At 40.5% G+C, this 72,089-nt stretch overlaps 1 protein-coding gene across 1 annotated transcript; it reads left to right on the forward strand.

Annotated features, from left to right (window-relative positions):
* The first annotated feature begins 2,207 nt into the window (after window positions 1–2,207).
* Window positions 2,208–32,458, forward strand: EMB (embigin). The gene is made up of 10 exons (XM_054031949.1): window positions 2,208–2,481; window positions 8,987–9,076; window positions 10,762–10,851; window positions 13,023–13,215; window positions 15,378–15,466; window positions 21,201–21,328; window positions 24,431–24,713; window positions 25,774–25,807; window positions 28,810–28,885; window positions 30,161–32,458. Exons 1-9 carry the CDS (start codon window positions 2,391–2,393, stop codon window positions 28,865–28,867), a joined length of 1,056 nt encoding a protein of 351 aa, XP_053887924.1. The 5' UTR covers window positions 2,208–2,390; the 3' UTR covers window positions 28,868–28,885; window positions 30,161–32,458.
* The last annotated feature ends 39,631 nt before the right edge of the window (window positions 32,459–72,089 follow it).

Below are 72,089 nucleotides of genomic sequence, written 5' to 3' on the forward strand. Positions count from 1 at the left end.
CCATTACATGTTACCAGTGTGGGTATCATGAACACATGAAAAAGGATTGCTCATACATGGAATGCAGGTTTGCCAACTTTTGTGGCAGGGCCAAGACTGGAGGAAAGGAAAAGGGACAGAAACGGTCCACCGTATCAGTAATGTTGGGGAGAAAACTTCAAAGGGACCTTGTAGATACAGCCTCAGCTTGCTCTCTGATCTGGCAGGAGCTGGTGAAACACCACTGGATAATTCCAGGAGCAAGTTTAAACATTGAATGTATCCCTGGGGATAAGAAATGCTGCCCTGTGGCAAAGGTGCCTCCTTGAAAATGTTTTGGGATAGTGGAGGGGTTGCCCTACCCATTGTGTTGGGCACTAACTGGAGCCCCTTCCCAATAGGAAACCGAGCTGGTGTAGGGGCCAAAGTTGGGCAAAAGGAATCCTGGGAGGGGGGAAATGAAACACAAATGGAGAGAAAAGAATAAATCAGAGGAGGAAGGAGTAGATGCCACTAGACAACAGAGCCTAAGACAGGACAAAAGGAAGGAAGGGAGAGTCCCCTGAGAGATTGAGTGGGGTAGGGTGTTGGTGAAAAATAACCAGAGCTCCTTAACAGAGGTCAAGGGACCCTTGGAGCCCCGTATACTAGAATGCCAAGGAAAAGAAGATGAGGTGCAGATTGGAGGGTTGGGAGACCTCAAGTCCCTGAGAAATCAGGAAGGTGAGGAGAGACCATTCGACCGTTCTCGGGAGAGAATGGGGAGATCGGCTCCCCAGGGTGCCTATGGTATTAAGATTTGTGAGCCAAAACACAGCTGTGGGGGAAACCTCACCCCACGAAGTGTGATTTCTGTGTGTGGAGAATGAGAGGACCCCACAAGGGGGACCTGTATAATTACTCTAGGGAGGGGATAGGAAGGGAGAGCATGGGGAAAGAAAAAAACTTTCTGTCATGAAAGGGGGCAGGTATGTGACAGAGTGCTGGGAAACAGCCACTGATCCAGCTCTCTGGTCACTACAGCTCCAATTAGTTGCTGTAGAATAGGCCTGATTAAGACTGAGGAGAACTACATGTTACTGTAAGTATGAGGCTGCACAGTCTGTAAAGGTGGTGGGGAGGACAGTGAAATAAACAACAAGATGTGCCTAACAGAAGGTTTCCAAACTGTATGTAACTTAAAAAGAAGAGGAGCAGGGCCCTGCGTTGTTACAGGTCTCCAACAACCCAACAGCATGTGTGAACTTCTTATGCTACACAATCTGTCCCACCTTGTATTTATCCAGACACTGGTTATCTTCCCTGGACCTGAAAAGAGAGCTCTGTGGAACTCAAAAGTGTGTCCCTTCCACTAATAGAAGCTGGTCCAGTAAAAGATATCACCTCACCTACTTTGCCTCTCTCAAATTCTGGGACCAACATGTCTACAACACTGCAAACAATTATGAAGTTATGCACAAAACTCAAATGTATTATTTAAAAATAAAGAAATGTCTTTGAAGCAGGGGTGCTGGAACAATTTTTATAGTGGGGGTTCTGGTGATGGAAACCATGTATTTGGTGTTTGTTATTACTACTTCAAGCCAGGGGGTGCAGCAGCACCGCCTGCACTCCTGTTTCCAGCACTACTGCTTTGAAAAGGTTTCTGGTAGGAGCTCCAGGCTGATAAATATAGGCGTGCCAATTTGGGTTGGATGCATTCCCAGAGAATTCATCACATGCCATAATCTTTATTTACAGATTAATCTTTAATTCCTGGAGACTCCAGGCCAATCCTGGAGGGTTGGCAACCCAGTTAAATATCAACACTAGGTGTAGTGATGCTGGGCCGGGGAGGGGGATTATGCTTGGCAAAGACAGGGCCTTGCTGATAGAGCAGCAGCGTTACAGAAGGTTGGGCCTAGCCTGTGAGTATCGTGTAGGGTGACCAGATGTCCTGATTTTATAGGGACAGTCCTGATTTTTGGGTCTTTTTTTAATATAAGCTCCTATTACCCCCGTCCCGATTTTTCACATTTGCTGTCTGGTCACCCTAGTATCGTGCCAGTAGCCCAGGGCTGGCTAGAGAGGAGCACAAACCCCTTTGCCCCCCGATTGAGTCCCCTCTCCCCCATTGTTAGCCACCTGCTCTCCCTCCCCTGCCCCCGCCCCTTCGACTCTTTCCCGCCGCCGGCGTCTGTCCCATTTTGCTCCAGGAGCAGAGGCTGGTGGCAAGTGAGGGCAGGCGCAGGGCAGCGGCTTCTCTTGTCGCCACTGAGGCTGCTCCTGTCCCTGGCGCGTGCTGAGCACCGAGCCGGCCGCCGGCGCGCACGGTAGAGTCTGGCTTGCGGGCGGGAGGCGTGACTCCGGCGCAGCAGCCGGGCACCGAAGGAGTCTCACTGCAGAGGTACTGCAGCTGCCCTGCTCGCACCATGCGCGTCTCCGGCTCCGGGGCGGGCTCCAAGCGGCTGCAGCTGCTGCTCTCCCTGGCTGCTCTGTGGCTGTCGGATGCTAATGAACCAGGTAAATATGAGCATCCTCCCTGTTGTTCTCCACACCGGCCCCCGGCAGCTACGTCCTTCAGGGGATGTTGGAGGGCAGCTAGGCGAGCGAAGCCAGCGCGTCTCCTCCTGCAAGTGGCGTCGCCAGCCGCAGCCAGTCTTGCTAGGCTAACTTCAGTACCTCCATCCCCTCTTTGGATCAAACTGGGAGTGGACGTGGGGACGGTATGGAGACGTGCTTTCTTGTCTCGGTTAACTGCAGCCGAGCAAAAATCCTCTCCGCCCTGAAGCATCCCTAAGGCTCTTCTCCCACACGCCCCAAGAGAAAATAATCACTTTATATGGGCACGTCAGATTTGTTTGATGCAGGGGTTGGGGGGGTTTGTTTGTTCCGTCCCTTTTTCAGAAGAAACTAGAGCATCAATTGGAAGACGTTCTTGCTGCTTTGCACTAGCCTTTTTTTTGTTCTCACCCGCCCTTCCTTCTGTGCTTGTGCGATGACTGGAGATTTTTCTTGCTCCTTCTTAGAAACTTTAAGAGTCAAGTAGCTTGTCTACACTACCAAGTTTTGTTGACAAAACTTATGTCGACACCCAAAAGTCGACAAAATAAAAATCACCAAAGGGTGTTCACACTTGCTCCCTCTGTCGACAGATCACGTCCACATTGGGGACACCATCATCCACAGGGTGAGCAATGCACCGTGGGTATGTATCCCACAGTGCTGTGTTGTGGGAAGGAAGACCTGATTGCTGCACATCTTGGGATTCTCCCCCAGTTCTCCCACAGCCCCCTCAGCTGCGGAGAGCAGCATCATGAGCAGCTCTGTGAGCTCTCCGTGCTGAAGAATGGCAAAGCAGTACAGCAGTCTGTCCCCCTCCCCCCACAGCAGCAGTCTGCCTGCCGCTGTGTTCCTAGTGCAGCACAGAACAGGAGCATTCCAATGATTTGCTCTTTGTTTGTTCCCCAAAGGGAGCAGCACACAGATACTTCCCCGAGCTTTGAAAGGGAAGGGCCACATGCCTGCAGGGCAGCAGAGATCAAAACACTGAGGAGAACAATCAGGGCAGGCATTGTGGGATACTGGCGGAAGCCAGTTCTTCTGTCAACAAAACAATCAGCAGTGTCTACACTGGCTCTTTGTCGACAATAAAGGGAGGGGAAAAGACAAAAATCTCTCCTAGGAGTGGAAGTTTTTGTCTCCAAAACTGGGCGTTTTTCGTGACAAAAGTCCCATTGTAGTGTGTACACTCTTGCTGTTTTGTCACCAAAAGGCAGTTTTTGGCAACAAAACTTGCAGTGTATACAAGCCCTCAGTGTGTACCAGTAGAAAGTGCAAAGTAGTTCTTGCACTGGGATCTTTGAGGAGACATAATTTGACTGCAAGTTAAGGCATCTTCCATGGCTACTAAATAGACTGTGACAAGCTCCCTTTTTCTTGGGTGTGGGGTTACACATAGGTATATTGGATACTAAAATCCCGGGGCTAATCTAAGAGTTTAAATTTCCTATTTCACAGATTTATTGGGAGGATTCATTAGTTAATGGGGGTACAGTACTTTGAAAATGTCAAGTACTGCAAAGGTCTAAGAATCAGCAGTCTAATGTAAGGCTGTCAAGTGATTTAAAAAATTAATTGCGATTAATTGTGTGTTTAAAAAGATTAATCGCGTGATTAATCACACTGTTAAACAATAATAGAATACCATTTAAATATTTTTGGATGTTTTCTACATTTTCATATAAATACAGAGTGTACTGTGCTCACTTTATATTTATTTTTGATTACAAGTATTTGCATTGTAAAAAAAACAAATAGTATTATTCAAGTCACTTAATACAAGTACTGTAGTGCAATCTCTTTATAATAAAAGTTGAACTTACAAATGTCGAATTATGTACCAAAAAACCTGCATTCCAAAATAAAACAAAGTAAAATTTTAGACCCTGCAAGTACACTCAGTCCTAATTCTTGTTCAGCCAATCACTCAGACAAACAAGTTTGTTTACATTTTCAGAAGATAATGCTGCCCGTTTCTTGTTTACAATGTCACCTGAAAGTGAGAACAGGTGTTCGCATGGCACGGTTGTAGCTGGCATCGCAAGATCTACATGTGCCAGATGCGCTAAAGATTCATATGTCCCTTCATGCTTCAACCACCATTCCAGAGGACATGCTTCCATTCTGATGACGGGTTTTGCTCGATAACAATCCAAAGCAGTGCAGACCGATGCATGTTCATTTTCATTATCTGAGTCAGATGCCATCAGCAGAAGGTTGATTTTTTTTTTTTTTTTAGTGGTTCGGGTTCTGTAGCTTCCGCATTGGAGTGTTGTTCTTTTAAGACGTCTGAAAGCATGCTCCACACCTCGTCCCTCTCAGATTTTGGAATGCACTTCAGATTCTTAAACCTTGGGTCGAGTGTTGTAGCTATCTTTAGAAATCTCACATTGGTGCCTTCTTTGTGTTTTGTGAAATCTGCAGTGAAAGTGTTCTTAAAATGAACAACATGTGCTGGGTCATCATCTGAGACTGCTATAACATGAAATATATGGCAGAATACGGGTAAAACAAAGCAGGGGATATACAATTCTCCCCAAATAATTCAGTCACAAATTGAATTAACACATAATTTTTTTAAGGAGCGTCATCAGCATGGAAGCATGTCCTCTGGAATGGTGGCCAAAGCATGAAGGGGCATGCGACTGTTTAGGATATCTGGGATGTAAATACCTTACAATGCCAGCTACAAAAGTGCCATGCAAATGCCTGTTATCACTTTCTGGTGACATTGTATATAAGAATAGGGCAGCATTATCTCTTGTAAATGTAAACAAACTTGTTTGTCTTAGCAATTGGCTGAACAAGAAGTAGGACTGAGTGGACTTGTAGGCTCTGAAGTTTTACATTGTTCTGTTTTTGAGTGCAGTTATTTAACAAAAAAATCTACATTTATAAGTTGCACTTTCACGACAAGAGATTGCACTACAGTACTTGTATGAGGTGAATTGAAAAATACTATTTATTTTGTCATTTTTACAGTGCAAATATTTGTAATAAAAAATAATACACACTCATTTCAATTACAATACAGAATACAATATCTATAAAAATATAGAAAAACATCCAAAATATTTAATACATTTCAATTGGTATTCTATTATTTAACTGTGCGATTAAAACTGTGATTAATCGTGATTAATTTTTTTGAGTTAATTGCGTGAGTTAACTGCGATTAATCGAGAGCCCTAGTCTAAAAAGTCTTTGTTTTATAAAAGATGCACTTTCTGAAAGCTATTGTTGGAAAAGCTCCATGTAAACTAACCATGAGAATATCAATGACAGGCTACTTTTGGCAGCTGTTGAAGATTTTATTTATTTATCTGGAGATCATGGTATTTTAAAATTCAGCACTTAAACAATGGAGCATGAAATAGGACCCAAAGGCTATGGTCTGTACCCTGCGGGTAATTAACATGGTTCTCAGCAACTCCAGGGCCTGCCAATCTATTCGGAGGAAAGATCAGCTTGTTCACAAAGGTCTCTCTCTTGAATTAAGAGTGTCGGGGCTGGATAGATAAGTAGTGGAAGGAAGGCTTGGGTCAGTGGCTTCTCTGACACAAGGCACTTTGTATCTTATTTTGGAGTGCCCTGTACTACAGCCAAAAAGACATGGCCTATATAAATGAACATTTTATTGTTGCTATTTATGGTTTATTAATTAAAAATATTATATAATCCCATCTACTAATGAATAGAGATGGGGAGGGGGGGAAACTGATAAAAATTGAGCAAAGGCATGTAAGATGAGAACTGTTTTCACAAACCTCTCCACTGTGATAGGGTTGTTTGAGTCAGTCTGTGCAATATGAAACTCATGTAGTTTCTTGGTGTCTTCTGTCTCACCCCCACATATTTTTCTTCAGGTTGATATGGCATGACCTTGTGATAATTTTATTATGAAAACATGAGAAGATAAAAAGTCCAGAAAGAGTCCTTTTCTACTAAGTCTTCTGTAAGATTTCAAAACCTACTGTGTCTTTAAGTGCATTGATGTCTATACAGCAGCATGTACATGCTGTCCTTCCATGAGGATTAGAACCCTGCTGCCAAACACAATTCCAGGCAATCCTTGTGTTGATCAGAGCAGTCACCTGCAGCAGTTCTGGGCTTCCAAGTGCCACAACAACACTTAACCTCATTTACCTGATGGATTAGGATTTTTTCCATGCCTCCTTTATTAGTTCCTGCAATGTGCAGTGATGCCCTCATGTTTAGGGTTACCATATTTCAGCAAGCAAAAAAGGGGACGGGAGGAGCCCCGCCCTAGCCCCGCCCCCATCCTGCCCTAGCCCCCCCCTGCCCCTCCTACTTCCTGCCCCCCTCAGAACCCCCAACCCTCCCCCCGCTCCTTGTCCCCTGACTGCCCCCTCCTGGGAGCCCTGCTCCTAACTGCCCTCCAGAACCCCACCCCCTACCTAAGCCTCCCTGTTTCTTGTCCCCTAAGTGCCCCCTCCTAAGACCCCCCCACCCTAACTGCCCCCCAGGACCCTACCCCCTACCTGTACTCTGACTGCCCAAAACCTTATCCACACTCCCCAGAAAGCCCCCACAGAACTCCCGACCCCCCCCGTCTCTTGACTGCCCCCTCCAAAACCTCCCTGCCCCTTCTCCAAGCCCCTGGCCCCCTTGTTGTTGGCCTTCGCTTAACGTCTCTGTGAACTTGCTCAGGAACGGCCCGAGCCGTTCGTCCCGGCACACGCTGGGCAGCGGGGGAGGAGCTCCAGACTGCCGGAGGCGATCTGCGAATGCAGGGAGGGAGGGAGTAATCTCTGTTGCAGGGGAAGCGGAGGAGGGGCTCTCTCTGGCTGTCGGAGCCCCATGTAAGTGGCACCATCCGGCCGGCTGCCCTGTTAGCTGTGCGCGCTCTGCATGGGGGGGAAGTCCGGACATTTACAAATTCCCCCCGGACACTATTTTTAGCTCAAAAAGCCGGACATGTCTGGGGGAATCCGGACGAATGGTAACCCTACTCATGTTGTTATCCCTACTTGCTTCCACCGTGTGCTGCCAGGGTCTTTGTTTGATAGAGGCAGATAGACCTAACTCATCCTGAGTTGTTAAAAAAAGAAAGAAAGAAAAGGCAGGCCAAATCCCAAGCTTTGCTAATCAGCCACCTTCCTCAAGCATGGTCCCGACACTCTAGTAAAGAGTGTTGAAGCATTTGTAAAACTCTAGGGAAATAGCAAATAGGGAAAAAACAAACACAAAACCCACAGTCTGATGCTTCGTTGGAGAAAGCTGTTTGGCTATGGGACAAATGTACTGATTATCTGTAAGATACAATTAAATACCTGGTGTCAACCACCATTAATACACAGGCCCCTAGCTGCATTGTCCCTCAACATCATCCCTCCGATCAAATTGGTTCATTGATGACTGAGACTGGTTGAAATGTGAAGACAAAGAACTAGCACAAATGGCATCAGACAAGTCTGGTCTGAACCGGATTGTGGCTCAAAGAGGTCATATGATTTTGTGCTGCAGACACCTGTGAAAGAGGTCAAAGAGATCCTTCTCAATCTATACTGGACAACAGTGCTATTGGTAGGAAGAGGAAAGTACTTTATGGAACTGGCAAATATTCTGACTTTGCCTTCTGCTGAAGGCAGTACACAGTGTCACTCCATCTAGACACACCTCTGCTCACAGTTACTCAAAGGGCAGCAGTCTTTCACATCCTGTTTTTGCTGCAGTCCTGGCTGTTTAGCAAAGCCTGGTTTTTGTTTCAATCTCAGCTACTTATAGACATGAACAAATTTTGTTCTTTCTGTGCTCTTTAGTCATGAATGTAGCTATCATTTGTCTTTGGCTATTGCCCGTGTAGTAATAATTTTTAAATAACTTGAGGCGAGATTATGTCATTTAGTGGAGCCATAATACCCTTTTGGGGAGGTAGAATGCCTTCTAGAGCTCCCAGGCACGCAGAGATAGCAAGCCTATTGCAAAACTGTCAAATTCAGTCAGCCAGTGTATGAGAGCAGCTGAAGACGTGACCCTACTTCCTCCTCACCTTTCTCCATCACCTTGGGGTATCAGGCATTCCCAGGGGAAGAGTGACAGAGCAACCCTTTCCCCATCCTAAGTACACATACTGGAATTTTTCTATCCCTTATTAATTGGTGGGAGGGAGGATCGTTGTGGTTTCCTTGCCTACTGTGTAACAATGTGAGGCCAGTCAGAATCTGGCCCATAGCAATTTTAATGAAGACTTACACTACTGATTTACCACTAATATCACACCCTGACAATTGACATGTATGTGATAAAGGAAATTGACTGAATGGAATTCTTCTGCAAGGTAACTATAGCTGTGCACATTGAGCCAGACAGCTGTTTGAAAGAAATTCAGTCCATATTTTTATTTAATTCATGAAAAGAACCAATTTCTAATTCAGTTACATCTGTCCCATCATTTCAACTGAAAGGAAATAAAATAGTTTTAACCCTTTTTTCTCCCCAATAGGTACAGCTATGACAACACGACATATCAATCAGCAAACTCGAGAGAGCATTTCAGATTATACCGTAAAGGGACATGACTTATCTACCCCTGGTAAAAAACACAAATCTTAATTGTTATACTACAGTATGCTTAAGATTATAATTCTTTTCCCCTGTTATCCCTTTTCTCAAATGGCTGTGACACTATGATGTCAACTAAATCTTATGAAGTAAGTACCTCTCATGAATTCTATTCTTCAGAAGGGGAAACTGAGGCCCAGAACGTTTAAGTAGCTTGTCCAAGGTCATACAGCAAGTCATTGTAAGAATCAGAATTTGAACTCATTGGTGGAACCCTGAAGTTAGTGGGAGTTTTGCCTTGGCTTCTGTGGAATTAGGATTTTACCCCATATCTCTGACTTCCTGGGCCAGGCCTAATCAGCTACATCACAGTGCCTCTTAGGCAAGCTGCTCAACCTCTGTGTTTTAATTCCCCCATCTTAACACTTTTCCTTAAAAAATAAATTGTACTAATCCTCTTGGTCAAAGTTTTGCAAAACTCATTTATTTCAAGCCATTTTTTTCTGAATTGCTATGATTTTGCTGAGGTTTCACACTGACCATTCACCCAGCCTCAATTTCTAATGGCTCTGTTGACAGTCATTGACACCTCTTGGGACTGGGCTCCTATTTATTAGTGATCTATAAATATGCGCACATTTGTCGTTCTTGTTAATATTGTACAGTTTCAGTTTGTGACTTTTTTAACCAGAAAATGTCTTTTTAGTTGTGCAAAATATATTTGTTGTTCAAAGCTGCAATTTTTGGTTTAGTTACTTCCCTGCTTTGTTCCTGAAATACAGACAACACCTGAGAGCAAACAACAGTATTGAATTTGAAAGAAATAGAATTGTGCTTTACAGTGGTTACTGTTTGCATGACAGCTGCTTATTTTCTCCATTAGTAAGGCTATCTAGAGCTCTGAAAAGGCAGCCTCAGAACAGCTCATTTTCTCCTTTCTAAAAGCACAGGAGTTTTAACTTCTTATGTGGAAAATCTGGAATTTCCCCCCACCCACAGTTTCCATTGTAGTCCTTGCCCTTTAAGATTTGTTCTATTCCTGCAGGAAGGAAGTGTCTTTTAAACATGAAAGCAATGTTATTTAATAGGATTCACTATGCAGGGCAGGAGATTCTCTTCATGATAGGAAGAATTTTTATGGACCAGGGATGGAATCCTGACTCCATTGAAATCAATGTGAGTTTTGTCATTGATTTCAGTAGAGCCAGGATTTTACTCCAGGGCTGTATGTCTTGTTGTGGTGATTCTTATTTTCACTGTAATCCCAGCTATTCATAGAGGACCCATTTCATCAAGGTATTTAAGCATATGACTAACTTTAAGCACTTGAGTAGTCCCATACACTGAATGGGATAACTCACACACTTAAGTTCAGCATATGCTTAACTGCATTGCTGAATCAAGTCCTAGCATAGCTAGATATTCCACTTTCCACTTGTCATGATCATGGCTACAGTGTTGTAGAAAGAGCCAGCGGCCAGAAATTTAACATTTTTAAATGGCATAATAATAATGATGATCTCAGGACACTACTAATTTCGTACTCTGACAATTAATACATGGTACACGGCAAAGAGGCTGAGTGGAAATTAGTCTTCTACAAGCTCCCTGCATTTCTGTTAAGATTATTAAAATAAACAGTTACAATATATCAATAACACTCTGCTGAATAATGACAGCTGTATGATAATCACTTCAATTTTTCTTTTTTGATAGGTTCACATCTCAGCACACAAGATTTTAATCAGCAGACTGAGGAGAATATATCTAATCTCACATCAGCGGTGTATAGCAAATCCATAGATGGTAAATGTGTTTATTCTTCACCCTGTAGCATGTTTAATGTTACAATTATTTTTCCAGTTATTCTGTAACATCAAATGGCTGTGATAGTACAAAATTATTTGCTTGTACTGCTTCATCTTTATGCCTAAAATGTATTTAAGGTAGGCATTTCTCTTATCCACAGTTTAACTAGTAACACCGGAGTAGGCAAAATCTTAAACTACACGCCTTCTAGGAGAGAGGAGATTAATAAGCTTGGCCCATTATTCATTGTTATTCCATTCTAATAGCTGTTTAAGCTGCAGAAAATCAGACTCAACACTTTATTGAAAACACAAGTTGGAGTAATAAGTATTTTGTCTTCTTTGCTAGGAACGACAAAATGTGTGAACCATAAATCACTTTAAGGAGTGGGAAATACACTGTTCTAATGAATCCACCTATAGATAAGTTTAGGGTACACAGCACCTTGCAGGAGACACTCAGCATCTCACAGGAGTGGACACTCTGAGAGGATGAAAAGAGAGCCACAGATGGATCATATAAGGCAGAAATTTCCAGTTACCCAACTGGAAGCTATAACAAATTTGTAGCAGAAACAAAAGCCCCAAGCCATCTTCAACTAGAGCAGATTAAAATAGACAGCAGTTTCTAAGTGTCCAATTCTACGAGATGTTGAGCACCCTCACCTTCCATTGGGTGAAATTCATGCCTGTGCATTGGGCCAGTGCAATATTTTGAAGGCTGAACTGTGATGGAAGTGATGCATAGACCTTGTGCTAGACCTCTTTGTGAAGCCACTAGAGTTTAATATTTCCCTAACAGTTATCTCTATCTTTGTACATCTCTCAGTACATTTTCCTCTAGCTACTCAGATGCTTTGGTGATTGGCACTATAGAAATTCCTACATCTAACACCAGAGAAGTATAATTTCCCATTCATCTGAAGTCCGGCATTTTAAAAATAATGAATCTTGAATGTCACCCATATTGTTTTAGCCTTCATTATTCATCTGATTCTTCAAATGGATTTTAGTGTAAGTTTTGCAATCACTTTGATTCTTGATTATAAACTGATACACAAATCTGGCAGATATAATGCTCTTATTATATTTTTGCATCTAAGAGATGTCACCAGAAATAGATAGTTACTTTAGTAAATGGATTGTGGTTGTGACTCCACTCTCTTACAGAAGAAAACACAAGACCCAGGCCTTATACGTAAACTTTAATATTCCTTGATCTGGGGCTTTAACATTCCACCTGTGGAATTTTAAGCTCCCTTGATCTATAAGCCTCAAATGCCTATGTCAAAAGCATATAAAGAAAAAAGTGTTTTGTGGTGAGGCCTTGTGTCCCTTGGAATGATGCTTTTCCACTTCCTGTGTTGTATCTTACTTGTCTCTTAGATTCCAATTTCTCTGATGAGCTAGTGGGGCATGCTTTATGGCTTCCTTTCAGCCGCTGTTCTTCTCAGAAGGGAGTTGGGTTGTGCAATGCAGTGCAACTCTTATATGCAGGGTATGCTCCCAGAGAGCAGAATTCCATCAGACATACAGTCAGGCCAACAGCAGTTATAGCAGCAGGCCAAGAAGGAAGGTCTAAGGATGGAATGAAATGTCAACAGAGGGCTTGGGGTTATGGAGTCAGAGATTTATTTATATCTTTCAGGATCAAAAGGCTTGTTATTCACATGCTTTTTCAGCCTGTAAAAAATGTCTATTTGCAATCAAAACCTTTTTGGTTATGCAAATCATTACACCCAAAAGAAACTGGTTAAAAGCCAAAAATGTGTCATTTTTCCTGTTGGTATGGGAATGTTCTCACGTTGCTGCTTGCAGTATTGGTAGTTTGCCATTGGGAAAGCAACAACAGCAGCAGCAGATGGATCTAAAGATATCTTAAACAACACACAACCAGATCAAGCAACAGTAGTGTTAAGGGCCTGATTCAGCAGCATTGAATTTGGGAGTTTTGCTGTTGACTTCAATGGACACAGAATCAATATCTAAAACTGTAGGCCCAAAAGGACCTGAGGGTGGAATTTTCAAAAGCACCAGTGCAGCTTTTCTGTATTTTCACCAGTGTAAATGAAACCAGAATTTGGCCCAATAATTGAAAGATATCCCAACCCCCCAAAAGGAAGTAGTATGTTTCTTTTAGATAATTTCATCTGTTTTATTCTTTGATAGGGTTTTCCAGTGCTCCAGTGGAGGAAAATGTCATATTATATAATCCAGCTAACATTGCACTCTTGTGTAGCTTGACTAGAGCATCCACTGATTCAGCAACTGTTGAAGTGACGTGGAAGAAGGATAATGAAAGACTTGAAAGTAGCAATGTCACCATTAATGAAACGCAAAATGTCTGGAGTACTCAATATATGTGAGTCTTCTTTACAGTTTGCCTGGCACAACTAAAGGAATTAAATCAAATACATATGTTGTTGGGTAACCATTATCAGCATGGGCTGTATATGTGCTGCTGAAGCAAGCACAAATACTAATATCTGATGAAAAATGTTTTCCATGTTAAGGTGTGATATCTATAAAAACAGGTATGTTACAAAAGATATAGACATTAAAAAGGTCACATTGAATGAGGAACAGTACCATGACCCATAATTGGGAGCCAAGGATTATGTAAGGGGTTAGAGTCAATTCTTTCACCTCTTCCTGTCTTGAGGTAATTTAGTCCCTTCTCCTCTCTGTCTAGTAAACAGAGGACTCCTCCAGGCAGCGGAATCTGAAATGGGAGTAGTAGGAGGAGATGGTGCCTGGCTAGGGAGGAGGAGTTGGTTTTCCCTTCTCTCAAGTAACTAGAAAAGTCTCTGTACCAGTGTTTTTCAAAGTTCAGGTCATGACCCAGTACTGGGTCAGGGCATGTAAGGCATTAGGTCACCTTGCTCAGCACCCAGGGACCCTAGCGGCTCTGGTTAGCACTGTCGACCGGAATGTTAAAGTCCGTCGGCGGTGCTGCCCAGCTAAGGCAGGCTAATTTCATCCTGTTCTGATACCGCGCTGCGTCCCGGAAGCGGCCAGCAGCGGGTCCGGCTTCTAGACAGGGAGGTCACGGGGCTCCACACGCTGCCCCCGCTCCGAACACCAGGCCAGCCAATGGGAGATGTGGGGGAGGAGGCGGTGCCTGTGGGCGAGAGCCGCATGGCGCCACTTTTGCGCTTCCACCTACGAGCTGGACCTGTTGATGGCCGCTTCTGGGACATTGCACAGTCCGCGGTGCCAGGACAGGCAGGAAGCCTGCCTCTGCACCCTGGCTGCGCTGCTGGCCGGGAGCTGCCGGAAGTAAGGCCATGCCCCAATCCCCTGCCCCAGCCTTGAGTCCCCCCCAAACCCGGAGCCCCTCCTGCACCCCAAACCCCTCATCCCTGGCTCCAGCCTAGAGCCCTGCCCCCCTCCCGCACACCAACCCCTTACCCCAGCCCTGAACTACCCCCCCAACTCAGAGCCCCTCATTCCTGGACCCATCCCACAGCCCTCTCCCCCGCACCACAGCCCTCTCTGCCCCAGCCCTGAGCCCCTTGCACACTCCAAACCCCTCATCCCCAGCTCCGTTGGGTCATGGGCATCAACAATTTTCTTCAGCTGGGTCCCCAGAAAAAAAGTTTGAAAACCACTGCTCTATACTACCTGTCTCTTCTAAACCACCTGTATTCATTACCACGGGAAGAAGGGATGGAGGAGCTCTTTGTCCTTCTCCTTCCCCCACTCCATCCACTGCACTAACTCCTCCTCCATATATTACATGGTGGATATATTTTGGGGGGAAATATTGAAATGTGTTTAAATCTTCTAAAAGGAAGTTTTATTGGGTATTTCAAAAATTTCCAGAGAAGAAGACTCTAGAGCCACCATTTTTATAACACGAGAAATTCTCCATTGTGGTAGAAATTGGGAAAGGAAATATCAGGGTTGTGCACGTACACAGCTACCCGTTACTGCACATGTGCATGCACAGTCTACATGTGTGTCTTCCATACTGGCTGTGACAGAGCCAATTGGGAGTCCACCACTTGCTCTATCCCAGACAATGGGACGACATCCCTTTAAAAATTATTCTATATGGTGATCTACAGCTGCAAGATCCATAGGCTTCATGATGACTCATAGACATTAAGGCCAGAAGGAACTCATATAGTCTGACATCCTGCATAACACAGGCCATAGGTTTCACTCAGTAAACTTGCATGGAACCCAGTAACTTGTGGTTGATCTAGAGCATATCATTTAGAAAGACATCCAATCTTGAGTGTGTGTCTATGTGTGTGCATGTGTGTATTTGTGAAACACAGAAAGAGTACAGTGTATGTGCATATACACCCATGTGTACATTTTCTAATTTTTATATTTCATAGAGTTTATTTATTCTCTTTCTGTCAAACTGCATGAAACCTGAACCCCACACTTTTAGCAACTTGTATTTCATATTCCAATCAATCTTTTCTGGTTTCCTTTTTTTTCTATAAGTGTCTGGTATCTAAAATGTGAGACAGCAAAGATATAGGCATTAATTATTTTGCTTTTTTTTAGGTTGAAGATCAGAGATAGAAACCAAATGGGAAATTACACTTGTGTTTTTAAAAGTGACCAAGAAGTTAATGCCACATTTCATTTACAAGGCAAGTTGTATTAACTTTGGTTGTTTCACTTGAAAATCATATAAACATTCATAGATTATAAGGCAAGAACGGACCATTGTGATCATCTACTCTGATCTCCTATATAACACATTGAACTCTTGTAATCATAGTTGGTAACTATTAATAATTAGCCATTCAAGCTGAAAACAGTTATTATTTCCTTATGATTAAAACTGCAGCAGTAGTAGCTAAGCCACTTAAGCTAAGTGAGAATCTTGAGTAATTATCCATGATATCCCTTCCTAAGATATGAAATGAAGAGTTTTGAACAAAGGCTAACTTTTTATTTAACAATGGATTAAATTAATTCCTTCCTTTTAGTTCCTTCCTTTACATGGAAAAGGCTAAAAGAGGGTGTAAGCCTAAATTCTGAAGTGCCCAGCTTGAGGCATCTTAAAGTGGTCTGATTTTCAGAGTGGAGGCTCGTTACTCTTAGAAAAATCAGACCTGTTAATGGTGTCTCAATTTAGACATTGAAAAAGTGAGGCAACCAAATCACTAGTCACTTTTGAAAATTTAAACCTCAAAACTTAATTGAGTTTAATAGGAAAATCACTAGTGATTGGTACAGTTGAGACAGATTTGGGACAAATTCAGATTTGGATGAATATTGGCAATTTCAGATTGAAATAAGCATTTGCGAATTTAGAAAGAATGAATATATATATATATATATATATATATATATATATATATATATATAACAACAATATATTTATATATATATAAATACACATATACAGTAACTCCTCATTTCAAGTCGTCCCAGTTAATGTTGTTTCGTTGTTACGTTGCTGATCAATTAGAGAACATGCTCATTTAAAGTTGCACAATGCTCCCTTATAACGTCGTTTGGCAGCTGCCTGCTTTGTCCACTGCTTGCAGGAAGAGCAGCCCGTTGCAGCTAGCTGATGGTGGCTTGGAACCAGGGTGGACCAGCAGCTCCCCACTCCCCTAAGTTCCCTGTGCGGCAGCTGCCCAGCAGGCTATCAATTGCCGGCAGTTCAGCTGTCCCTCCCCCCACTGCCATGTGCTGCTCCTGCCCTCTGCCTTGGAGCTGCTCCCGGGAGCCTCCTGCTTGCTGTGCAGTGGGGGGGGAAGAGGAGGGCTAATGTCAGGGTATCCCCCTCCCCCCTGTTCATGCCTCCTGCTTACTCCTTCTCCATATAGAGCTGGGTGGGGACACAACAGGGCTCAGGATGGAGGGAGCTTGCTGGCCGCAGCTGCTGTCTCAACTTGCTGATCTACTTAAAAAGTCAATGTACTTAGAGTGGTGTGTATCTCTGTCTCTGTCTACCATGCTGTCTCCGCTCCCTCCATTCGTGCTGCCTTGTAGAGTGTGAGGCTACATTAACAACAATGTGTTAACCCTTGAGAGCTCAGCCAAGTGCTAGTTCATCATTTAGCAGTAAGGCATTCCCTGGGAAATATCCCACCCTCTGACTCCATCACCTCAACCAACCTACACAATCATCATTGCTGTGTACAGTATTAAATTGTTTGTTTAAAACTTATACTCTGTCTGTGCGTGTGTATATACACACACACACACACACTATAAGTGTATATATAATATATTTTTTTGTCTGGTGAAAAAAATTTCCCTGGAACCTAACCCCCACTATTTACATTAATTCTTATGAGGAAATTGGATTAGCTTAACACCGTTTCGCTTAAAGTCACATTTTTCAGGAACATAACTACAACATTAAGCGAGGAGTTACTGTATATGCAATCCATTTTAATAGACTATATTAGTGTGTCCATTAAATATATGCATTTTAGAACATGTTAGAAACAGGTGAAATTCAGTTGACTGATAAACAGGTAAAATGAAAGGACTGTAAAATTTTGTGACATTTAATCCAAAAGACATTCTGCCCCTTGCTAACTTTTGGAGCCATTAAAATGAAAAGAGATGCTCAAATAAGGAAATGTAAAGTGCTCTTGAGGAACAATGATAAGCTCCCCTCACCACCCAAAACCAATAAGCAAGCAAGCAAACAAACAAAGCATTTAGCACTCACTGATTTGTTAAGAAAACCAGTGGAGCCAGTATGCAGTACTGGGTAGAACTCTGCTTGGAGACATTTTTTAAAATAAAAAAAATAAACCGTACAGAACTTGCACTCAGTGTGGCAGCAGAAACCAGCACAGCTCCATGGAAGTCAGTGGAACTCTGCTGATTTACATCAGCTAGGATCTGGCCACATATCTTTGAAAAAAGATGAAACTTTATCCCTTACACTGCAGTCTGTCGTAGAAGCATGACATCTGCTTCAAACCTTCAACCACTAGAGAGCAAGACTGCTGCAGTGCAATTACTTCTGGGTTGATAAAAAAGAAAGAAATATAGTGTTTTATTCAAACTCTCTTTCGTCATCTGAAATGTCAATATATTTTTTCCTTACGAGCATCTGAATAAGATTTAGCTGAGTGCCTATTCTAGTGTGTATTTTAAATAGGCCAAAGGAACTCTTATTCTTCTGAAAGTATAAAATAGCTACTATGAAAAGTTAATCAGAGAAGTCACCTCTGACAAAACATGATGAATAGGGACTGGTTGATTTATCACCATAAGATGAGAGAATTGCTTCAGAATGGGTCAAGAGCTGCCACTTTTGATGCCATAAAAGCTGCTGACTTGACATCCTCTCAGATTGATGTCACTGTGCGGGAAAAGGGGAAAGAGTGAGATCTGAATCTTCCAGTTGCTAATGTGGTGAGAATAATTTCCAAGCCACAAGCGATGCCTGATATGCTAGTACATCTGATTGCTAAACACTGTGGTTTAAAGTCAACACGACTATAATTAACTCCATGATTACAAACAAGGGATGAATTTAGCACTAACAGCACTTAAGCTTGAATGCTAGAATTCTGTGAAAAAGACCTGGGGTGAAATCCTGGTCCCACTGAAGTCAATGACAAAACTTCCATTGACTTTACTGGAGCTATTTCACCCATGGTGCCTACAAGAAACAACAGGAATGTAAGAGAAGCTTATAGAAAGAGATTATAGAGGGCATAGGAGCTAACACACACAGAGTGCTCTAATGTATTCATTAATATTAAATGTCTACACAACACATATAAATATGTACAATAAGCAAGAAGATATAGGAGCATCAGGATCCTGCGCAAACGTAGGCAGGACCAGTTTCAGGAGCTTGGGATCCAGGAACTGAAGCTAGGTGTCAGAGTCAGTATTGGGTCAAGAGTGAAGCTGAAGGTCAAGCCAGAGTCAGGGTGAAGAGTCAGTCAAGGATCAGAGCCAAACTCAGGAATCAGGACAAGGATCAGTACCAGGAATTGGGGTCTGTGTTGGGATTCCAGGGGTCAATCTGGAGTCAGAATCCAAGTCAGAGCCACGGTCACTACTCGGAGTTCAGCAGCAAGGCAGTCACGACAGCCAGCTCAGGATCCACACTGTAATTTGAACACTTCTTGGTACACCCTGTGGGCTTATATATCAAAGAGCCAATCAGGGATCACTAAGACCACTGTCAGTCAGATCACGCATGATGAAATGTCCTGTGTGGTTCTACCTCTGTGGATTGTGGGTCACAAGGGGGAGCTATCTTATATCTGCCACTGGTGGTAACCTGGGGCTGTTGATTAGCTGGTTCCCCTCCAGGCTTCAGTTTAAATCCTGCTCTTCCTTAAAAGGAGAGATTTATTTTTCAGTTGTAACTGTTCTTCCTTATTTAGGGCTATATTGTGGCTCCCCAGTTACACAGGAAAGGGAGCAATCTAGGACTTTAAGCAATGCTGCATTCTAACCCTAGTGCAAGTAGAGGTGGGCAAAGTCATTGCCTACTCACCACCCCTTCTGCCTCCAAGGTGCTGCTAAGGTGGAGCAATTTGGTAACAGTCACTGCATTTCCCTGAGCTGTAATTCTGTGTGGCCTTCAAGAAGACCATGCAGAAGCCTGGGCGAAGACTCCATACTCCCTTCCCTACATGAATTATGTGTATGGCTTCCCTGGTGTATAGTGTTAGTCACAGAAACTGCCAGTGGCAGCTGTACTTGTAATACCTAGGACCATATTCTGCCATTGCATGCTAAAATCTTTTTTAATTCAGTAAACATCCTCTGGAAGAATAAAAGGGTTTTCAGATTTCTTTACTCAAATTTGCCTTCTTTATTATTTGTGACAGTTCCTTTGTTTCTCTGACCTTTTTGTTTTGTTTTTGCCCTCTTCCCCCAAATTGCACAGGATTGGCAACAGTTTTTACTGATACTGTCCCTTTTTACTAAAACGGACTAATGATTAAAGTTACTCTGACTTTAAAGGCCCTTTTTAAAGATACGAGTAAAATATGGAATGATGGTACACAGAGACAGCTGGATTGATGTACATTGCTAACGTGTGTAACAACTAAGCTAGTAGTAAGGCTCATCTAGAGTTGAGCAAGTAGTGAGAAATGTTCTTGAGTATTCATTTGAATTTTTTATGAATTCTCTTCAGTCACATTTGCACACTTTTCTGCAATCACAGAGTATGCAAGCAATCATATTTTACTAGCATGAATGCTCCTGGAAAGTGAATTTGAAGACTGCAAGCTTGAATACTCACAGAAAGTGAATATTAAATTTATTTATTTAAATTCACAACAGAAAACGTATAGAATTTACACTTATCCTATTAAGGAAGAGAAAAAAAATTACTTGAGGCAAATCTTCAGCTGGTATAAATTATCATAGCTCCATTGAAGGCATGGATCTGGCCTGCTATGTCTTGTGTGATGACCTAGCATCACTAAACACATAGTCTCATATTCCAAATAGCAAGACAAAGCGAGTGAAATGTAAGAAATAAAATGCATTTGAGAAAATCATGATCTGCTAGTAGATATTCCAAGAACAGAAAAAAAGAGGTGACATTCATCAGATAAATTATCTGTCATGGTTTATTTGCTCAGCTCTAATTATATATGTGAGATGCAGCAATATGTTCAACAGAGGATATGGTTTTCTGGGAAGGCTTTAGGTCATCTAGAATGATGATAAAATTACAGCACAAGTAATTCCAAATTAATATCTTATACATTGTTTCTTGTGGCCCAGTACTGTATCTTGCAGGATTGGGCTGGTACTTCACTTGGTATCTACACCTCGCAGTCAGTGTTTGAAAGTATAACATTTCCATCACCCCTTCATTTTTTTCAATCAAGACGAAGTGAAAACTGTTCTGCAGCAATATTTCTCAGCACACAAAACTGACCAAATACTATTATTTTATGTTATTATAGTCTGAAAAGAAGCCTTGCAGTTTTGGAAATTGAATGGATTTTTATGCTTAGATTATGTATTCATATAAATTGTAGCAGAATCTGAATCATGGATTGCTCACTGCTGGGTATGGGGGTGGGAGGGTGGAAATACCACAAGTCAGTTAATACTTTAGCTTTTAAAGTTACTTTTTGATAGCTACTGCACTGATGCCAAATCCTGCAACTGCTCTGCAAGCAGAATTCCCATAGATATCAATAAAAATTCTGTATGTGGAACACCAGCCAGAAGTAACCTTTACATAGTTCACACATTAGAAGCCATATGCTATACAACAGTTTGCAAATTAATTGAGGATATGAAAAGAGAATGGACTTGCTACTAATACATTCTTAAAAATTAAAAGCTTTGATGTGATATATATTTCAGTTAAAATCCTTACAGCTAACTTAGTACATTTTCTCTATTTATTCTTAGTACCTCAGATTGAAGGGAAAGAGCATCACGTAGTCAGTTATGTAGGAGATACTGTTGTCCTGGTATGTAAAAGTCTCAAATATATTCCCATCAACTGGATCTGGTACATGAGTAATGGAAGTGACCAGGTAAGATTTCCCTTCATTGGTCACACAAAACAACGAAACAACTGATTGCAAGCACATTGTCCTTTTGCACAGTATAATTAATTCATGCTTCATATACCTACAGCAGCTTTCACAAATCCTACCTTATTCTTTAGATAGAGTTGATATGAATTCACATGATAAAACTATAATCTATCAGTGTAGGCCATCATAGATATCTTTACCGAGGACCTGCACCATATGATTACAATCTAATGAACTCAAAACAAATCAGATGGGTGGGCACAATCCTGAGGTGTTCACTTTTATCCACATTCAGTCAAAACTTCTGTTGACTCCTGTGGGAGCTTTTTTTGAATAAGAACCGAGAGACATACTGTCCTCCATAGGGAAAAATATGTATTAGCTCACAATTCAACTTACAATTTCCTCCTAATCATCCTGTTGTGGGACCTAGTTAGCCATCTCTCTTAATCCTCAGGAGTCCGGAGGGCAGGCGTTTTGTATGGAGTCCAATGGCTTCACAGTATTCCCAGTGTCTCCACAATATACCCTGGGTTCCCTTTTTGTTCACGCAACATGGCTCCTCTTCAGAACCCATATATAGATGGTCTCCCACCTTGTTGCTGTCTAAAATAATCTCTCAGATTTTTTGCAACACAGAGGGGAAGGAAGCACAAGGTAATGCCGAGAGCATAATCACTATCTTATGCTGCTGTATCACCACTGGTGTGAGGAATGATGTCCTGGAAGACATCTGTGCCTATCTGCCTGAGCTATCCACAACTCTGGAGTCCCAGCCCCATGGGAAGATCACTACTTCTACATTTCCACACCATCCATCCTTCCCCTGCAGCATCCGTCTTCTAGAAGAATTATAGGGGAGCCCAGGGTCCTGAATAAGGACTACTACAGTACATTTGGGGCAGATATTTAATTTTTCAGTAGAGACCAGTAGCTTGGAAAACTCTTTATAGGAAAGACAGGAGGCTTGTTTGCCTAACAAAGCTTAACTAAAATGCAGTATCAAGTTATCTGGATTTTTATCCATTTGGGATGAAAAGACAAAAGAAGGTAAGTGGTCTGCCCAACTGTATACAGTAATTTAGAAGTAAAGCCTTGATTAGAAACCAAATCCATATGACTCCTTGCTCTAATTTCTAGACCAACACAGCCACATTAACCCTTACAGCTCTAATGTTCCTTAGTCATTTATACCAGGTCTCACCCTAACAATAACTAGGACTGGTTACATTTTTCATTTTTGCCAACTTTTCGCTTTGATGAATGATCAGTTTTTAATCTGGAGATGTTATTTAAGTGGCCATCACACTCTCCCAATTCCCATTATTTATAAATACTTGAATTCACATGTTTACACCAGTGTAGCTCCACTGACTTCAGTGGAGATAAGCCAATTTACATCAGCTGAAGATCTGGCCCAAAGTTTCAAACATAAAACGGTGCCAGTAAGTGGGAAAATGCAAAGGACAGCAACAAATGAAGTTGAAGTAATAGAAACAAAACAAAAATGTTGATCACATTCGGAAAATAATGTATGTTCTGAGACCAAGTCCTGAAGGTGCTGAGCACCTCCAACTCCTATTTTAGTCAATAGGCCTGATCGTACATCAGGGAAGTCAAAAGCAAAACTCCCATAGAGTCCAGCAAGTGCCAGAAGATTAGGCTCAAGTATTCAATGCTTCCCAGGTTTTATCCCTGAATATATGTAGCTTATCTGCAGCTGTACCACCTCAGGCAGTATTATTGTCAGATCACATAAACCAAGCAGGGTTGGGCCAGGTTAATAATCTCCAGGGAAAAAAACAAATGCTGGTAGAATCAGTGTTGGTAATTCACTAGGCTGAATTCTACCTTAAGAGTCATCAGTGAACTTAACTGCTCAGTGAGGTGTTGTGGGTTGCACAAAAGAGGCATTTTAGCCAGGCAGACTGATGATCCAATAAGAATTTAATCAGGAATGAGCACTGGGTCTGCCAAAAGTGCCATGGTATTTTTAAGTGATCAAGAACGAGGTGTTACATCTCATCCAGAAGCGAGCACCTCTAGCAGCACACTGAGCAATTAATTCACTGATGACTTTGAAGGTACAATTCAGCCTAGTCTACACTAGGAATTTACATTGGTATAGATAGCTATGTTCACACCCCTGGGAGACGTAGCTATAATGACCTAGCCCCCAGTGTAGACAGTGCTAGGTTGACAGAAGGATTCTTCCATCGACCTAGATACTGCCTCTCAGGAATGTGGATTACCTATGCCAATGGGAGTAGTGTCTATACTGAAGAGCTGCACCAGCGCAGCTGTGCTGCTGTAGCATTTTAAGTGTAGACAAGCCCTGATATTTGTAGCACTTTTGTTTTCCTTGGAGTTGCCTAGCTAAAATTCCTCTTATTTGAACTGAATAAGATATTCTTTCTTCACCTGTGCTGTTATGTATTGAACTGAACAGTTGTGTACTGTGGCTGTGTGGACATAGCTTGTAATTAGTCTATAAAGCAGGGATGTCAAACTTACCTTGGAAGAAAGGGATGAATTCTATGTTTAATTATGATCTGTGAGCTGGGATATAAATTCAGGCCTATATGCGCCACACAGTGCCAGGTGAAATGCCCACTGGTATCAATTAATAGTTTGCACAGATATCTAGAGGAGCATATGGTCTTTATGCAGTAACTAAATGTTCACTTACTATTATTTTCTTGAATTGATCATACGCTGTGAAGCCCACCACTGTTAGTTCCCCTTTGTTTCTCATCCTTCCCCATCCTTCTTTCTCCATTTCTCTCTCTCCCTTGTCTTTGTGAGTCTTCTCTATTCTTTTCTCTATATTTCCTTCCTTGCAGCAACTCCCAGTTCTAGTGCGGTGGAGTTCACTCCATCCCTTGCCCCATTCCATCTACTATGCAAAGTGTATTTACTTGGATAAAACATTTGGAATGGATACATTTCGATAAAATGTGCTACATATGCAACACCATTTGTTATAACTAATGTTACCTGTTGTAAATACAGGGATTTTCCACTTTCAAAGTATAAAGGATTTTATTAAACATTTTTGACATTGCAATCATATAATTTTTAAATGTCTTTTTATATTAGGTTGCTATTAATGATTCTTTGATGCCAGATAAATATATAGTCGATGAAAAATATGCCAATATAACGAAACTCAAGATTCTGAAGATCTCAGAGAAAGATGATAGATCATACTGGTGCCAAGCTGTATTTAAACTAGGAGAGAGCAAAGGAAAAGTATCCCTTAAAGTTCTCACCTATATGACACCACTCAAACCATTTCTTGCAATAGCTGCTGAAGTTATTATTTTAGTAGCTATTATTTTCCTGTATGAGATCTACTCCAAAAAGAAACAGATGCATGCAGGTACGATCTCTTTGTTTTTTTAAATAACACTTAGCACTTTTTAATACTATAATCTGTTAGATACAGTGGCATACTCTACACACCGTTTCAATTTAAATTATAGTCAAGGACAAAATGTGGCTCCTAATTCTGCATGATAGTTGTCTATGTATTTTTCTCTAAATGAAAATATCTTCTTTTGAGTATTAATCATTATTTCAGTTTTAATTTCCTAATATTTAGGATCAAATTCATGTCCTAAATGCTTTTAGTAGGGACACAGGTGCCTATGTAGAGTCTAATCCAACCTTACTCACACAAGTAAAATTAGCAAATAAGGACTTCAAGGTTTGATTTTAAATGCTCCCAGAACAGTGGGTGCACAAACCCTCACAGGCACTGATGGAGATTACTCATGTCAAGAATATCATAGTGGAGAGGGGGAAGGTAGCAGTGTATTAAAACAAAATGCATTGATCATGGCCCCTGAGCCCAAATATCCCTTTCAAATATCCATTCTGTGATATGAGCTGGGACAGACCTGCAGAGTGTGATCTCAGTGGATTTTGGAAGAGGCTGCTAAAGTTGCATTCCATAGTTTAGTGGTGGCTTTTCAGGCATTTGCCAGTGCATAACCTGAGGGCTGAATTTATCCCAAGGGTCTGAAATGTTAAAAGCACAGATATGTGACTCAAACTGCCATGTGTTCAGGACAACTGATGGGATGTAACTTAAATGTCATTTCTGTACAGAGAAAAAGCTCAACGCTCAGTTTTATAAACTGTTGGAGAGTCCCCAAACTTTCCTAAAATAAGACGTTTGTGGGAAATACAACAGCTTAATCTTAGGCAGGCTACAGAAAGATATTTTGAATAAAAGGGAGCATAGTAAAATTGTACTTCATCTGTGTATCCTGTATGCCGATTAGTACAGAATTTCCTTGTTTACTGTTTTTCTGATTCTTTTATATGTTAGACAATTAATTTATTATAAAAATGAAATGAAATAGTTTTCAGTGTCAAATAACTTCTTAACAGTAAACACATAATATAATGACCATACAGTTTTCTTTGTCCCACAGAAGATGAAAAAGAATTTGAACAAATTGAGCAACTGTAAGTAGTGACTATTATTTTTACAATACTTAGACTGTACTAACATTTAATGGAATATTAAACAGCTTTGACACTAGGTAACTCAGAGTCAAGAACAATATATTGCTCTTAGCTTATGACATTGTAAGGTATAAGTATGAATGCCGAAGTATTGTTTTAATTCCATTCCCTAACACGTTCCTAGTTCCCAGTTCTCCGTAAGTCCAGCATGTGTAAAATCCTGCTGTCTGCCCTCTTATTTATTTTGTCTGGGGTTTTTTGGTGGTAGGGGACGTTTTAATATATTGTTTATCACAGACTCGAGCTGGTAGAATGGCCTGAAACTGTTCCCATCAAAGACTATAACTTACTCAGGATGAGGGAGATAATTCTCAGATAGAAAATGCTTCCAGAATGTTTCCATCCATTCACTTGTACTGTGTTTCTAGTTTAGTCTGCATTATGGGGCACACAAGGCTTTCTTTCCTGTATATAGTACATGAAAGACCCTTCATACTCTAGAACTGGTGTGGGTAGGTTATGTGGTGGGGGAATGGGATGGTGATGATTTGGGGAGCTTTTATTGGCAGTTAACATCACCATGCCACCATGGTAGTGGATTTTGGGGGAACGTCCTGGGCAGGAGCTGTAGATATGAAGCTAGTTCGATGCACTAGCCATTTTCCCATCCATGTGGTGTACCAGAGTATACCAGCCACAAGAAGAACTGCAACCCTGGGCTGAAGAAGCAGGTGGGAGGCAGCTCTGCTGCTGCTCTGTAGCTTATGGGTGAATTCCTTCCCCCAGAGGCTTATGGAACTCTGGATGCACAGTAAAGACAAGCTTTAGCCTTCTTTGATATCCATGCTTATACCAGGATTAATGTACTAATTTATTGAAATAAACTATAATTACCTTACAAAGCACAATCACTTTCCCCTATACTCCTCCACTGGCTTCCCAGTCATTTAAAGAGCCTATTCAAAAGTACCTGTCCTTCCATGGAGTTGCTCTAGGCTCTCATGAACTTTGTTTTTCTCTACTCCCCTCCTCGCTTCTTCCATTCATCAAGAGCTTGGTCTCCTCTTTGTCCTTCTGTATGATGTCCGCACTGCTGATGCAAACGCCTTTTTATCTGGAGTAGCCTCCTGCTATCCCCCTCCCTCTCATTTCCAAAGCCAGCTAAAAATTTAGTATTTTCTCCCTTGATTATATCTCTTAGTTCCTCTTTAGCGCTGTTGTTATTTATTTAACTCTGTAATTATGTTTATTATGCTGGAAAGTGTTTTGGGATACAGCGGCGATGTCTTATGTTGAGGATTGAGTAGCTGTCTTACTTTGCCGTGTCTTCACATTGCCGTACTTTCATCACAAACAATCTGACTGAAACCGGGATTTACTGTTTTTAAAAGAGAACAAAATAAGTTCTTAGTCGTGGTATATAAAATGCACATTATTTTCACTGGAAAGCCTGCAAAGTCTCCTTTGAAGCGATTTGATCTTTATTTAATACATTATTTACCTACGAGGTTGGAGTGCTGTCCTACTGGATAAATACACACTTAGGGAGTTTTTATAGTGTGTACAGTTTGTGTGATTGCTAACGCTCTCTGGTATTAAATTAAACAGAGATATATTAGTAGCTGTTTAAAGCACAGAGTTATGTACCAGATGGCCTGGAATTTTTCCTTTGGAGCCATTCCATCAAATTCTAACTTTTTGTGATGTGTGTTGCTGTCCTGAATCCTTATGGTTGGTGACATAAATAATAGTCTCATCAAAAAAGTGTATTGCAAGGGGGACTGGATGGTTCAGGAGTAAGTAATGGGAGCAGCGGAACTTTTCATGTCTACACTAGTTAAATCTAGCCCAGGTCTGAGTTGACCAACAGCAGTTACTATCTAATAGCGGTAGGCACTGTAAGGGGAGACTACATGAAATGAAATGATAGTTTTAGTCCTTTTCCTACTGGACAAGTGTCTATCATACAAAAACCACGTTAACAATTGGTGCTAATGTGCCCCTTTTTAGCACGGTCATCAGAGAGAGGCTAAGGATTGAATGCTATGGAGACTAAACTACACTCTCGCCCTTAGGTGGTCCCTCCAAATGGGTTGGGCACATTGGAAATCATATATTTTCATTGCCTGTAGTGTAACTATGTATTTAACAGATAGGACTGGATTCCAGGACTGTCTCTTTGACATTCTTCATAAGAACAGATTTCACTCCCAACTTAAAAAAGAATGTGGGATTTTAAAAATCTTTTAGAAAAATAGCCACTGAGCAGATTCAGTCCTGTAGTTAGACAAAAGCCTTCTTGATTATCCAGAGTAACAGCTGAAGGATTGGGCCCTATGTTATTAATATTTAAAAGTTTAACATTTTGGCCCTTTTTAACCCGAAATACCAAAAACGGAGGAACCATACTATACACTGTTTCATCAGTTTTTGGTGAACTGATGAACCATACTGAACACTTGCAAAATAATTTAATAATAATAAAATCAGTATCTTTCTTATGTTTTGTTTATAGAAGTGTAATTTTAAATGTGTTTTTATTATACCTCAACTTGGGAACAACACCTTATATCCTGATTTTCAGCACAAAATGAATTTATACTACTGAGTTGTTGTAGTAGGAACATTGACACAACCTATTATAAAAACATTAATGTCAATTTTTCACTGTAATAATTCTTTCTAAGGGTTTTATGGGTTCAGGAAATGACTGGGTTGAATGAAGAAAGCACTGGATGGTTAGGCTAGTCACTACCTGATTCGTAAAGGTCTCTGAATAGGTTATTTTGCTATAATAATATTTTATGTAAAATACATATTTGTTCTTTTCCTTTTTCTCATGCCTTCAAGTAACATCACAGTGGAAAAATTTAAAATGCTTTTAGTGCATGCTAGGTAATCAGATCATTGGATTGGGATGAACACTATGATTTTTATTGTACAGTCTATACATGTTAAAAGCTTATTTTGAGTTTTGGATTTAAACCTGTTTCTTTCTTCAGTAAATCAGAAGATAGCAATGGTGTAGAAAATAGCACCACCAGGCACCGAAAAGTTTAAGTCAGTTCCTAAAGGAAGGTAAGTAAAAGAGAAGACATATTAGAGATTTACTAGGCTCTTTATGAGTAGAATATTTCAAAGGACAAAAAAAAAATCTTTCTACATTTTCATTTTCAATATACATTATGTGGGAGTGGCACAGAACTGGAACAAATAATATGTACAACTCATTCATGACTGAAGGGCCCTTAGCATTTAACTCAGAAATCAAGTTCAGTGCTGTTTTCAGAGCTATATTTTAATTCATTTTTATTATCTTCATCATTACCATCATGAGTACTTTACTACATTTACATAGCCCTTTTTTAAAAATGGGGCCCAAACATGAAAAACCCTAATCATATGCATATCGAACTTTAAATATGCCAACAGTCCCATTAAAGTCAGTGTGACTGCTCACTTGTATAAGGACTACTCATAACTAAGAGTTTGCAGGATTAGGCCCCAAAACAATAAGGGTAGATAGCACAGTGAGGGTAGGGAGTGAAGGAGTCCAGGATAGTGGGAAGGGCAGAGTTCAAAGTAGATAACATGGCATTAGCAAAAGGGAGCAAAGACAGGGAGGAAGATAGAGGACCATGAGCAACAGAGAAGAGAGAGAAGTAACAAATTGGTCATTTTGAAAGAAGTGAGTGACAGAAGGGGTAGACGAGGAGAGTGAGTAATGCTGAAGGAGTGCAAGTGGTGGTGGTGAGAAAGAGAGGAAATTCAGAGACAGGTTTGAGCTCCCTGATTCTTTGCCCCAATCACAGTCCTGGCACAGACTACTTTAACTTGTGCCAACAGGCAATCTTTCACAATGGATTGTCTGCCAGTTGAGGACAGTAGTGCACTTATCCACTCCCCCCACTCACCCCTCCCGGCACCTGATGTGTCTTCTGTGACATGGGAGATTGGCATTCAAGGTGGCTCCCCTGGCTTTACATTCACTGGCTCTTCCCCCATAACCAAGGACTTGTAGAAGGCTTCCGCCCCCTTTGCATTTAAGGACTGGGAAGTGAGTCCCACATGAAGAGAGTGACCAGATCAGAATGAGATTAAAGGTACAATTTTCAAAAGTGCCTAACTGATTTAGGATCCTAAGTCCCCCACTGACTTTCAATGAAACATAGGCTCCTAACAGCATTGGAAATGGGCACTTTTAAATGTTTTTTTATCCCAAATCCAACAATGAGTCAGAATGAAGTTGGAGATCAAATAAAGAAATTAGAGAATGTAAACAGTAGGCATTAAACAATTGATAGAATGCATCTGTGTCAATAAACAATAATATGTATGTTCTGTTTAATTCAGGAGATTTTAAACCAACAAAAAGGAAATATCATTTGACCATCACAAAACCACAGGAAGATGTACATGGCTATGCATTTCAAATATTTACAATGCTTCTAATTAGAGCTCATTAGACTTGTAACAAAAATAATGAAGATCTCCTATTCTGCTTTTAAAATATAAACATGAAACTGCCTCTTTGTCAAATAGTTATTCTATAAAGACTATACTGTATCCAGACATTATACATATGTACTCTCAAATATCTGTTGTTGTGTTTGTGTCTCCTTACTGGTAAAAGTCAATCTTTATGCTACTGAGATTTCCTGGCCTCAGTCCAATTGGTTAAGAAGATTAACTTGTATAATTTTTGCTTCCCTACATTGGGCCTGGTCCTGCATTCATAGATCATCCAATACTCTTAGTAACTTCACAGAGTGAGCAGATGATGCAAGATCAGGACAACTATAAGCTGACAGTAAATTTTACAATGTAAGTTCAGATTCACAACATCTTAGAGAAAATATTTTTTACTGGTAGACAGAGCAAATACAACACACAAAAGCCATTTTTTACATCAAAGGAATAATCAAAGGAGAATCTTTATCATATTTTTCAAACAATATTAAGGGTTTTATCATTTCCTATGAAGATTCTTAAACCCAAATTTGGTTAGCATCATTTGCAATTAGGAAGAAATAGATGGTGAACTCTGGAAATTTAAGATGATACACATTGCCTTAAGATTTCCTGTCCTAACACAGAACCATTTTTTGTACAAAAATGTGACATTTTTTACTTTATAAACTACCAAACAAATGAATAAATAAGCTTGACATTAAAAGGTCCTAGCATTGATTTATATATCAAGAGACTGCCCTTACTAGGCATCCTCATGTTTTGACAAAATATCATCACATGTAATGAGTTCAGTTCTGCTCTATCTTTATTAGAAGACAACACATTTGAAGTGACCATTTTTGGCTGTCCTTTTAGTGGACACTTAAGACAGATTTGTATTGCATATTTATATATTGCCTTTCATCCCAAAGAATCCCAAAGTGCTATTTTAGGGCAGGAAGTGAATGAAAATAAACAATATGAAATAAAATATCATAATAGAATAAAAATAACCTGTTACCAATTTAAAATCCAGGGAGAATGTTGTCTACGTGGAATGTAATTAAACAAACTTGAATGTAACCAGAACATTTGGGTTAATGTCCCTACTCTTACACAAATTGCCATAAAGTCTTCAATGACCACAAATTGGCAGGGCCCCACTCTTCTTATCCAAAAGACAGCCTTTCCAGGAGCACTGGTATATGTACCTCTGTGTTGTAGCATCCTTGACTATTCTTTGGTAGACTCCCATCCAAGTACAGAACAGGTTTAATTCTGCTTAACTCATGTTTTGTCAGGATCTATTCCTGGGAGAATTCTGCACCACTGCATACGTGCAGAATTCATGTCCCATGCAGATTTTTTTTTCCACAGAAAATAGATTCTGCCAGGGAGACACTGCAGTTACACCTTTTGCCCATGAGGGGCTGCTGTGCTGCCATAAGAGAGGGCAGCCAGCTGAGGGCCAGAGCAGCCAGCCATGGAGATGGAGGGGGCAGTGGCTGCCTTCCTCACAGAGCCCTGCCCACTGGGCCAGCTGAGAAGGCACAGGATATGGGGGGGACAAACAGAGCAGGGCACATGGGGCTTTTGGGGGGGATCACATAGACTGGTATTCAGAAGGGCTAGTGCGGGGGAACAGACTGGGGCAGGGGCACAGGAGCTAGTGGGGTGACAGTATTGAGCCAGGGGTTGAATGGGAGTGGGGTGCAGGGAAACATGCAGGGGTTGCAGGGACACATGAGGCCGGGTGGGATGCAGGGACAGACGGGGACAGGGGCAGATGTGCCTGACTGAATGGGAGAGGCTAGGGGTCAGACAGAGTCTGCATGGGGGAGGCTCCCCAAGCCCCTAACAATCCCCTTCCCTCTCTTCCCCCCCGCCCTCCCAAAAAAGCCCTGTTCCATACTTCTCCCATCCACACCCAACAACCCTCCAGATTCACTCCCAGGCTCCTTCCCAGAAATTATTTCCCTTTCCTCAGCTCCTTGGTTACCCCTGACCCCCCCAAGATTTTGCAATATGTTTCTGTATTGTAGTTTAAGTGAATTATTACTCAAAGTTCTGTATTAATATGTCTAGTAAGGCATCTATTTGTCAAAAATATTTCCTGAATCTTTTTTGTTGTCTGTATTGTTACAAACATACTTGCTGGCTGGTATTTTGAAATAAATTACCAAAATAATTGAAACTGGAGTGATTATATTGTATTATTTTGACAAATAAAATATGCAGAATTTTGCAGAATTTGAAAATATTGTGCACAGAATTTTTAATTTTTTGGTGCAGAATTCCCCCGAGAATAAGGAGCACCATACAAAGTGGTATGGCTGCAGATAGCATTACTATATAGCATTGCCATTATGGCTTATGGTATTGTCATAGAACGGCTGAGAGTCGTAGTAGTTTAATTTTAAAGCATGCTAGTTAATTATAGTATGTACTCAGTAAATAAAAAATGTGCAAGCTATATAATCAACTCCTTTTCCATTGCAAGCTCCTGCAATTTATTCCACTGAAAATTTAAGAATCCCTTGTTTATTACAAGGGAAATTGTGCATGTTATTTTTCTCCTTCATTTGAAAACAGTCATCAAAAACCATTCCCTCTTTGTTCTGATTGTATATTTTAAATAAAACAATAATATAAGCAAACACACATCATTATGTGCAAGTTTCCTGTTGCAAGAGAAAACAAAGCATCTCTTAACATCTTAAATTGCACAGCCCAAAATGGCCTTTTGTCATTTAGCCCTCGAGAGAGAGAAAGAGAAAAGAAATCACATTAAAACACACCAGGCAGAGAATTGGAAGGGAATAAAACCTCATTTACAATCTTCATGGGTCTGGAAATTGTAGCTGCTGATTGTATTGTGGGTTGTTGGAAATCGATATCCAGTCTGACCTGTTTTTAAATGAAACTAAAGAATATGAGTTCAATGATTTGTAGCCTAACCAGCACACATTAAAAAGCCTAAATAAAAGCAATGAGCAGAACAGAAGTTTGAAATACTTGGATAAAGATTATTGATAAAGATTTTCCTTGTCCAGATACTGTGCTTAATTATACTCAGCCTCAAACTTTCTGTGCACTGCACATTAAACCAAGAGCAAAACTTAATTATAGGTTTTTACATGACATTTTATCATGGTTAGATTTGCATTTATTGTTAGAACAAGTAAACATATATGCAACTTTTTTTTAAAAAAAGAAAATACTTGACTTGCTTCTTGTATATTGATCATCTGAAAATATAACATTCTAAGATTATGGCTTTTTTGTAGAAAGCATAGTAATTAAAAAGTATGATTAATTAAACAGCTGTGTATTAGATGCCATGTAATGCAGACTGAATATATTTTTTGCAACAAAATAGTGGCATGGATAATATTCTAATAAAGAAAATATCTGAAAAAGCCTTTTGTTATAGATAAGGAGAGTTTATTCATGATGATAAACTGTTCTACACAGGGCCTAGTCCTGCGTTGCTGGTGCATCCGACATTCCCCTTGAAGTTAAGGTGTGAAATCCTGGTCCCCCAATGAAGTCAATACGATTTTGCCATTGACTTCGACTTCAGTGAAGCTAGGAGTGCACTCCAAGAAGTGGAGACTCTAGTCCATTGTGTCTATGATATATGTTAATACTATACAATGTTAATGTAATACTATATAATAAATGCCAAGTAATGCACTTTGGAAAACATAATCTCAACTATACATATAAAATGATGGGGTCTAAATTAACTGATACCACTCAAGAAAGAGATCTTGGAGTCACTGTGGATACATCTCTGAAAACATCCACTCAATGTGCAGTGGCAGTCAAAAAAGCGAATAAAATGTTGGGAATCATTAAGAAAGGGATGGATAATAAGACAGAAAATATCATATTGCTGCTATAAATCCATGGTAGGCCCACATCTTGAATACTCAAAAAGAGTATTGGAATTGGAAATGGTTCAGAAAAGGGCAACAAAAATGATTAGGGGTATGGAACGGCTGCCATATGAGGAGAGATTAATAAAACTGGGACTTTTCAGCTTGGAAAAGAGATGACTAACGGGAGATATGATAGAGGTCTATAAAATCATGACTGGTGTGGAGAAAATAAATAAGGAACTGTTGTTTACTCCTTCTCATAACCCAAGAACTAGAGGTCACCAAATGAAATTAATAGGCAGCAGGTTTAAAACAAACAAAAGGACGTATTTTTTCACACAATGCACAGTTAGTCTGTGGAACTCCTTGTCAGAGGATGTTGTGAAGGCCAAGACTATAACAGGGTTAAAAAAAGAACTAGATAAGTTCATGGAGGATAGGTCCCTTAATGGCTATTAGCCAGGATGGGCAGGGTCGTGTCCCTAGCCTCTGTTTGCCAGAAGCTGGGAATGGGTGACAGGGAATGGATCACTTGATGATTACCTGTTCTGTTAATTCCCTTTGGGGCACCTGGCATTGGCCACTGTCAGAAGACAGGATACTGGGCTAGATGGACCTTTGGTCTGACCCAGTATGGCCGTTCTTATACTCTTCTCTTGATACTGGCTTGTAATTCCCAAACTAACATCAGTGGGAGTCATGTGCTCCTAGAGAAGAATATAACCCAGAATATAAAAAAAGTCTTTCTTCTTTTAAATAATAGCTTTCACATATTTCTGTATAATTACATGCTGTTTCTCCAAGACGGTCAAAGCACAACAACCAAACATGAAAACTTTGCTTTATACAATTGCAAGTGTCCTTATAAAGGAGTGCATCCAGGCAAGACAATTTAAGACAGTACCAGAAAGAGAGGTTTAAGGTGAACGTTACATTGTGTGTCTTGTATTCCCTTCACCATCAAAGTGACAGCCCTCTAAATTTTCACATTAGACATAATTAGTGTGTTCTGAATATAAATAAATAACAGTATTTACACCAATGATGGATTCTGAATTTGAAGCATGGGGCTTCAGTCTGAAATTTGTGTTAAGGCCAATGGAAATTTCATGGTTAAAGTGTGAATACCACACTTTATAGTTGTGACAGTGCATCAGGGAAAAGAGACTGGGAGCCAAGTTAATGCAAAATTACTGAACAAAAACGATAATAATTTATAGTGTGTTTGCACTATATTTTAGAACAGCCTGCACTTTAAAAAATACCTAGACATGTTTTAAAAATGGTCGTGATGACAGCTGTGAATAAGAACCCAAAGAATGATACCATTTATGTTTATTTTTTCCCCAAGTGAGGACGCCTGTTTATTATAATTGCTGTTGTAGCATCACCTAACTTTAAAATTACTAGGCTAAATCCTGAAAAGGACTGAGCACCTGCAATCCTGTTGACTTCACTGAGAGTACAGTACCTCATAGGATTGTGTCTCAGACGCTCAGCACTTCTCAGGATGCGATCCATTATCAAGAAAGGACAATACAGTTATGAGTAACTGGGCTTCCCATCTCACGGAATCTCCAGAGTAATCGGTGTCTCTAGTGTCCAATAACCTCACAGTTTTCTGGCCCACTATCATCTGACATTGTAGTACCACCGCAGAATGTAGAATAGTTGCTATAGGCAAAAGATCATGATGTATTTATTCTGTGAATCAGAAAACCAAAAAGATAGTGCAGGAGATGGACAACTGGATATTCCATGAGAAAGAATAAGCCACTTTCTATATGCACAAAATGGATACTTATGCATACCTTTTTAACATGCAAATGTAGGCTTAGTCAGGACAATTTAGATCACCAGTTTTGAAATGTTGACCCTGAAAAATCCATCAAGAACAAAAATCCTGTGAAAATAATACTAAGGTCTAGTTCCAGTAATGAAGGGCAAGCAATACAGAATCAAAGCCAAATCAATCCTTTAACCAATTTCCCTTAAAAAACAACATACACATAGTTCTAGTTGCAGGCATTTAATTCTTCAGATCCTTATGCATGGAGCTAGCTGTAATAGTTGACATGTATTTATGGGCTGACGGTGTTTGACACATCATGCACTCTAAGGCCAAATCTTATCTTACTCACAGGAGATGTTCTGTTGCCCCCTCTCCAATCCCTCAAATATCTCCCACTAGAGGAAAAGATTTGCAGGAAATTCCACAGGTAGACCCACATCGAATTTTCCCGCCACCTTGTTCCCTAATTCTGTAGATTGCTCCATGGGAGGAGCAGTCCGGGCCCATATTTTCCTGTTGAATGAGCATCAACAGCTATGAAACAAGATAGTGCAATTCTCATCTTTGAAAGATCAATCCTTACAAAATACTCCCTTGGTTTTAAGACTATGCCATTGCTAATGCAGGGTGGTTTAATATTCAGCTATAAGCCATTGTCACAAAGTGCTGAGTGGGAGCAGAAAGAGGTTTTCCACTGAAACCTGCATCCACATTTTTCTTTCTGGGCGAGGCTCCTAACAGTGGTTGAAAACAAGCTTATGTAGCTGTGCTAGTTTTCACATGCACAGGTGCAAAACATGTTCTATGGCTTTGTGTATGTGGAAGAGGCATAAATGTTAAATCCTTGGCAATTTTCATTATTTTCTACCACCTTTAACTCCGTTAGCAGATTTACTGCAGGATTTTTTTTCCCCCATCAGATCATACATTTGTAATTTATTATAACTAATGGCTGCATGACGCTGCTTAAGGTTTGTTATAGTTACAGAAGTCCACATCTAGAATCCTTATTCACAAGAAATTTTCACTCACACGAGTTGCCCTTTGAATTCACTACTGCTAACAGTTTCAAGAGTTTGGCTCATTTAATTTTTATTAATAAAATTTAATTTATAAATAAAATATTTAATTAATTTAAATATTTGCTTATAAAACTTTACATTTGCATTGTTGTTCTAACTAAAAATAGTGATTTTTCATAGGAAAATGTTTTGCTAATAAAAGAGAATTCTATTATATTTGTTTTGTTTAACTATAGATGAATGGGGAAAGCAAATCAGATATTACAACCAACTGACCTATTTTTGGATTAATTTCTCAACTTGACAGTAAAAATTATGCAAGAAGGAATTCATTTATCATGTTTTTATTCAGTTCAATTTTGTATTTTGCAATATCTTTGAGTGTTTCAGAGGAAACCTTAAAACTTTATTTTTCTATCCAAGGATTACTGAGCCCAATGCTATTTATCATGCCTTATTTTACATCTTGAATGTAGGTCTGTATTCACTCATCTATGTTTTATTGTATTTTCTGAGCTATATGGTATGTGTAGTAAAGAGAACGTTTTTTTTTCCATATGTTTCCTGTATATGCAACAACAAAAAGAACTAAAATACAGGTAGAGGCAATTGGCAGTACTTTATATACAATTGAGAAGGCTGCATAATGTGTATTTGGGTCTTTGCTATTGTAGTTGTATCTTACACTTGGGTGATTATCAAAGAACATAAGAACAGCTATACTGAGTCTGACCAATGGCCCATCTAGTCCAATACCCTGTTTTCTGACAGTGGCTAATGCTTGATGCTTCAGAGGGAATAAACAGAACAGGGCAATTACTGAGTGAGCCAACCCCAATCATCCAGTCCAGCATCTTGCAGTCAGAGGCTTACAATCTTAGTCCTTCAGTTTACTCTGGTTTCCAGATCCCATACTCAGTCTCGGAAGGCCATGAGCTGCTGGCAATGAATGTACACATACACCACCTGCCCACAAGGCAGGTAATCATACACACGGCATTCAGTGCAATAAACTGGATAGCCCCCACCCTTCTGCTGGACTTCTACCTGCATTATTTTTACTTTTGCAGATTTTTTGTTTGTTTTTGTTTTGGGAGGGAGAAAGGGTGTTTATTGGTCTAAATTTAGAGAATGGTAGGTGTATCTGGCTTTCATGCTCCCTCTTTAAACTCCCTTGCAAAACTTCCCTGTTTGCTGCTCCTGTTCACTAGCTCCTCTGGTCACTTAGGAGCTGGCTTTTTAAACCCCCATTCTCCCTGAATAGCCCTGCCCCCTTGTTAAGGGATCCTAAAGGGATTAGGGTTTAAAGGATGGCAGGCTAGCGCCTCATTAGGAAACTCTCAGCCTTGCCTAGCAGGCCACTAAGCTCAGCACACAGCCCCCCAAACAGACCACATTGTAAACTTCAATCAAGCAGGCACAGGGCAAGCAGCAAGCATGCAACAATCGATCAAACAAACTAACAGGCTATGGCTCTTATGTTCCATTATTGTATATTGTTTTTGAGAAGAATCTGTTACACTGTGGAGCACAAGGAATGCATCTCATTTCATCTGATCATTTCACAACTTCACAACTGCCCAATCACAGTTCTGGGCAACACACCCATAAAGTATTAGTCACATCTACACACTCCTACAGGCTGTTATGAGACAGTGTAGCTGCATCGTAGGAACTGACAAGCTACATTGCCTGCTCTCAAAGTAAGTGTATATACAGTAACTATTGTTACTCTCTCCACTATTTCTGCATACACCTCTACCCTGACATAACGCTGTCCTCGGGAGCCAAAAAATCTTACCATGTTATAGGTGAAACCGCTTTATATCGAACTTGCTTATAAGGCGGTAAAGCAGCCCCGCCCCCCCGGAGCACTGCTTCAACGCATTATACCGAATTCATGTTATATCGGGTCGCATTATATTGGGGTAAAGGTGTACTTGGTTTGAGAGCTACTACATAGTGTCTACCAGTAGATGGCAGCATTTACAATTCAAAAAGTTACCTAGAAGTTTCTCAATAACCCATAGGTATGTTCAGATAGGATTTAATAATTCTGTTTGAGGTAAGATAAACCAACTATTTTCTTTATCACAGGCTTAAACGTGGATTTTCGGTGGAACTTTCTTAGTATCCTTTATTTCTCTTCTTTCCCAACAACAACATGGTAACAACTCAATCCTATTATACGTCCAGAGCCAAATCCTGTTTGCCTTATTTACCCAAATAGTCCCACTGATCTGAAGCCACTAATGTCCTGCAAACAGTAGCAAGGGTCACCAGAATCCTCTTCTAGTCAGCCCCTTCATCTGTCTGAATGTGTCTGTTTTCCCCTGGCCCAGGGAGAGAGACAGATGCTTGAAAAGGGAAGTAGACTATACTCTGAGCCCAGTGGGCCTCTACCAGCAGCTGAATTCCTCATCCCTATGGAAGAAGAGAGGGTAAAGAATAACTTTTTCTTGGCCTTTGGGGGAGAAGAAAAAAAGAACTCCAAGGGCTCCTAGATAGGACATCCTTGTTGCTACTGGCTCCTGCTTCCCTTCCACTGAACCGTGGGGTAGGGAGGGACGAACTCTTGTCCTGGTTTAGTGAGCATGTAGGTTTGATGCCTGTGGGAGTCTGGGCTGAGCAACTTTGAGGATGAGCACATGGGTGATTTTGGGATTGACTGATGGGAATTGGAGGGTGGGGGCATGGTGGTAGGGGTAATTGATTGTGTGAGGTGAATGCATGTGGAGGAGTGATAGGATAACTGAGTGGTTGGGGGGAGGAGGGATAAGGTGTGGTGCTGTGCTCAATTTTCTCCAGTGACTGAACAACATCTCTGTGGCCTGATGTTGGCCTCCCCTTCCTGCTGTCCCACAACTGCCTCACATGAGATTGTCTACTGGGGTAAATACAAATACAAACAAAAAGAACCAAAAAGATGTACTGATTGCCAGACTATTAAAATAATAATATTAAAAATTCTCCCTACTGAAACAACTGTTTTATCTCCCCAGGGGTGGTAATACTATTATTAGTCTAATATTGGTTGTTGATTTTGGTGTGTTGGGAGTAGGTGTTAGAGGAGGCCTGTGATATACAAGAGATCAGACTAGATGACCTGGTGATCCCTTCTGGCCTTAATTCTATGAATCTACATTAAAAATGGAGATGAGGGGAAGCTGGTGAGAGAGTAGAAGCAGGTGATTTTATATTTTGTCCTGACCACTGCAAACTTGCCCTGAACCCTGTATTCTGCTCATCCAGTCAGACAGCTGAAATAATACTATGTGATTACCAAACAGTGCAACACAGCTCAAATTTCAACTATGAAAGCCGTAGTCTGGAAGAAATATGTAACAAATGTTACTGAATAATTTAGAGTACCAAATAGTGTACATTCAAGAAAATACAGATCTGCCCATAGACATTCCACTAAAGCGAGAATTTGTAACTATTTGTTACAAATTATTCAAATAGCAGTACCTATTAAATATCTGACTCCAGTGTTCTTCACTGGGTAATGCAGCACATGATATCATATGTACCACAACTAAACAATCTTCTCAGGCTTTCAGTAAACAACAACCAAAGGTCTACTTTTTGATGTGGGCTCACAAGGGTGCCATTTACACTTGCACAACTGTGCATCAGTCTTAGAAGGGTATTTTGCATGCAATCAGGTGACTGGGAAAATACGGAGCACATTTGACAGCTAGAAGCTGAAACATAACAACTTGTATTAACCACACATGTAAATATTGACTCATATTCAAGCCTAGAGTTGAACCAGTTTGTCTGAGCTGTGACCACTTGGTCTTGACTACTTCTTTGAGGTGTATACATCTGGAAAACTCTCCCTCAGCTAGATATGCAACACTAAGATCTACCTGCCACTCATCTGTTCATGTACAGAGACTTGCTGATACAGCTAACAGTTGTAGGATCTCCCTAACAGTTCATTCTTTCAGATTTACTCTGTGACTTTCTATTTCCTTGTATGAATGGAACTACACTAGGGATAAGTATGTCAAACCAGGCTAATTGACATCAATAGGAACTTCACACTCTGAACAAGTGTAGGATGTGCAACACAGGTAGAAAGAACAGATCTGAGATGTCGTGGAGACACATATTTGGAATATCACGTGCTGTTCTGCATTTCTTTATAAAATAAATATATAATAAAAATGAAAAAGGAAGTGCTGGGGGATGCTACAATAGGAGAGGAACTCAAGGATCTTAGTTATTCCAAAAGAGAGGGGTCTATATTCTTTAGAGCCCTTTTATTACTAGTGATGATATAGTGATGAGGACAGGGCCTTGCAGAGGTGCACATGGAACTGAGGGAAACAAAAAAAGATGATATTTAAAGTAATGCCAAGTACAAACAAACAAACAAACAAACAAAATGGCAGCTTAAATTAAGGGCATTCAAGGAATTTGGAAACAAATCCTTTCTACAGCGCCCAGAAAATAGAAGTAAACTACCAATGGCAACAGTGCAGTAAATACTATACATTGTACAAATACTGTAGTTTAATCTCTTGATGACATCATATTTATGGATGAAGGGTCTGGTGCAGAATTAATGTTTATTAAGGTCAAAATTTTTAACCTCAGGAGCCTAACGTTAAATCAACATATAGGGGGACCTAAGTAAATGGCCTGGTTTTCAGAGATGCTGAGCATCCACTTGTTCTCCTCGAGCACTGGGGAGAGATTGTGCTTCTTGAAGATTAAATTTTTCTGATGGTGGTCTGACTCCAAAGGCAAGCTATGGACACAATTTGGCCCATAGCTGGGTCATTACATGCTGTTGCACAATTAGGTTTTGCTGGTACAGCGGTTTGATCAAATGTTGTGGTTTTGTTGTATGTCCAAAGGGCCATAAAGGTCACTGCCCCCATGGATATACACAATGTATCTACGGAATTAGAGAAATACTTGGAAGAAGGAAATCCTGTGAGATACACCAACTCAGACAAGTGGGATGTACCTAAATATTCTTCCCAGACTCTTTCCATCCCTTAATATATATATATAATTTATGAAAACTGATGTACTCTGACATAGTATGCTTTAGCAGAGATAAATAAGAGCATATCTGTCAGATCAGTTAGCATGGATAGTAATGTCCTGATCCATATTTTTTATGTTGGACTAGACAGAACAAATGACAAAGTGTCTACAGCATCCCCAAAACCATGTATCTATCTTTGATGATGAACTAAACTGCTATCGCTGAAAATAGTCCACGTGATCTTCACTTTTCTCTTACCACAAGCACTGATAGTTCAAATGAATGAGTTAAATAATATTCTGAGCTGGCTCCTGCAACATTCTCCAGATTTCTGAACCATTTAAAGAGTCTCAAGCTGCTGGATTATTGTCTGTATTTTGTCAGTAAGTGACTAAATGAATGTGTGCTAAAGAGACCGGATCTGCTGCTAGAGAAATTCAATAGCCTTAAAACCAAGGGCAGTGGCTGCTGTGCCAGCCTGTTGTGTTGACAAGGGTGTGTCTAGGGCCCAATCAGGGATTAGATATTAATAAAACCCTTGTTCACTGCTACAGCAGTAAACAATTAAGTGTGGCCCAAGATTTTGTGTCAAGTTACTCCTGGCAAGTCTCATTGTAATAACCACCACTAAAAATTGTTTTAACCTTTAATTAAAGATATGGGAAAAGAAGGATAAACTGTTAAAGCCTTTGAAATGTAAAGTATTAAGTAAGGCTTTCATTTTAACAATATCCCTGATTCCCTTTTCCTTTAGCTGTTATAGGAAAGCATCTTCCCCCTTGTTTGATGGGTTATTTTTAGATGGTACTAAAGACAGTAATAACTGTCCTTTTGGGGGAAAAGAGAAGTTAGCTGAGATGGTCTGAACCTGTTTTTGTTGCTGTTGTTGTTAAAACCCAATCCCGTTTCCTTGAAGACAAAGCAAGACAAATACACAGGCACAAGGGGACAGACCCAGGGAGTGATGAAACTAGAGGGGACTGAGATGCTCCTCAGCTGGTTTGTGACCCAGTGGAGAGAGAGGGCCCAGGTCCCTGTACCTTTCCCTCTGCCCTTTGTCTGAGCAGTGAAACCAGGAGAAGGATAGACTATAACTTGGCCACCAGGCTCTCAGAATGCCCAACCAGGCTGCCCCAGGACTTTAGGGACTGCTGAGTCGCAGCCTACCCACAAGGCCTGTTGGGCCCTATGTGAACCCTGCTATGGGGACAGAAAAAATAGCAAAGATAGAAAATGCAGCTTCTGTCTCTGATGCTGACTCTTACTTGCAACATTGCTGCTGGATAAACACAGCACGGTACATGGTTTTATTAGTCACTCTGAGACGTGGCCAACTTCTGCCAGCATCAGACTGTTTAGGGCATTGCTCTTAGCTGCCTCACTGGCCATGGACTCACAGCAGTGTTGCAAAATATGGAGTTGCCTTTGCCAGCTAAGCCAGACTCTTATTAAACAGAAAGGAAAAGGAGAGAGATAGGAAAGAGAAAAAAGATAATGTGGGGGAAGAAAAGTCATACAATAGAGGGGTGAGAGCAGGAACCAAGTCTCACATTCCAGGTGTTCAGGATTTAGCCAAAACTGATGGGAATGGTGAGATCAGCAGCAGATCTCTCTGGCCTGCTCTAGGATCAGGATGATGAAGGCCCAATAATGTCATGGTGGATCCCAAGGGCACAGAAAATGGCAGAGGTGGCTACCATGATGATAAAGCTTGCTTCTTTCAGTCCACCTGTCCTTGGTGTTTAGTGACCCCTCCTCCCCCATATAAATAATGTCCAGGAAGGGGTGGCAGCCTTATCCCATTAACAATAACCAATCAAAATACATTTTGGTCATTTCAATTATAAACATTTCCTCCTATTTCTAGAATCTCTCAGATCATTGTCATGCCAACCTGCGACTTTACCAGGAGCCTTGAAGTATCCTTATCACAGTTCTTTTTAACCTAAACAATCCAGTTTATACCAATCTCCAACTTTTGCTGATTTTTATCAACATTTGTATGTAACAGGCTAAGATGGACTTTTGTTGTATTGATTAACTTAGAGTTCAGGGCTCTGCAAGCCTGTATTCCATAGTATGGAGTAGTGGCTGTATATGGGCATCAATGCAGCTTAAGCCTGGCCCCAGTTTGGAGGATGGATTTCGCCTCCCCAACCTTTTTGTTCTTCAGGTCCAATTTATATTAATACTACAACGGGTGGGAAAGCAATGGAAATTTCCACAACAGATCTAAAAGATATTGCATAGTTTTCCCAGTACTAAAGGCTCCTTCAGAGGGCTAGCATGTGCTTTGTATAAGATATCTGATCCGAGATGCTTCACATCTTAAAAAGCCACAGTAGAAAAAACAATAGTTCAGACATTTAAAAATGTGGGGCCAAATTCACCTGTGCAATTCAAGCAGCCAGAACTCTCTTTTCTACATCAAAGGGGATTCAGCTCAAGTGTAGGCCTAGAAATATCCCAGTGGGAGAGAGACAGAGTCCCCATCTAGGCCCTGTCTCAAGCCGTTTTGGGCTTTTTAAAGGGTCATCATAACCAACACCTTAAACTTCACCTGGAAACCAAAGCCAGCCAAGTGCAGATCACAAAACACTGGTCTAATGCTTGTAATAAAAACAACACTTTATAAGCAGGCAGCTGCATTTTGTATCAGATACAGTTTCCAAATGGATTTAAGCTGTAGCTGCATGAAGAGAGCATTGCAATAGTCTAACCTGGGCATGACAAAAGCAGGGATAACAGTTGTACGATCACAACCGCCCTAGCCAAGCACAAATGGATAAAAAGGTGTTGTGGTCCGTGCTGCAGTATGCTAATCTAAAACAGGAGCTCTAACACTGTCCTTAAGATGTGAACTCTGGTGATTAAATGAGACAAACACCTTCAGTGAAGGAGGCTAACTATATCTATGCCCTATCCTACAGCAGCTTCCCCCAACCTAACATCATCAGCTCAATCTTCTCTGGATATGGGTTTACACAGTTTGCTCTGATCTGTCCCTTGTCTCAATCAGGCAGCATCATCCAGGCTGGATGACACAGAGACAAAAACCTGTGGGGCAGCCTCATAATAAAAATACTGTACCATGTGCCTTCTAACTAACCCTTCCAGTGGCCCCAAAATACACGTTGAATAAAATGCACTAGGATGAGTCACAGTGGAGCTGTGACTCCCAGCACATGCCCATGTGTGCGTATGTGGAAGGTAGCCGGAGGGAATAGGTGGAAGAGAAGTGCTAAATTGGGGGAAGGGAGCAGAGAGCAATTGTTCAGAGTAGGTGGATGGGGTCTCTGGGGCAGCATTAGAGTGGAAAGCAGGAATGGAGCAGCAGGAAGGAGAGACTGTGAGATCTCTAGAGCAGGGGTACAGGTATAGGGAGTGGCAAGCAGAGGGAAGGAGTGGGTGGATGGGTGAGTGTCTAGAGAAATGTCACCAGATTTTGCTGGCAATATCAGTCATGGTGGTAAATTCAGACAAACTTTATTCACACCCTCCTCAGTCCAGAGTAGTTCATTGCGGAACATAGGCATTGCAATGCTGAATCAGATCTGAGGTCCATCTAGTCCAATAGTCCAACTAGGCAGATGTGTGTAATCTGCCCACCACATACAGTTTATTCTGATTTCTAATAGTTAGAGATCATTTTAAACCCTGAAGCATGGAAAGCATCTGGAAAAAATCTTTCATGTGATTGACTAGGGATCGGCAACTTTTGGCATGCGGCCCATCAGGGAAATCCGCTGGCGGGCCGGGATGGTTTGGTTACCTGCAGCGTCCGCAGGTTTAGCCGATCGCAGCTCCCACTGGCTGTGGTTCACCGTTCCAGGCCAATGGGGGCTGCGGGAAGTGGTGTGGGCCAAGGGATGTGCCGACTGCTGCTTCCCGCAGCCCCCATTGGCCTGGAACAGTGAATTGCATCTAGCGGGAGCTGCAATTGGCCGAACCTGAGGATGCTGCAAATAAATAAATCATCCTGGCCCATCAGCAGATTTCCCTGACAGGCTGCGTGCCAAAGGTTGCCAATCCCTGTGATAGACAATGGCACTTCTGAGCGGACGTAAACCTGCTGTGTGATGAAAATGAAACTAAGGCAGAGCAAACATAAGTACAAACAATATTTTGTAGCTATATTCATAAATTGTTCACTCTCTATCCATTGATAACACCATTGCCTTGGGTTGGATTAAGCCTAAAAGTGGCCTGGTTCAACACTACAGTGATTGAACTGAGACCTCATGGTAGTGAGATATTTGCAGCATGAAAATGTTATGATGCAAAGTTGAAATATTTTATCCTGAGGGCCAGCATTTCCAACCAAGGTTAAAGAAAGTCAAATAACCAGGTTAGTAGAAAAGGAGTCAATGGTACAGTTCAGGTGTAGTTTAATTTAGCCTAGTGCAGGATACAGGCTAGTAATTATTTATATACTTTATTAAAGCATCAGCACTCTTACTTGTGGTAAACAGAACTCATCATCTTTGTTCACTTAGTGCCTCTTCCCCTCTGTAACAGTTCCTTTTTAATGGTCTTTTAGAAAAAGATAAGTGATGCGCTTTTTTGTTTTCATTTTTTAAATTATTCCTAACCAGTTGACTAAGTGATCTGCCAGCTAGAAGTGGATTACTCCTCAGTGGGGTCAGTCAGGAAACTCTGAGGAGTTTCTCAGAATGTCTTTTAGACTACGAAAATTAAACAAAATATACAATCCGAGAGAGACTTTCACCAGACTTGCAAAATCATCATGAAGATTTGCTAGCTCAGACCACAATGCTACTCACCTGCCCTTTCCATGATGATGATGAAGAAAAAGCTAATGAGATTTTATTCACCTAATAAGAAGGTGACTAGAATTTTGCAAGGCTGCCCTAAAGTAAACAAGACATTCTGCAAATTAGGTAATTCCTGCTTAAATCCTTTCGTATCTCAGTTTCCTTTTTATTACTACAATATATATCCTTTGATAGTGTGATTTTTTTTTTTACTAGATGCTTCACCCCCTCATGAAGAACAGTCTCTGACCAACCCCAGCAAAACTAAATGACTCCCACCAGCATCATCCTCTGCTCCTGAACCCAGTAAAAGGCTAAGATCTACCAGATATAGAAAGAAAACACCACTGCTATTGATAACAACAGAGCCAGATCACTTGATAATCTAGGATCAGAGCTTGCAAAGTTTTAGTTGCAAGCACAGCTCTGGCTACCAAGATTGTCCCATGGACTCCAGGGCAGGGATTCTTTCTTCATCTGTGTTTATAGTACAATGGGGCCTCAATTCTGCTTGAGGCCTTTTGATGCTACCATAATGTAAATGTTTAATAATAATCATAACACAGGCTCAAATGGAGTCACAGAAAATCTCTTCAAAGCCAAAAATAGCCAAAAATCTAAGAAAGGATGTGTTCTAAGACAAGATAGCAAAGGCCTTGTCAATACTACAAAATTAGGTCCATTTAATAACTTTTTCACATCCCTGACCGAGGGTCGGTCAGGGATGTGAAAAAGTTAAACTGACATAAGTCCCTGTGTAGACAGCATTAGGTTGAGAGAATTCTTCCATTGATCTAGCTACCACCTCTCGGGGAGGTGGATTACCTAAACTAATGGGAGGGAATCTCCCATTGGCTCAGATAGCATCTACACTGAAGAACTACAGCGTTGCAGCTGTGCTTCTGTAGTATAAAGTGTAGACAACCCTAATAGGCAAGAGTTTGGCTAAGGGAGGGCAAAGAGAGATGACTGTTGAAGAGAACAGAGCAGAAATGATTCCTGAAAGAGGTCAGTGTTAGAAAAACAAATTAGATTTTAGTGCAGTGAGTCATTGATTATGGAAATTTCCCTTGAGTAGAGGTGTTTAGCTAGGAGGCCTGCTGACTTTGAAGTCATTGATTTAAATGGGATTAGAGGCCCAGCATTTTATTATCTATACACTTTTAAAAAGAATAGAAGTCAGTTTTCTTTTTCTAAGGTGATTTTTTTGGGTCATCTTGACTATTAACATTCCTATTTGTTCTAGTTGTGAGCAGAAAAAACATGTTGATCTGTTTAAGTTTTCTCCTTTTGGTGGCCATTGTTCAAGTGCAGGTGCCTTGGAGTGAATCATCAATTTGTTTGAGTTATTGGGTATCAGGTCACCTCAAGGATACTGGCAGCTTTCCAGTAGGGCTCTTCAAAAAGTTTCTGTAGACCTAAAAGAGTACAAGGCTGAGCCAAGCAGCAAAAGAACCTGCAATTGAATTCCCTCTGCTCTCACAAGATTCTATCTGTCAGTGTCTACAACAGTAGATGTCATTTCAATCAATGAGGTTTTTGTGGAGAGTTTCTGAAAATACAGGGCAATTCACTGGATAAGAAGTAAGAAAGGAGAGTTGAACTGAATTATCCAAGGGCATATCAGACACTCAGCAAGTTAAATAATAATAATCATAACACAGGCTCAGATGGAGTCACAGAAAATCTCTTCAAAGCCAAAAATCTAAGACAGGATATGTTCTAAGACAAGATATCAAAGGCCTTGTCAATACTACAAAATTAGGTCCACTAATTTCCAGATACTGTACTGTAGAAAGAAAAATGAAAGTTAGATTTTACTGTCTAGGTGACATTACGTTGCATTGATTTGCCTGCTAAGTCAAGTCTTTGTCTCATGCTGAGCACTTGTACATTAGAATCAGTTTGCATCCAACAAGATAACAGGAATAGGAATATTAAGAAAAAACTGAACTAGCACATTATATCAATTCTGATATATTTTTAGTTTGATCCCAAGACCTGAATTTTTATAAAATGCCTTTTAAAGGCAAAAGCGTTTGAAAAAATAACAGTTCCACTTCTCAAATATTCACTTGTTTAATGCAATCTAATTCTAAATAGCTAAATATAGGGAATGGTAAAGTATTATAATTATCTGTCAGTGGAAGTGCTGAGATACCAGCATAAAATAGTTAAAATTCAAAAACAAAATTTTTGGGAAAAATGAAAAGAAAAGAAAAATAGCAGCAAAGTTATCAATGTCTTATTCTGTTTGTTGTATAATTCCGAAAACTTCCTGTTCTTACCTTGTGTTACATTCCAGCTACAGAGAAAAATGTCTCGGTGCTGTGCAACTTGTTCTTTGACCAGCAGATGTCACTTTGTTACCATCATTTGCAAATCTAAGTTCAAAGATGAATTGGTAGTATTTTGGAAAAATAGTGGGGATCTGAGCCCAATTTTGTCACCTTTACTCATTGTAGCAACTCTTACTCACTAGAAATGAGTTCAGAGATTATTCCTATGCATGAGGACTACATGCATGAGTAAATGCTGCATAATGGTGTCCCTCATCAGTACTGGGCAGAGGGCATTCAGAATATAAATGACAAAGTAATCTTTGACAAATACTTCACCCGGAAGTCAAGCAAGCAGCTCCATTGTGACATCACTGTTACAGATACCATGAATTCACTGGTGCATGGAGCTAACACACAATGACAGGTAAGGGACTTTTTAAATGCAGACTATAAGCTTTGCCCTAGGGTACTGAAGATGAGTAAACTTGTCTTCATTGTAATTCATCTCCATCTCCTTCTCTGTTGTCATCCACTACCTAGAGCCCCTGTCCCTCTCTTCTGAGCAATATATGGCCCCTCCATCCTTTCTTATCTCCTTGACACTGCTTCCAAGCCAAGTTCTGGATCATTCTTTGCTATGCCAACTTCTCAGTTCCCTAACACTGCCTTTCCTCCCCTGCCTAGACTGCTAGTCTCTCTTCCCTACATTGACCTGCTCCGAACTCTATGTCAGCTTTATCCACTACTGAGCCTCAACTCCACTTGTTAGCCTCTTCCACATTGCTGGTTCCCAACTTGACTGAATGGTAAGGAACCAGCCTGAGAGACCAGTGGATCACACTGAGTGTGCAGGGGAGAAGAGAAGGAGCTTCTCATGAGGGGGAGAGAGAGTAGGAATAGTCTTCTCCAAGTAGGCAGAAAAACACACAGTGCATTCAAAGGACCCCTTTGTATACTTAGGAAATGTATGAGCCAGATGCCAGGCAATAGTGAAAGGAGTACAACAGAACTTCCCTTATCTCTACCCTGGTAAATGCTCAGCAATAAAACTTCTAGGAAGACATTTTCAGTGTGGTGCAGTGAGGGAATCCTTGAATAGCCTCAGGGGCTCAGAGTCTTTATGGGGCAGGAGACCATTAAAAGCTAGATATTAATAACTATTATTTAATTATTATGTGCATATTTATTAAGATCCCATTTCTAGGTACTTTAAAAGGACATTGTCAACTTTCTATCTGAAACTTGTATGTAGTACAGTACAAGAAATTCCTAAAGTAACCATAACCAGTTCCTGGACACTCATTTCCCTCCTGCAAGTACAGGAGACCCAGTGGAAACCCATGTTCCTACATCAGCTTCCCAAACTCCATCCATTCTGAGGCCTCCTCCTGTTTTCCACAGAAGTCCTTCAACAGGGGCTACATCCTGCAATCCCTGTCTAAGAGGTTGGAGGTGGAGGCAGGTCAGAATCTGCAGAAACCAGGTTGAGGAGGCATAGAACTTGTTTGTATGAGCTGCTTTGCTCTCTTCTGGGCCTCAAAGTGTCCTGATCACAGAGTGACTGAGTAACCACTCTCTGTCCCACTATTACACTGACCTGGCCATCTTCTGAATTAGTGATGCCACCATGGAACCCTCCTCTGAAGGTCTCAGGATCTTGTCGGTACAGTCTAGCTTCCAGCTTTCAGTAAATTTCACATTATTTGTTTAGATTTTAACTACACCCATCTCTCTCATATTCTAGTCTCCACAGATAAATTCAAGAAAAATTAAATACAGAAATTAAAATTTTATAATTAGTGAACTGCCATTACAATATTAAAACAGAAGATTAGAAACAGGTCAATAGTTAACAAAAGTGTCTGCCTCAAAAGATGCTTTCATGAGGAGAGGCCTCACAATAGTTTCCTTAATAGCTACTGTCACACTGCCCCTTATAGGTAGACAGTGATAATCTCTACTGATCATAATTCTCAACCTATCAAGGCCCAAATATAGGACACAATGTGTGACAAAGGCTAAAAATGAGGGGGACAAATTATTACACTTCACATTGGGTCAGAGTTCTGCTTTTCATATAAATGACTAACATCTTACTTTCCTGATTCCTTGTTTCTTATGTAAATAATTTTCAACAGTAAATGTGAGGGCATAAGGTGTGTGTGGAATGCAGGGACTAGACCAGGTGCCAGCTCTTGCCAAGCCTGCAGGCATTAGCTAAGTAACTGGTCTCTTGGGACTGGCTACCCCCTGAATAAAGTGTGTTTTGATTTGGTTTTTTTTGGTGTAAGTGAACATTTATCACTAAGTACAGTTTGTCTGGGTGGCAAGATAGACTGGAGAGTCCAAGGGGACTATCTGTGGCACCATGGAAAGACTATTATAGTGATCCAGGAGTTCACATTTGTTACTGACTTGGTAAAATCTAATTATAGAACACACCACCAGTTTGATGTATCTGCCCTGATTTTGATAGTGTGCCCTGAGGCAGGCATTCACAGTCATGAGCCATTCCAGACAGCGGGACACCTTACTTTCATGATTCTTTGTTTCTGATGTAAATACATTTCAACAGTAAATGTGAGGGCAATCTGTGTGTGGAATGCAGGGAGCTTTGTGACTAAAATGAGTGATGTCCTTGTAAACATTTGAGAAGTGTGGTACTAGCAATAGGTTCAGTATTTTCCTGTTGATCTTCACCAAAGACTCACTAAGGACAAGGATTCAACTCACAGGTTGTGACTTGAAACATCATGTACATCTGGCCAAAAACAAGGAGAGTAGATTTGGGTTTTTTCCACTCAAGACACCAACTTGCTACCATGGCAGTTGACAGATCTATCCTCCACAGAGTAACAAGAACATTCCTTCCAGCAAGGAAAGCTTGATTCTGTAATTGAAAAGTAGGATCAAACCTCTAAGAATAGTTCCACTGAGCAAAAGTTTGCAGATGCTCCGGGAGAGATGAAAAGTCCTTCTGTCACCTACTGCATAGTCACAGCATAACATTTCAAAACACTCAGCATCAGAATTGCTTAGATTCAGCATGAATGGCACTATTCTGACATTCTGATACATTTGCAGTTATATACCCTGTGGCTGACAGATGCTGTGATAATGAGAAAAGCCGTTACATTTCTGCAATAGATTTAATTGTGCACTGGGCAAAGTATGTCATTCCTATAAAAACAGCAATATGGAAAATGTACTGTAGCCTTAAACAATGGACATACAGAGACCCTTCCACTGAGTATTTTGTCAATTAAGATAAAAATGACAAAATGACTTCTCGTATTGCAATTTATGAACCATACTCCAATTCACCCAGTCTCTTTGTCTCCTTTATAATGTAATAAAGGAAATGACATATTCTTTGTGACAAACCTACATTAAGAGATAAAAAGAGACACTGTAAACATTCACTATTTCTCTGAAATGATATTTTATGGAAATATTTGCCACTAAAAGCTATTTTTAATTTAGAAGTAAAATGTTGTTTTGAATTTCCAGTTCATTACTATCGACAGCTGAGTATTCTTTACCAACCCTGAAGATAATTCTGTAGTTTCTGAATATATTGACTGTAGTTCAGCCACAACAGTCCAGAATTAGAAATGATTGAAATAATCAGAGATATCATAAAATTATAACGGGGGCATTAAATTCTATTTTATGTTAGCAATCTGAGCAGCTTTTATTGTAAAAATGAGAGCCAAGTACTGTGCAATTTATACTAATAGCCACACTGGAGTCTTTAGGCCACTAGACAAGAAGGATTTGATTCCTATAACAGTTGGTCTTCGATAAATGAGAGTGTCACAATCATAGCAACAGTGGGACTGAGCCATATGTAGAGATTGATGAGTCTGCTACAGCCTTGATTAACAGAGCTGGGTCTTTCACCTCAGGCAGCAGAGGCCCATGCTTTAAGATTCAGAGGTCTCGGCTTCCATCCCCTCTGCTGCTGACCTACTCTGGTGTCCATATGGAGTTGTTTTTCAAATGGAAGGACTGCAGAGTGGAGAAGGGGGTGAAAGAGAGTGAATGAGGCAGCTATTTCCAGCCTCTCCTGCACATGGTGTCACATGAAGGGGGAAAGAGGAAGGATGAAGTTAAATAATATAGGAGTGTCTTCATCCCTGAAGACTGTAGGGGTCCCAGAGGAGCTGAGAAGGTGTGTGAGGGGGAATGATCATGTGTGCGACTTAGGCAAGGAATCTGACTGCTTCACTTCTTCATCTGTAAAAATTGAGCTAATTATATTTATTTTACCCATCCTTTGTCTGTCTTGTCTCTTTAGACTCTAGCTCTTTGTTTGTATAGTAGCTAGCACAATGGTGTCCAGATCTTGGTTCAAGTCTGTAAGTTTTACCATAATACAAATATGTGAATTACCATATCTGTGGAAGCCAGAGACCTCTCTTGAATTAGCTGACAAAATAACACAAGTTACTTTGATTATTATTGCTTCCACAGATGGGTGTAACAGATAATTAACTGTTTCGTGGCTGGACTTCCGAAAAAACTGTTTAAAAGAAACTGTTTAATTTAAATTTCAAATGGTAGTCCCTCCAAGTCTGTGTCTTCTGTAGAATTTTATGAATGCCTAATACATGGAATGTGTCCACATGTCCAACAAGAGAGACAAATCCATTCTGAGGAAAAGCAGAACTATTCATTCATAAATTTCATTCACTGGAAGTATTTGCTAAATTTCAGAGTGCAATGTCATTTGTAACCTTATTGAGTACTTTACCATTTACAATAATATACACCAAGATGATGAGCAGGTAGACATATAGATATGTAAAACTAGGCCCACACTAGGAAAAGTTCATCGGCATAGCTATTCTGGCAAACCCCCCTAGTGCAGACAAAGTTTATACCAGGAAAAAAGGGCTTTGGCCGGTATAGGTTATACCACTTCCCTGAGAAAAATAAGCTATACCAGCAAAAGTGCTTCTATAATGGTATAATGGTGTCTACACGAGGTTGTTTGGTGGTATAGAGATGCTGTAAAAAATCACAGCCATAATCCGCATTATTGTACTGATAAAAGTTTCCAGCATAAATCTGAACTCAGTACTTTATTATTATAAGCTTTATTTCTTTCTTCTTCCCTGTGACTTTAGTTCTGATTAACACCTATTGTTCAGGACAGTATAGTCTCTCTTTTTTCCTCTAGTTTCACCTTTTTAAACTACTTTGTCTTGTTCCCCACTGCCACACACAATTCCTTTGTTATTTGAAAGAGAATCTAGTTCTAAGATGGAGTTTCAAAAACAATTGAAGGTACAACATATATACAATCTTCCAAGTCATAATGGGCAAGCAGCTCTGGCTAAAGATCAAGTCACTACTCTTCCTGGCAAAGAACACTTTCTTCTCCTTAACTTCTCTTCTCTCTTCCTCTTTGCTCTCTTGTTTAATGTTTATTCTACTGATCTTCTCTCTCCTCCTTTCTCCTATTTTACTTAACTGTGCAATATCTATTTTGTTTAGAGTTAAATTCCAATTTATGTATTATTTTCTCAAAGCGTTATCCGTGTTCTTATGAAACTTGAGATGAGTGGTCTTCCCTGTAGAGGCCAGGATGAACAATGTTCACTTAGTTGTAATTTTTGCAGTGGGAAACTTGCCAAGAATGTTATACATGGTGTAAAGTAGTGACAGTATTACAATTTGCTTGAGTGGAAATTTCAAACCAATCAATTTAACTGGACTTTTCTGTGCTGTTGTATTTGGGATAGGAGGGTAAGAGAACAGGGCTTCTCTACATGTGTATAGGAAGGGAAATAAGCTACACTAGTAGTAAAACATTTATACTTATGTAACTGTATTCACACTCAGGTTTATATCAGTAAAAAGTCACATGCCTAACAAACATAATTATATCAGTACATAACTATGTAGACCAGGCTTAAAGAATTCTGATACAATAGCAATAAGTGCATCAAAGGAAGAGAGGGATTTTTAGCCCACTGGTATCCTTATCCATCACTGTTGATTTTCATGAAGAGTATTAGAGTGGGAGAGTAGTCTTGGTCACAGGCTACGAGGGTGGAGTACTGGGATCCAAAATACCTTCTCTCCCCCTTCCCTAAATAAACCTTCTCAAGTCATTTTTGACCCCAATAGGAAATGCAACCCTTCTCATTGCCAATACCTTCAATCACTTCCTTAGTACTTACCACACATTCCGAAGTACCAAAAGCTGTCCCCTACCCAGAACCCCACACATCCAGCTTTTTCCTGCTATCTCTTGTAATGCAAATATGCATTAACAATACAAAATTCCACAGTGTATAAACAAAATTGGGAGAGAGCAAAAAATTGAATGTCAAGATCAGTAACCTAAGAACAATGTATTGACTGTTCATAAATTTCCACATTTAGGCTTGGTCTACACTCACCCCCCAAATCGAACTAAGGTACGCAACTTCAGCTATGTGAATAATGTAGCTGAAGTTCGAAGTACCTTAGTTCGATCTTACCTCGGTCCACACGCGGCAGGCATGCTCCCCCGTCGGTACTTCTCTCGTCTAGCTGGAGTACCGCAGTCGACGGTGAGCACTTCCGGGTTTGACTTATCACGTCCAGACAAGACGCGATAAGTCGAACCCAGAACTTCGATTGCCAGCCGCCGAACTAGTGGCTGGGTGTAGACATACCCTTAGTTATTAGAAAGAGAAAGAGTTATTGGGAAAGAGAGAAAGCCTGCTTATATATGGATTTATTTTTTTTCTAGGTTCCATGAGTTTTTGGGACTGAGACTGATAAATTTGTATGTTTCCCATCTTCCCATTCAACCATCACAAAGCCCAAGTTATCAGGCTCTGTGTCAGGAATTCCATGGAGGCTGAGGGAGGGAAGGCATCTGCATCTCCAACCACAGACAGTCCATTATTATCATTTATTAATTTAACGCAGTAGCACCTAGAATCCTCAACCACGTCAGGACCCAATTGTCCTAGGCACTGTCCAAACACATAGTAAATGACAGTCCCTGCCCCAAAGAGCTTGCAATCTAAAGAGACTGTCTGGAATAGAAGCCACTGCTCTCTCCACACCCTTTATAAGCTCATGAATTTCCTGAGGGGAACAGATCCTGGCACCTTGCCTCAGTCTACTTACAAAGGCCTCCTTTATGTTGGTTTATTCAGGGCTAGCATGAAACACCACTTCCTTACAGACAGAGACATTCCTACATTTTAAATAAATGGAGATATCCTATCTCCTAGAACTGGAAGGGACCTTGAAAGGTCATCAAGTCCAGCCCCCTGCCTTCACTAGCAGGGCCAAGTACTGATTTTGCCCCAGATCCCTAAGTGGCCCCCTCAAGGATTGAACTCATAACCCTGGGTTTAGTAGGCCAATGCTCAAACCACTGAGCTAGCCCTCCCCCCTTTTCACCACAACAATGTGGTGCACAAACCCTCCACACCCAGATGAATTTCCCCCTTGGTTGAGTAACCTGGTTGTGCCCTTTTACAAAGTTACTTAATAAAATGAAATGCACCAAACCAAACACTGTGGAATTGTCTCTGTTCATTGTAAAACATCATTGGCACTGGCAATATTGGCTCTGAGTTTGGCATTGTGTTCCCATGTCATTTGCTTCAAAGATTCTCTGGTGCACAGTCCTACATCTTAACCGTTATAGATTTTTGTGGAGGGGGGATTAAACTAAATACTAAAATCTGGTGGAAAATAATTATGAACTAACTCACCCTTGTCAAGACACACAGATTTTCTGCATCAGAGTTCAGACCAAGATAGAAGAGAACAAATACAATTATGTATGTCAAGAAACACAGATTCCCCCTTCAGACCCAGCGTACCTGACCAGTCTTACAGATGCTCTGCGTGATTAACCATGTCACAGCTTGGAAATCAGGGCAAATGGAAACAAATAGTCAACACTACCATCAGTTCCCACCAGTGCTTGCAGTTGGGTAAAAGGTGATCAGACCAGTGGGGTGATTTTCTCTTTAACTTTAATTTAAATGCCTTGAGCTTAGATACCAGTTGAGAACAAGGAGTGTGGTCCTGCTCCGCTCTTGTCAGACTCTGCTCTGCTGTTGTTCTTCTCTATGGCTGTCCACATAACTATGGGATCATAGATCTAATTGTAAGCATATAGGGAGTCCCAGACTTGTGCCAGTACTGATGATATTTCTCATGAAAAATCACTGTGTTGGCCAATAAGACTGAACACCACATTTAATTTCTATAACAAACTATGTACAGTTCTGGAGTCTTAACATTTATGTAGGAAGGGAATGTAATTTTTATGTTCTAGAACTCTATGCCCCACACACAAACATACATCATTTTGACTTTCCTTGCCTACAGTATAATCCATGCACTTCTCAGAACTTCATTTAGTCACCATTACCTTTTACTTTCTGTTCCCAGCTCTGCAACTCATCCACTATGTGATACTGAGCAAGTGGGTTAGCCTCTCCATGCCTTAATTTCCCCATCTGTAAAATGAGAATAACAACATTTTTTTACTGTAGCTTGCATGGGAGTTATTGGACTTAATTAATTCATGTGGTAAAGTGCTGTAAGATCTTCAGATGAACGGTGGATATTATTATTAATTAATCTTTGTACTGCATTTACACTTACAGGCTTCAAATGAGATCGGGTTCCATTGTGTTAGGCACTGTACATACATGCACACTGGAAGAGAACATCCCAGCTCCAGAGAGATTATACATTAAATAGACAAGACAGACAAAAGGTGAGAGAAAGTAAGTATTATTATCCTCATTTTACAGATGAAGAACTGACTCCCCGTTGTTCAGTATGACTCAAATTTTTTGGATGGTTGGAAAATTAGCAAAGGCTTCCAAAGAGAAGTCTATTTTGTTAATTAATCCAGAAATAATTCTTTTAACAATTTTTTATGACATTAATACCAGAGGGCCCTATTCCAGTCTCAAGTAAGTACATTCAACTACCTATGACTCTAGAAGAATTTGGGAGTGTTTATTTGAGGACAGAATTTAGCTCTCACAACTCAACAGAATTTCAGATTAGGACCATTTCTCTCAGTCTGGCTCCCAAATATAACTGAATCCTACTGTATTTTTATTGTGTGCCAGAGTTTGGATTGTATTTTTTACCACTGATTAGTCCAGTCAGAGGTTAATGAAATATAGGGTGTTTGCACAGTGACCTTGCAAAGCAATTTTGTCTTATAGCACCACACACAAAACAGTCCTTTGTAGTTCGGAGTGAGTCATTAATTTTAGCTGACAGACCTGAAGGCAGCATAGGAATTAATGTGCAGCCTGCAAGCCACCTCTCTCAGCTGACTTAACCAATGAAATCACTCTAATTTCTACTGTCTTATCCCATTTGCCCTGCAGTTTGGAACAACTCAGCCAAGTCCCCAGAGATATCTTTGGAAAATGACCTGAATCTTGGAGTAGCATTTTTGTTAAGGGCTCCCCAGCTGTCCAGCCTGATAAGTATGAGCAGCAGCTGATTAATATTTTACATACTGTATCAGCAATTACAGGGGGAAATATCAAACTGGTCATAATTTATTGAAGGGAAGATGGAGTTACTTGTGTGCTTGGATCCCTTTTATTAACTTTGTGCCATTGTTTCTTCATGAGGAACCAGAAATTGAACAATGATTAAAGGACTTTCACCACATGACCACAGTATATACCACTCTCATTTATTATAATTAGCCCTGATGACTTGTGTCCTGTTTCTCAGTGTCTACACCAGGTATCATATTTGTTCAAAGACTTTAATAAAATGATGACATTAGTATGCATGAGAGACATTTCTGATAGCACTCGCAGCTGCTAAGAGTAGCATACACTGATTAGGTTGCATGATTGATAGCTTTCTCCGTCCAAACAGGAATGAATCCAGGAGAGGATGAGTGAAGCTGGTTTCCCTCTGACAAGAAGATAAGCTCTTGCACACACACTGATAGGTGAAATGTCAGAAAAAGGACATTTTGCTGTTTGCAGAGTCCAAATAGAAAAGTCAGTTTGGAATTATTATCGCTCCCACTATGTTAAGCAATACGTTTCAGAACAGGAATGCTTTGTGCTTTAACCATTAAATCATACCATATTCCTGTACGCATGTTTATAAAAATGTCTGTGTTTCTGCTATGCCATTGTCTCTCCCATAGCTTGAAAATGAAGGCTACACTAGAAAGTTTTGGTATTTATACACTGGTATAGTTAAAGCAACATACCCACTTTGCATGTATACAGTTATACCAGTATAACAGTGCTTATACCAGTGAACAGTTTATTCCAGTTCAAGAAGCAGCATAAGCTATACCGATATAACTTGCCTTTTCACCCATATAACTGCATCCACACGACAGCTTTTTCTGGTCTATTTTAGTTAAAAAAAAATCCCAGATGAAAATAGTGATATCAATGAAACAAGTGTAGACTACTTACCTATGGTCCACTTGGATTGGTTTAAAATCACCGCAACTGTTATTCTTGAACCATTTATAAAAGTTCCTAACCTTCATAACATAGTTAAATGTTGACATTAAAACGCACAGCCTGAACTGGAGAATCCTGACTTCTGTCTCAGTAGGTGAAAGTGAGGCCTTTTACCATGTGCAAACATGGTCTCATAGGGCATGGGAGATAGGTGACAGGTTGTTTGTGGCTCACTCTGAGATAGCGAGTGAAGGGGTTAAATGGGAAAGGGAACAAAACCTGCTCTGCTCCACAGAAACTGCCAGAGTTACACAGAGACTCAGTTCTTACACCTTCAAGTGGGTATTCATGTCAGTACCTAGATCCCCACTCAGCACCCCTAGGCAGATGTGCTGGAACAATTTTTATAGTGGGGGTCCTGAGAGCCATTGAACCAAACTGCAAACCCTGTATGTAATGGAAGTCATCAAGTCATGGGGTGCTGCAGCATCTCCGCACATGTAGTTCCAGCACCTATGCCCTTGGGAGGCCTTAGTCTTGATTTCCTTCTCTTAGCATGGTTCCTGAAAATCATCCAGCAATTCCTATGTTCTTTATTAAAGGTAGGTTTATATGACACAGGAAAAAAAGAGAAAATGAAAGTAAATAATTTAAAATTCAATATGTCTACCATTGATAATATAATATGCAATGCCTACCCAGGACAGATAAGCCTTCAAGTTACTATTAACTGGTTAATCAAGAGAATTGTAAAAGGTTATATTTAAGGCCTTGCCTACACACAAACTTGCACTAGTTAAGTAAATGTGGTTTAAATACACACTTTTTATTAAATTAGTGTGAGTTTGTGTGTCAACAAGTCTGTAATTTTGGTCTCACTTTCAGCACTTCAGCTGTCAGGTTTCCTTGTGTCTCATTTGGATAGTTTCCCTCCTGTCTCTTTGGCGTGTATCTCATTTTGATATGCCAGTATTGCTAAGGGAATCCTAAAGCAAAAGACCCCATATTAGCTCTGCTGAGTTATAGAGCAGCTGTCACAAGTCAATGGAGAAAACCCAGCTTCCTCTGCTTATGGGTTAACAGATCAGAACAATGCTGAAAACCTTACAGGTAAATATTCATCCTTAATGTTCCTGCTTAAAGGATGTGAGTCGGAGATATGCCAACTCTGAGATCTCAGGGTCTCTTCTTTAACTGTCATAATGCAGCCTGAAACTTACCCAGTCTAAAGCCAAAAGACCCACTTCTGAAAAACAGGATGCGGAAAACTACTGGAAACCACTAACTGCTGTCCTTGAGATCCCGCACAGCTACAGATGACTGAGGTACTCAGTACAGAACTAACAGGTAACCTCAGCTTGTTCCAAATCCATCTGAATTGCTGCATGACTCTAGTAAGTGTAACACCACACCCAGGGTGGGTTGTTAGAATAAGGTTTCATCCTGGGACCTCTGGATCTTAAAGCATGGGCCTTTACTGCCTAAATTAAGATAGTTAATAGTCAAACACGTTCATCAATGTCTGTATGTGGACCAGCCACCCTTAGATGAGGACAAAGCACCACAGTGAGTGGTTGTGGGTTACATAACCAATGGTGCTCACACCACAGTCTTAGTGAAGGGAAATAATCCTGATGAGAAGAATCCTAAATTTATTGTACTTGAGTCTACAGCTTCAGGACTTCATAGTTCAATTGAATCAAATGGACAAATCTCTCTTCAAGGTCAGAAGATGATCAGATCTGTTTGCTACTTCAATCTGAAGACTCATCCGATAATAATTTGTTGGTTATCTTCTTAAAGATTGTTTATACAAGGAAAAAAAGAGGAAAAAAGAAGAGGCAACATGAGATTATCTGTATGATTTCTTTGTGTGCACAGCAGAAAGCCAGACAGGAAAGGCTGGGATATGTTCTAGACCGAAGCTCTGCAGCGAAACAGAAAGAGAGAGAGAGTTGTTTAAGGATAATATTGCTTCTTATTCTAATAAAGCTTCTTGTTCAGTGTGAGGAGAAATCAACTTTCTGCAATTGTTTATCATTGGGAGCCAGGGACACAATATCTCATTGTTCAATTCTGGTGCAGATAAGAGAGGGCATGCAAGATAAAGGGACTGCTAGGACCCGTTATTTCCTCTGCTTTTTCTGTTGCCCCAACCAGTCTTTCCCTCCATTGGTCTGGAGTCTTTTTCAGATCCCCACTGGAGAGTGGAGAGAGAGCTCTACTCCATGTAGTGTTGGGGGCGAAACACTGGAGACCCATTTGTTTGTTTGTTTTTCAGTTTAAGCACTGGTTGAAAGTCAGCAGAGTAGATACACAGCTGGAAATAATAGTGTGAAGCTTTATTATTTATTTAAAATGGTAATTTAATAATTTTTGTTCATTATGCAATGATGGCAAGTACTTCGACTATCTATTTTCAGATGCTGTACTGGATGCAAATGCAGAATGGGAAAAAGCTTTCATTTATGCTGTTCAGTGCTGACTCAAAGCTAAGGACCTCATATGTCGTTCTAATCCAAGGGGTGGGAGTACTTTGCAGAAACTAAAAAGCAAGGTTTAATTTTCACAAGATCTCTTTCCTTGCAGTGTTAAACTGAGCACATGAAAGTGTTTGGGCATTTAAAATATTTTCCTCCTTTGTAACTATTTTGAGGCTTGTCTTCAAAAGCAGACACAGCTACTGCAGATGAAAGAACCTGTTTGAAAGCTGCTGTGCTATAGAAATTGACTCATATTTTTAATCTGCTTTCCACAAGGAGGCCAGAATCGGTATTGGGAGCATACTTGGGGATCCTGCCGATTCAGATTCTTTAGCTGATTGTAGCTACACACGGGGAACCATATTCTTTAGCAAGACTCTCTTGTTACATAGTTATTTCTGAGGAAGTGTTCCAAAGTAGGAGAGGAAATCTTGGGTGAAGAACATTGATGCTTATGAGGAGTCCGGTGGCACCTTAAAGACTAATAGATTTATTTGGGCATAAGCTTTCGTGGGTAAAAAACCCACTTCTTCAGATGCATGGAGTGAAAATTACAGAGGGTTTTTTATCCACGAAAGCTTATGCCCAAATAAATCTGTTAGTCTTTAAGATGCTACTGGACTCCTCATTATTTTTGTGGATACAGACCAACACAGTTACCCCTCTGATAATTGATGTCCTTATAAAGAGACTTGAATTTTAACTTGATCCACGAACAAGTGGACTGAGGTCTCTGCTTCTGAAAGGAGAAAACAGAAATTTGATTAATCAAAAGCATGCCCATTGTTTCATAACATGCAAATAAATTCCATTCCGTATTTTCTGCAACAATAAACAATGGTTGAGTATTCTAGGAATGAGCCAAACACCTGTTTATTCAGAGTGAAGTCGTAGCATGTAATGCAATTTGTGTAGCAAGGACTTGTCAAGTAGTACACTTACTTAGTAATTAATCACATTAATAGCCAGAACATGATTTCCACAGGTTAGATTAATGCTCAAAGGTAAGCAGCCTGAGGCTTTTGCTGAAAGGAACCATACTGAAATACACTGAGAAGAATATTTTTATTAGAAATTAAATGTAATTAAAGATGTCCATTAATTACTGACAAAACTCACGTACAGGCAAACACATAACCTAGCATCATTGTGTCATTGTAAAGGAGATCAGCATCTGGCCCACAGACTCTGATAATAAACAAATAATATTAACAAAAATACATAGGGCTATACTGATTTTTTTAACATGCTTTACAAAAATAGGTAAACACTGTTATCCCCATTTTGCAGTTGGGGCTATTGAGGTGCTGAAAGTTTAAGTGACTTACCCCAGGCCACACAGCAAGTCAAAGGCAGAGTTGGGAATAAACCCAAGATCTCCAGGCTCTCAATCCTGTGCCCTATGCATCAGGCCACACCACCTCTCATTTTCTTAGGCCAACTAGTTCCTCTCCCTGCCAGTGCTGGACTGTTGTGTCATGTACACTAACTAGTGTTTCATCTAATTTTTTTTAAATGTTCCAAGTCTGAGGTCATCTGCCACTTTCTTTGGAGATTGTTCCATAAACTAATAGATGTCAATATCAGGAAATTTTCTTTTTCATTGTCGGTTAAGTCCATCAGATATTTGTAAATTACTATTGGAGCCCCCTTAGTCATTGCTTAGCCAAGCTACACATATTTGCTCTTTTAATCTTTCCTTAAAAATCAATCTCTTATGCCCTGAAACAATTTGTGCTCTTTGTGAACTCCCTTCAGTTTGTCAATAACTTTCTGGTAATGATGTGCCCAAGTCAGCAGAGTAACCCAGAGGCAGGGGTATTACAACAGGCTTTACTTCCTTTTGCCTCAGCATATGCAACTCAACATTGGATTGGTCTGAGCAGCCTGATCCATAGAACATGTAGTCAGATCTATTTGTACCCAAATCTACTACATGTTCAACTACTATGGAAATTTGGGGGAGGGGTTGTACTGTTTTAAATCTTTCTTTAAAAGTAGCCTTACAGATAGTTAAGCAGGTGAATATAAAATGGGGAAAAGTTAACAGTGACTTAACAAGCAGGTTTACTGGGAGCCTCTCTGTGAGGGATAATGATTAGTACCCTCAAAATTATGAAGTCTCTGGCTAGCATTCTCACTTAGATAAATCACCATACTGGAAGGTGTTTTGGGATATGGTATCTTTTGGTTATAAGGAAGATGGTATGGCCAACCAGATACAGCACCGGGGTAAAACAGAGGCGATCTAGGTTCTAATCCCAGTTCACCCCCTTACTTGCCAGATGACCTTTGGCAAGTTGCTTTTCCTCCTTATGACTCAGTTTCTTCATCTATAACATGGGAATAATGATAGTGACCTGCTTTGCAATCTACTGATGGAAAGAGTTAGTGAATGAGGTCATAATGTAAAGAAAACAGCACTAGAAATGTTCAGATAGTCTATTTCAAGCATATAGTTCATGGCACAGGGATGAGAATACACTTCAATTTTTATCATCATCACCACAAGGTAATTCTTTTCAAAGTCAAGATTTTTAAAATGTTATGGTCGGTAATTCTAGTATGAGAGAGCACCGGGGGAAATAAAGACAACATGCTGTTTGTCAAGGGATCTCTGTCCCAGCAGGTGCAGGAATGCCATACATGAAAGAATTTAACAGTTTTGTTTTCCTTGCGGGTGGGATATAGATTAAATAGTTGGTTTCATTTTTTCCCCATTTGCTGGATTTGTCTGAGAATTTGCTTTGGTCTAGCTACTGGGGACTTGTTTCTCAATAAATGGGAGCAGTCCCTGAAGAATTTATCCTTGCTTGTAATTGTAGTACACATTACTTTCTCCCTCACCATCCTATGCTTTAGTACAGCAAAACAACAAATTCAAGGTGATGATTTTTTTCTCAAAATGCTACTATTTTGGACCTCCCAAATAGCAGAAAATGGGAAGCCAGCTTAGAGTTTAAGACTCTTTGGCTGTATGCAGATCCATGGTTTGCCACTGACTGCTTGCAGGTTTTGCAGGGAATAGAATGAACATAGAGTTCAAATACAAAGGGCTCTGCCCAGTGAGCTAAAATAACAGCTCTGCTACTTAGGGCCAAATCCAGAGATGTGCTGAGCATCCACAACTCCTATTGATTTCAGTGGGGATTGTGGGAGTTCAGCAAGTACTCAGCCCCTCTCAGGGTTTTGCCCTTACCCTGGAGATGGAACTTAGCAGGTACATCTCTACTGCACACTCCTTATGGCGGTGTGTACATAAGAATGGCCATATTGGTTCAGCCCAAAGGTCCATTCAGCCCAGCAACCTGTCCTCCAACAGTAGCCAATGTCAGGTGCTTCAGAGGGAATGAACAGAACACATAATCATCAAGTGATCCATCCCTTGTCACCGATTCCCAGCCTCTTATGAACAGAGGCTAGGGACATCATCCCTGCCCATACATACACTACATGGCCCCCAGCACAGAAAAAATACCTGTGTGGAAGGTGAGTTGCTGCTTGAGTCAGTAAAGACACTCTTGAATCCAGTGGGTACGTGCCCTACATACCTCTCCACACACCCAAGCAGTGCCGCCCCTGAGCACACTGCTATTTTTAGCAGTGTAGTGTCCCACTGTCTCCCCGCTGCTGGAGAAAGGCTCTAGCAGGGGAGAAGCAGTGGAGAGCCAGAGACTTTCCCCACTCCTCCCCCTGCCAGAGCCTCTCTCTCACAAATGTAGCTAAAACAGCACAGCATAGACGCAGCCTGCATGTCACTGCAGCACATAGCTATGCATACCCTACTGACATCACAGTGGTGTGCGGTGTAGACATAGACACATGCACAGCTCGGATATACCTCCAAAGGGAAGGACAGACACCTTCACTGTCTGGATGATATTTCCCCTTAACATGCAGAGTTTTACTGAAGAGGAGGGAATTGTGAACTGCATTCATTAAAAAATGAGTGGAAAATCTCTGTAAATTAAGCTATGGAAAATATCCTGTATATTGAAACAAACAATCAGTACCGGTGGCAAACTCCACAAGTGAGGCATTTATTCTGAGCATAACAAAGCTAGATGAAAAATGATCAATTTAAATCAAATGGTAGATTGGAGACAATCTGCACATTGAGTCCTTTACTTTCCCAACCAATTTTCTACTCATTCCCTTTTTATTGTATGAATAATCGCTTCATTTACACACAAACTGCCAACTGAAAAATGTATACATAGATTCTCTCCTATTTACAATTGACATTAGCTTTTATAAATCCACTCACCAATCCAGCTAGCTATAGACCTGTCTTTCAAATCTTATTTAAAGAAATAATCAGTACATTGTATGATTATGGACTTGATTTTTAATGCCCCACTGCTATAAGTGCAGGAAATAGACTTTAGCCTTTGCATGCACAAATATTGGCATTTTCAATTGCGTGTTAAGACAGATCCGAGCTGATGTACACTGGCTTAGCTCCATCAAAGTCAAAGTCAATTTATGCCAGCTGAAGATCTGGCCCAGTATGTGCAAATTCTATTTGAATAAATGGTTTATGCAGGTGAAAATTCCATCACATATACAAGGACGTGTTAGTCTTGGAAAACTGAATATGGTGTTGCATACACATTTAATGTTGTGCATGTCCAAGTGGACTGTGTACGTGTGTAAGGGGTGGGGCCTCTGAAAATTAGGCTAAATGGTAAATGTTTCTTCCCATGACAATATCACTTGCATGTTTAGCTTGTTAGACCATGAAGAGCATGAGCAAAGGAATTAGGGCAAGTGATGGTCACTTCCATATTTGTTTGTTGTATGTTACTACCAAAAAAACCCCAACCTCACTAAAAGAAAATCCTATGCTATTGTGATGGCCTCCATGTTGACCCACACACCAATGATTGAACCAGGGATCTCCAGAGCTAAAAGCATAATGGCTGGGCCCACAGAGGGATTTAGGAACCTAACTGACACTTCAAATGCCTACGTCCGAAATTTAGATCCCCTCCCCATCCCGCTCAGCTACCCTCTAACCCTGTGGATTCTTAAGTTTCCACTGGTAAAGTCCTCTAGGTGCCTACACATCTACCAGCACATGCACAGCTACCTCAGCTGTCTAGCTCATGCCTAAGTCTCAGTGGGATCCTCAGACTAGGTGTTCCCCCACCTATCAGACCCCCAGGGCTTGATCTGGTTGAAATTTTCAGAAGCCATCTGCCAGATTGGACCCTGACAAAACGCCACCAAATGAGGAGGTGTGGTGGCCCTTATAATCTTTAGCCTAGTTAAAGCACTCACCCAGGATGTGGGAAACCCAGATTCAGTTTTCCCGTCTTCCTTCTTCTTCTTTCGTATGACTGGTGTAGAGCAACAACTACAATTTCACCTGAAGTTGATCGAGCCAAATGGCTACATCATGAGTAGCAGAATTTATTTTAGTAATGCCTCCTTCATATTTATAAATTGGGCAGTAGGTAGTGATATGTTCGATGGTCTGTCGTGGGGAACCACACTCGCACACCAGGGAGTCCTTAATTTTTCAGTTGTGCATTAGATATCCGCATCTACCATGGTTGGTTTGAATTTGGTTCAGAGTTGATCAAGATGACCAAGGTGGAAGGTCAAAGCCAGGAACCTTCTGTGTGGGATCTGGCGGCATAAGGTGCTTATTTTTTAAGTCTTGTTTAGCCCAATCTGCTTTCCAAGCCTCCTTCTGATCATAGCCTGATTGCATGAGGCTAAATGAATGTTCTCAGAAAGGCTTGCGGGACTTAAGACGTTGCGGGGGTGGGGGAGGGCATTGTAAAGGTCTTGATGAATAGGAAGACATCTGTTTTCCTGGATTCACTGAGCTTTGTGGAATGTTGCAGCAGTTCAGCGTATTGGCGGGGGAGTGATGTTATACAGGACATATAGCCATGGTATAAATTGACTCCCCCTCTACCTCATAGGTATCAACAACTTGAACCTGGCCTCACCTCCCCAGAAAGTGCCCTAACCACTGAGATATGGGATATGCCTTAGTCTCTCCTGTTGATGCTATTCCACTGTGTATAAATCATTGAATATTCATTTGAGCAGGGGGACTAGCATCTGGATTTCCCACCTCCCAGGTGAGTGCCATAACCATTGAGCTATAGAGTTCTTCTCACTCTGTGTCTGCCCCAGTGACTATTTAACATGGTAGAACAGCTTTAACAGAAGGGTATAAGGGAGTACACCACCTTCTCATTTGTTGGGATAACTCCAGGAGAGGGTTCACAGCTGTGAATCCCGAGCAGAAGGAGATGGCTCCCTCTGGCCTACAAATAGACACCTCTGTCCCTTTGTCCCACAGCATTTCCTATTGGCTAGCTTAGGCGGCTCCCCACTCTGCATGCTGGATTTTGTGGGTCCAACTCTTCAGTGCCTCTCTCTCCCTGTGCATTGTATAAGGACCACAGATGCCTAAATCAGGACTGAGGATTCCATTAGGTGGCTGGCCACCTAAATGTTAGACTCATCATTGCAATGCCTACGTCCCTTTTGTGAATCTAGCCCCAGGTCTCCACAGTTTGATTTTAAGCACCATTCTGTAACTGACAGAGTAGAGGGGACACACATATCTGCCCAACCCATCCCAAACATCTAGGACATCAAAAATGAACTCCTTCCAGTTTATAGACTGCATTTCATTTTTCTTTAGTGTTTTTCTCTACCCTCCTGTCTGTGCTTTTATCATACGCTCTCTTTCCCCCACCCCTTTCTTCTGATCTCTACCTTTTTCCTTTCTGTCTTTTGTATGTTCCCGTTTTCAGTCTTTCTTTAAGTGTACAGAAAAACAAACACCACTCCAGTCCAATTGGAACTTTCAAACCCACAACACTTAGGTGAATTAGATATTAATCAAATTGAGTTTTCCTATCCCTAATTAAACAGAAACAAACTGTCTTGGTTACGATTTAGTTCATTTTTTGGGTCCCTGGTAGATTCTTCAAAGAATATTGTACTGATTTTGATGGACATGATCTTTAATTATTTTCAGCTCTTGCAGTGATATCTTTTATACACTGTACATCCTAAAACAAAGTGAAAGGCTTTAGACACCTAAGATAAAAGTCCAAAGTCTTATTTCTTTGACAGAAAAAAGAAATGAGTTCTTGAGGGATATGTTGCTTCAGGCAAGTCAAAAAGAAGTGATCCTCCTAATCAAATAAATCCATATACACAACAGCTGGGGGCAGTAAATCTTCACTATCTACAATTCTAATGCATGCTACTGATTCCCTAAGAGCAGATGCACTGGAGCTGCAAAAAGGAAATGATATAACATTATTTGTAATCATTTTGCATACAGGGTATACAGCACTGCAGGCTTTATTTCATTTCTAAACCATACACAACAGCCCCATTAGGTGTAATAATAATATATTCACATAAACATTTCATATTTATGTTGAATATTTTTCTTTGCATTTGAATTGCTTCAAGGATTTAAATACATTATGTCAGTATGATCAGATTCACAGTAAATGTCTTCCTGGAACTTTAAATGTTATGTGGGAAATTCTTAACTTTAATTAACTTCTCCTATTACCATAGTACAGTACATATCTGCCATGCCATATTTTAATAAACAAATTTTGTCCTAAATGCAATGAATTTTCTTCCAGGTACCTATGGGCTCAATTTTGCCATGGGGTATGTAAGTGGCTCTATAGAATGTAGCGCACATTCTATGCCTGATTGCATTGAGGACACTCAACACCTGATAGGATAGGGCTCTTAGAGAGTTTTTAAAATGTTTCCTGGTATTATATATGTCACACCCTTCTCTCTGTAAAGCCAGACTGCATAATACCAGTAGTGCAACCATATGGACCTCACAGTGAAAAGAAAAAAAATATTAATTTTAGGCATCTTTAAAATCAAAATTCTACATGTGTTTAAATTTTAGGTCTGGTTTCTTGAGATCTACCAGATCAAGAAACAAGTCCTTGGACCGTAAACCTATCACTTAACCAGCCTAGAAGATTTTCAGTTTTTGAACACTTGTTACATGAAATTTAGAGGGTAAAATCCACATTATACAGATCTTCTTCTGTGGATTCTCCATTACTGTAGGTTTGCCACCATTCTATATGGTTCTCTGCTAATCTGTACAAATATCCACACTATATAGATGGCCTTACTTTAACCATAACAAACACAAAGATATGGTGAAGATTGTGGGAATTATGTATTAAATTTTATGAAAGTCATATCTATACCTATTTCTATGTATCTGTGGGCTTGGGTGATTATGGTATTGCTGGCTAAAAGGTAGCTAAGGGCTGAATTCTGGAGGAACTCAAAAACAAAGGTTGTAGAAATAATCAATTGCCTGATGCTCAGAAAGACAACACCAGGAATCCATTGTGTGAAGAGTACCTCTAAAACCTGCTGGAAATACTCAGAAAACAGTCAGGTCAAGTTCATGTGTCCTGTTCAAAACCCCAAGGGATCTTCAGGTGGGAACTCTGAACAAAGGAACTTTGGAATAGATAAATAGCCAGCCTATGTGTTGAGGGAGGGAGGAGATACTGACTAGGGTGTCAGAATGTTCAAGAGTCAACCAGTTTCATCCAGTCTATTGGCTGGGGGTGACTGGGTTGAGCAGAACTTGCTTAAACTGGCAATGAAGGGCTAAGGTTAAGTTAAGACAATATGCATGTAGGCTTTTGTCATTTTAACCCCTTTCTCTCTGCTTATTAAGTTCCTATGATCAAATAAATCATACTTGTTTTTTAAAAACCTGTCCTAAGTGACTGCATTTATCAGCCAGTCACAGTTCCAGGAGAGAAGTGTATAGCAGGGCCTGAACACCATTTGCCCTGCTGGAATAACATGATCAGTAGGACATGGGATTCAGTAACCTGGTGCCCCAGTCTAAAAGTTAGGTGAACTATAGGGTTCCATTCTGAGTGAGCTGCAGGTTTAGGTCTAGCACTTGAAAGACGTGTCCTCAGAGACACTGAAAGAGAAATCACAGGTGCAGCTCATGTCTGAATCATAACAGATGCATGTTGTTTTTAGAAGGCTAAAAGTTGATTGAAAATCATGGGCCAATATATGTTTGGGAGAGATGATACAGCACTTGTCAAACCAGCAAGATGGTTTCCATCACTTCCTGAGGCCATATGCTGGAAACAAGACTGATTTTGCACAAGAAGCACAGAAACTTAGTGTAGCATAAACAAGAATACCCCTTTATGATATAATTTAACATTAAAGTGTTACTCCTTGGCATCCATTTCTCATAAAGAATTGGGTCATATTGCCACATTTGACCATAACAGTGATCCATCTCTGACAGTGGCCAATATCAGACACTTCAGAGGAAGATGCAAGAAACCTTGGTGTAGCCAGTTGTGGAATAACCTGCCCACAGGGATAGTTTTTACTCCTAACCCCCATTCATTAGAGGCTGGCTTACACCGTGAAACATGAGGGTTTATATCCCTTCCAAAACACTTGTTTTTGTTTTGTTTTGTTTATTTATTTGTAATCCTCAGTATTATGACTCATCCAGTCACTGCAGTACTTGGGGGAGGGGGAACAGGCACACAAATGCTAAAGACAGGAATGAGAAGTGATTCATAGATTCTAAGGCCAGATGGGACCACTTGATCATCTTGTCTGACCTTCTGCATAACACATGGTCTGACCTTCTGTATATCAGGCCACAAACTTCCCTGAAATAATGCCTGTTTGAACTGTGAAGGGAGCAAGTTACTTTGATGTTCAAACACAAATCTTGGAACTTTAGCTGATAAAAGCTGGTTGCTCAAGTTAAATCTGTCTCTAGTTCTTACAGGTCTTACTGAACATGGCAAATTTTAAGGTAACAGTTTCTCAGGGAGAATTGCTTTGGAATAAATGTACCTGCCATAAGCAGTCCTCGCCTTTTGCAGGGACAAATTCAAGCATGTTTATACAGCTTAACAATGCTCTTGTCACAGACAGAAACAGGTAAGTATTATCAAATAATCATGAGGACTAGTGAACAGAAATATTATTGTGACCACTGCAAAGAAAACCTTGCTGTGCATGTCTGAATCTCCGTGTGTACTCATTATATTCCACCATACTTCTCCAGCCTTACAATATGCCTCTAAAAGTAGAATTCCTCTTGAAGACCA

Source organism: Malaclemys terrapin, chromosome 6 (assembly GCF_027887155.1).
Source record: "Malaclemys terrapin pileata isolate rMalTer1 chromosome 6, rMalTer1.hap1, whole genome shotgun sequence".
Classification (NCBI taxonomy): domain Eukaryota; kingdom Metazoa; phylum Chordata; order Testudines; family Emydidae; genus Malaclemys; species Malaclemys terrapin.

Coding starts and splice junctions, on each gene's coding strand:
- EMB (XM_054031949.1), top strand. CDS start 2,391: ATGCGCGTCTCCGGCTCCGGGGCGGGCTCCAAGCGGCTGCAGCTGCTG. Junction 10,852..13,022: donor GTATAGCAAATCCATAGATG/GTAAATGTGTTT, acceptor ATTCTTTGATAG/GGTTTTCCAGTGCTCCAGTG. Junction 25,808..28,809: donor TTTGAACAAATTGAGCAACT/GTAAGTAGTGAC, acceptor TTCTTTCTTCAG/TAAATCAGAAGATAGCAATG.